Source organism: Erythrolamprus reginae, chromosome 12 (genome assembly GCF_031021105.1).
Source record: "Erythrolamprus reginae isolate rEryReg1 chromosome 12, rEryReg1.hap1, whole genome shotgun sequence".
Classification (NCBI taxonomy): domain Eukaryota; kingdom Metazoa; phylum Chordata; class Lepidosauria; order Squamata; family Dipsadidae; genus Erythrolamprus; species Erythrolamprus reginae.
In genome coordinates this window covers 27,617,802-27,689,890 of record NC_091961.1, presented here as the reverse complement: position 1 = coordinate 27,689,890, position 72,089 = coordinate 27,617,802, and positions in this window count along the sequence as shown.

The window sequence follows — 72,089 nt, the reverse complement described above, 5'->3', positions numbered from 1 at the left end:
GCTAATGAGGACCACACCCAACCCCCAGGTGCTCCTCATTCAGCGCTGATAATATCTATGCAGTTGATTCCTCCTTTGAGCTATGCATCTCTGCCGCATACTAATGATAGCTTGTGCTTCGTCATCCAGGGACTCCAGGGAATCCAGAGAATCCAAGCTACTTGCTTGAGATAGCCCTTCCCCAGGGCTCCCAGGCCTTGCTTCATCTTCACTTTCTTGACTGCTGTCTCCACTGTCCGGCTGCAAAGAACTCTCCCCTCCGCTCTCAGACTCCCCCGGGCATGGAGCCAGCAGAGACTCATCTGGTCTTTGATCTGACTCAGGCTGAACCACAACACCTGGCGGGATTTCCAAGCAGCTATTTCCACCTGTTCCAATTTCTTCTCCAAAGTTTGTTTTTTTTTTAAACAAGAACTACAACATTATTGCCAATGGACAATTCATCAAAAGGACTTTGTTTTCTTCAAATGAATTTAGAAACCAGAAAGTAGCGCATCAACCTAAATGAAGCTGATATGAAAAGACTCAAGAGAATTCTGCAGAGGCAATTTCCTTTGACACTGATGGGCAGGTGTCAATACTGATCCTATGGTCAGCTCTGCTTTTTTTCGTTGTTTTCCTGGGAAATGATTTCCTCTCGCTTAATGCTTAAAATGATAAAAATGATATTACCAGAGAAGAAGCTATGTAAGATACCAATTCACCAATGTGCTTTACAGGAGAAGACTATAGTTTTGGGATGTCAGTCCATCCAAACTCCTAGTAAATAAAAGAAGTGGAAGTTTACATTCTCAGAACTGGGGGAAGAAAAGCCACAACTTCCTTGATTACTACGGTCCTTGATTACTACAGAGTGTGAAATTGCATCTTGTCTTGTACACAAATGTTGAGAAGGAAGGTCAGGAATTAAACATTCGAACAAGGGCAAGAGGATTAAATCCTCCCCAGCAATAACTCTTCACACTGAAGGGGTTTCCTTCCCATCCTATTCTCCCTCCCCACCTTCCTGGATGGGCAATTTTTTTTGCTAAAGTTTCCAATAGTATCAGCTACCTATATTTGAAGAGTATAAGCTCCCCTCTCTCTCTGCCTATGGAGACCCTTGTTTTCTCTCACCCTGTCTGTGCCAAATGAGCTTTCCTTGCTTCAGATATTTCTTAATCATGGTTTCTTAAAGGATTATGACAAAGCTGTTGGGGATTACCGCTTTTCCATTTTTTAATTTTTTTTGTTAAGTTTTAGTGTAAGCTTATGCCTGGGATTTTGCTAAAACCTGAAGTTTGCAAAACAGGTACAAGGACATTCCAAGCTCATTTTATTCAATAGGTCACATCTATATCGCATTAATCATCTCACACATTATTTTACAACTTGCACCTCTCTTTCCCCAGCAATATCCTACAACAAGATAAATGCCATCAAGACGGCAAAAAGTCTTTCCCTTAAATCAGGGGTATCAAAGTCAGGTTCAGCCCACAGTGCTTAGATTTGTCCCACGGGGTTGTCCTGCAAACAGTGAAGGAAACAGCTCCAATAGCAATAGCATTTAGATTTAGCATTTATTATTATTTATTATTATTATTTTATTATTATTATTTATTAGATTTGTATGCCGCCCCTCTCCGTAGACTCGGGGCGGCTCACAACAATAACAAGAACAGTGTAAGAACAAATCTAATAATTTAAAAACACTAAAAACCCCATTATTAAAAGCAAACAAACACACAAACATAGCATGTATAAATTGTATAGGCCTGGGGGAGATGTGTCAGTTCCCCCGTGCCTGATGGCAGCGATGGGTCTTAAGAACTTTATGAAAGGCAAGGAGGGTGGGGGCAGTTCTAATCTCCGGGGGGGAGCTGGTTCCAGAGGGTCGGGGCCGCCACAGAGAAGGCTCTTCCCCTGGGTCCCGCCAAATGACATTGTTTAGTCGACAGGACCCGGAGAAGGCCAACTCTGTGGGACCTAAGTGGTCGCTGGGATTCGTGTGGCAGAAAGCGGTCCCGGAGGTATTCTGGTCCGATGCCATGAAGGGCTTTATAGGTCATAACCAACACTTTGAATTGTGCCCGGAAATTGATCGGCAACCAATGCAGATTGCGGAGTGTTGGTGTAACATGGGCATATCTTGGGAAGCCCATGATTGCTCTCGCAGCTGCATTCTGCACGATATGAAGTTTCCGAACACTTTTCAAAGGTACCCCTATGTAGAGAGCATTACAGTAGTCGAACCTCGAGGTGATGAGGGTTTATATACTGCTTCACAGTGCTTTTACAATCCTCTCTAAGCAGTTTACAGAATCAGCATATTGCCCCCAATAATCCGGGTGCTCATTTGACCCACCTTGGAAGGATTTAAGGATGGGTCAACCAGTGAGACTTTGCTTCTGCGCATGCTCAGGAAAATCTCATGAAGGGGCACATGCATGCACAAGACTTCGGTGATTTTTTTTTTTGGCTTCTGCACATGCGCAGAAGCAAAAGATTGCCAAAATCCTCTCTCTTGCACATCCCCTGCACATGCATAGAAGCAAAAAAAAAAAGTCACCGAAGTCTTGTACATGCGCGCATCTCCTCATGAGATTTGGTTTCCTGTGCATACACAGAAGCAAAATCTCACTGGAACGTGCATGCACTCACACAGAAAAAAAGTGTGTACTGGTAGTAGTGGGAACTGGAATCCATCCTTGGTTGTAAGTGTGAAAAACGTTCATACCTCTTGTCACTTTTTCACGGCTGTTTTAACTTTGAATGAGCACTAAATTATTATTATTTTATTATTATTATTTATTGGATTTGTATGCCGCCCCTCTCTGTAGACTCGGGGCGACTAACAACAATGATAAAAACAGCATGTAACAATCCAATACTAAAACAACTAAAAACAAAACATACACACAAACATACCATTCATAAATTGTAAAGGACTAGGGGGAAAGAATATCTCAGTTCCCCCACGCCTGACGGCAGAGGTGGGTTTGAAGGAGCTTACGAAAGGTGAGGAGGGTAGGGGAAATTCTAATCTCTGGGGGGAACTGGTTCCAGAGGGCCGGGGCCGCCACAGAGAAGGCTCTTCCCCTTGGTCCCACCAAATGACATTGTTTAGTTGATGGGACTCGGAGAAGGACCACTCTGTGGGACCTAACTGGTCGCTGGGATTCTTTTGTAAGTTGTAGGTGTCTTCCATCCCAGTAATGGGTCGCTGCCCCCATGGGGAAAACACAGTGGGGATAGTACGTTTATGCACTGTTTATTGAATACTTAATAGTTTTTTCTAAAATTGTCCTTCCTTACCTTAGTATGATCCTTAATTATTTTTAAAATGAGAAATAATTAAATAGTAATTTTTAATCATTATCAAATCATTTTAATCATTATCTCAAACTGAACTTTTATAGCAATTAAAGGAAATCGAGCCACTTGCCTAATCTGTTATCATACGGAACCTTGTGGGTTCAGTCCAAAACCTTAAAATGTTACTGTGCACCTGAACAAACAATGCTGTCTCACATTTGTCCTTTTTGTGGCTGTTCAAATAATGTGACTTAATCAACTGAAAAAGAGTCCAAGCAACTATTTGAAAACTTATCTTGGTCGGTAAGCCACTCCCACCCAGTCACATGACCTTTAAGCCATTCCCGGTCACATGATTGTCAAGCCACTCCCACCTGGTCACATGGCCGTCAAGCCATTCCCACCCAGTCACATAATCTTTAAGCCATCCCCAGTCACATGATCGTCAAGCCACTCCCGTCTGGTCACATGGCCGTCAAGCCACTCCTACCCAGTCACATGACCACCAAACCACACCCACAAAATAAGCCATGCCCACATTTTGGCAGCCCTTCACTGTACCCTCCTAACCAGTAGTGGGTTCTAAAGCCCATTGCTACCAGTTCGCATGCGCATGTACACTAGCACTCGCATGCGTGATATTTCTGCACATGCGCAGAAGGATCCCAGGCACATGGGCAGAGGCTCCTGCTGCTGCCCTTACCAGTTCGTAAAACTGGGCCAAACCGGGAGCAACCCACTACTGCCTCCTACTGGGAAAATGAGGAAATCGACAACTAACTTCTGTAAAATGCATAAGGGTGAATAAAAGAGCCACCCAGATTGGCCTTTGAAGGTACGGTATATGTTCTATTCTCACTGACCTTTTCCGATATATATTTAACACTCACCTTTCCCTTTGCGCGTTCTCAAACCTGGAACTGCCTGAAAAGCAGTTTCACGCTTCATGCTGATGTTTTAAAAATTTGGTGAACTTTTGCTTTAATTTTTTCCCTCTCTCTTTTTTGTTTGCTAATGTAAATGGCATTTGTTTATGGTAGAACATCTTGCAAAGTCTGGGTGTAAGCACATAAACACCCTCCACTTCGGCTCTGTGGGTGGTTTCTTTTGGCAGGTAAACATTCACATTTGGGCTCCCTTTGTTCCTGCGTACAATTGTTTCCTTTTGTTCTGCCGACTTTCTCCCAATTGGAAAGGTGAGCGTACGGAAGCAAAGGGGCCTTTTCATTCCGAGTCCAGCAGCTGAACTTGCATACCGTAGCTGCCTCTTGTCTCTATTCCAAACAGAGCTGGGTCTCCAGAATTTATAAGGCTTTGGGACTTTGAAAGGATGTCGAGTGCAACACTGACTGACAATCAATTTCACCTGCTGTTGTGCACCATCAATTTATTTCCAGAGCCATCTAGGCACCTACACTGGGAAAGCTGCATCTGAGTTTCTCACCCTATTGAAAATTCACATCCCTTGTCCCCCACTCACAAAGTTGCCACATTTCTCCACTCAAATGGTGCCAGCATGGCAAGTCCTCCTTACGCTTGCGCCCAGGTGGATGGGCATAGGATGGCCTTGAACCACTCGAAAAATACTTTGTGTCTGCATCTGTTCCTTCATGAAAATCACCCCCCCCCAAGTTCCCATAAACATCAGGACTTCTATATAGAGTGTGGGAAGCCGTTAATTTATCACCAACTTAAACCTAGAAACATAGAAGATTGATGGCAGAAAAAGACTTCATGGTCCATCTAGTCTGCCCTTGTACTATTTCCTGTATTTTATCTTAGGATGGATATATGTTTATCCCAGGCATGTTTCAATTCAGTTACTGTGGATTTGCCAACATCTGCTGGAAGTTTGTTCCAAGCATCTACTACTCTTTCAGTAAAATAACATTTTCTCACATTGCTTCTGATCTTTTCCCCAACTTCTTGACAACTTTAGTCATGTAACAGTAGTTTATAGAATATTATATGGAATGTGTATCCAGTTTGCTAATAAATATTCCGACCATCAATTTCACATGCTGTTGTGCAAATGGAATAGTTGTGCAAATGAAATATTCAATGAGAATATTTCATTCATTCAGATCTAGGATGTGTTAATTGAGTGTTCCCTTTATTTTTTTGAGCAGTAAGTTTAAACCTTAGCTTAAATATATTTAAATTAGTATTTCATAACAAAATAAACCCTCAACACAACACAGCAATAGATAGTTGTGCTTAAGTTTCTTTTAAATAGTTTAAGATTCAGAACAGACAGTGAAATAAAGTTGAGTCTGCGGAGAGGGGCGGCATACAAATCTAAATAAATGAAATGAAATGAAATGAATGAACACTGTGGTTCATATCTTTTTTTTCTTACAAGAAAACATTACCTGGGCTTTGCAGCTTAGAGGAACTTCCTTCATGGAAATGTCTTCTTGAGAAGCCTAGCCCTGAACCTTGCTGAGCTTTAATTGAAATTGCCTGCAATTGAAAGCACCTGATTATTATGACATCATGTAATCAAGAGTTGGTTCATCTCACCTGACTGCCAGGACTATTTGTTCATCTGCCTCTATCTTCTTCTTTTTTTTTTGTTCACTCAAACCCACTCAAACAGACCTTGGAATAGGATTTTCCAAAAGGGGGATCTCAATATTCACATCCCTGGATGACATGAACAGAGGACATCAAGAAAGAAAAAAAGAGGATATCTGGTCAATAGAATTTGAGACCGAGCTATAAAAAATAAATTAGAATCACTTTATAATATGTAAATTGATTGTTTATTTAGTTATTTAGTTATTTAGTTATTTAGTTATTTAGTTATTTAGTTATTTAGTTATTTAGTTATTTAGTTATTTAGTTATTTAGTTATTTAGTTATTTAGTTATTTAGTTATTTAGTTATTTAGTTATTTAGTTATTTAGTTATTTAGTTATTTAGTTATTTAGTTATTTAGTTATTTAGTTATTTAGTTATTTAGTTATTTAGTTATTTAGTTATTTAGTTATTTAGTTATTTAGTTATTTGATTTGATTTGTATGCCGCCCCTCTCCGCAGACTCGGGGCGGCTAACAACAATGATAAAAAACAACATGTAACAATCCAATTTAATAAAACAACTAAAAACCCTTATTATAAAAGCCAAACATACACACAAACATACCATACATAACTTGTAATGGCCTAGGGGAAGGAATATCCTAACTCCCCCATGCCTGGCAACAAAGGTGGGTCTTGAGTAATTTGCGAAAGACAAGGAGGGTGGGGGCCGTTCTAATCTCTGGGAGGAGTTGATTCCAGAGGGCAGGGGCCGCCACAGAGAAGGCTCTTCCCCTGGGGCCTGCCAAATGACATTGTTTGGTCGACGGAGAAGGTCAACTCTGTGGGACCTTATTGGCCGCTGGGATTTGTGCGGTAGAAGGCGGTTCTGGATGTATTCTGGCCCAATGCCATGTAGGGCTTTAAAGGTCATTGCTCTTGAGTTAAAATGCTTTATACAAAATATGTCCCCAATTTTGGTGGAGGGGTATGAATGTTGTCTGGTGGCGGGCACTAAATCCCTGAGCACATTGTTATATGTTGTGTGTATGTCCTACCGGTATATTATAAAATTAATTATTATTATTTTTTAAAAAAGAAAAAAAAATGGCACTGCCAGGCAATAGGACTCGCTTCATCACACAAAGAGCCATTCATAAGGCCTCAAAGATTCTCTTTATCTTCTATCACTTGGTGGCCCGAGTGAGGAGAATCTTCTGCACTTGGGTGGAAACTTGTTCAAGCAAAGGGCAGAGAAGAGCAACAAAGACGAGTAAAGGCCTGCAGACTGTAAACATGTGAACAACGGTTGCAGGCCTCGTATAAGGATAACTTATACAGTGGAACCCCGACATAAGAGCTGCTCTACTTAAGAGCAACTCGAGATAAGAGCTGGGAGGGGAGAGATATTTTTGTTCTACTTACAAGCCCAAATTCGAGATACAAGCGCCAAGGAGCTGTCTCCTGAAGCCAAACGCTAACTTCCGCGTTCGGCTTCAGGAGATAGCTGCGAAGCGGCGCGCGTGTTTTAAAAGGTTGCAGCCGGCCTGGGGGGCTCGGGGGGGGCTTGCAGCTTTCTTTCTTGCTCTTTTTCTTTCTCTCTTTTACCTTCCCTTCCTCTATTTCTTCTTTTCTTTCTCCTTCCCACCTTCTTCCCTCCCTCCCTCCCTTCACTCATTCCTCTCTTACTCTCCCCTTTCATAAGTTTCCTTGCTTCCTTCCTCTGTTCCTGTCCCTTCCCCCTTTCTTTCTTTCTTTCTTTCTTTCTTGCTCTTTTTCTTTCTCTCTTTTACCTTCCCTTCCTCTATTTCTTCTTTTCTTTCTCCTTCCCACCTTCTTCCCTCCCTCCCTCCCTTCACTCATTCCTCTCTTACTCTCCCCTTTCATAAGTTTCCTTGCTTCCTTCCTCTGTTCCTGTCCCTTCCCTCTTTCCTTCCTTCCTTCCCACCCTCCGTCCATTCATTCACCCATTCCTCTCTTGATCGCTTAAAGCCGGTCCCTGGTGCAAAAAGGGTTGGGGACCTCTGTCCTACAGGATTGGGTGGCAGAGAAGTTGAACATATGTAAATTTAAAAGTTTAAGAAAGTTTACAAGTTAAGTGAAAGAAACTTCATTATTCATTTATATGTACATGTACATTTCTTCATTAAAAACATGTCTTTCTGCATAATTTAGACTAACTTTGTGAGTTTTTTGAGGGCTGGAACCAATTAAAATTATTTACATTAATTCCTATGGGGAAAAGTCGTTCGAGATAAGAGCTGCTCGACTTAAGAGCCCAGGTCCGGAACGAATTAAACTCGTATCTCGAGGTACCACTGTATAAAATGTTCTACCATTGACACTTCGCCCCAGCCAGCCTTGCAAAAATATACCCTAATTTAGACCCAACATGTTGGAAGTGCAAAATTTATTTATTTTTATTTATTTATTCATTTGTCCAATACACAATACATATGGAACAGAACAGACATGAAGTAATATATATAAAGATAACATGTAAAAATAGAGGAGAAGATATATGAAAGGAAGAATGATATATGAGATAAAGGAAAGACAATTGGACAGGGGATGAAAGGCACACTAGTGCACTTATGTACGCCCCTTACTGACCTCTTAGGAACCTGGAGAGGTCAATCGTGGAGAGGCTAAGGGAGAAATGTTGGGGGTTAGGGGTTGACACAATTGAGTCCGGTAATGAGTTCCACGCTTCGACAACTCGATTGTTAAAGTCATATTTTTTACAGTCAAGCTTGGAGTGATTAATATTAAGTTTTAATTTGTTGCGTGCTCTTGTGTTGTTGCGGTTGAAGCTGAAGTAGTCATTGACCGGTAGGATGTTGCAGCATATGATCTTGTGGGCAATACTCAAATCGTGTTTTAGGCGCCGTAGTTCTAAGCTTTCTAGATCCAGCTCATGGTACATATTATCACCCAACAGACAAACCGGACGTTTGGAAAAACACACTTCCTGTTGGCCATTATGTTGCTTTTTCCAGCCCTGATGGTTCAAGGAAGCTACCTGGAGCTCCAGAGTTCAAAAAAAAACAGCACAGTTGACAAACCGGAAGTGTGTTTTCTGAACTTCCGGTTTGGCCATTTGGGCATTTTTTTCATGTACCAGGCTTCAGAAAGGCCCGTGCGTATGCGCTGGGGAAGCGCAGAGGCAGAGGGAAACGGTCTGGGCATATGCATGCATGCTAGCACACCCAAACACCCCCCTTTGGCATGTGAACCAAAAAAGATTTGCCATCTCTGCTATAAACCATGCAAAGAGTGAGGACTCCTGCCCTGGTCAAGGAGGTTGGACTAGAAGACCTCCAAGGTACCTTCCAGCCTGAGGACTCTATGATTCTGTAAATACGGTGGCCATCTTGTTTCATAATGAACCTTTGAGTGCAAGCTTCGTTTGAAATGTGTGTCAGAGTGAAACGGCTTGAAAGAATTGCCCGGCCCTAGTAAACATTAATGATGAAAGAAGAAAGTTCGTTTGGGGAGCTCAGCTCACCGTTTCTGTGAAAACTCTCTTTCCTTTGCAGATATTTCAAGGAGCCTGGAGCTAAAATATTTAGGAAGTCTTAATAATAGCTCCGGAAGTTAAAGGAGTAGAATGTATAGCACGGATTTGTAGCCGAGGTCTCTGCGGGTTTCTCCTTTGGAAGAAAAAAGGGTCATTCCCTTGCGTTTTGTTTTAGACTTCTATATTTTTTTAAAGAAAAGAAATCACATGAGTATTTAATGGACTATCTGAAAGATTGAAAGAGTCTTTAAACTGTCAAAGAACCATTCTTTTTATCCCAGGCCCAGCCAAGGTTTCCATTTGCCCTTTTATGAAGCTCGTTTCAGGATGGATGGCAGTTTTACAGCCTCCGCAACGGTTCTCTTGATGCAGCTGGCCAAAATGGGGCTCCTAAATAGTTTATAAAAAATAGCTCTCGTACCTGTGTCTGCGTAAGTGATGGGTCTTGTGATTTTGCTGGTTGGTGGACCCCAAGAGGGGACACGGTGGTTCATTGGCTAAGATGCTAGTAACATTTACAAACCCCTCACATCCTGGACACCAACGGTTTCAATCCCTACCCTCAAAATGATGCACACCGGAACAACTAAACACAAGAACAGTTTTTCCCCGAATGCCATCACTCTGCTAAACAAATAATTCCCTCAACACTGTCAAACTATTTCCTACATCTGCACTACTATTAGTCTTCTCATTGTTCCCATCAACCATCTCCTCCCACTGATGACTGTATGACTGTAACTTTGTGGCTTGCATCCTTACGATTTATATTGACTGGTTTCTAATATGATTTGATTGCTTCTTTGTACTTGGACTATCATTAAGTGTTGCAGCTTTCGATTCTTGACAAACTTATCTTTCCTTATACTGAGAGCATATGCACCAAGACAAATTCCTTGTGTGTCCAATCACACTTGGTCAATAAAATTCTCTTCTCTTCTCTTCTCTTCTCTCCTCTTCTCCTCTCCTCTCCTCCTCTCCTCTCTATTCCCTCTTTTCTTTTCTTCTCTTCTCCTCTCCTCTTCTCTCTCCTCTCCTCCCTCTTCTCTTCTTTTCTCTTCTCCTCTCCTCTCTATTCCCTCTTTTCTTTTCTTCTCTTCTCATCTCCTCTTCTCTCTCCTCTCCTCCCTCTTCTCTTCTCATCTCATCTCTTCTCTTCTCTTCTCCTCTCCTCTCCTCTCTCCTCTCCTCTCTATTCTCTCTTCTCTTCTCTCATCTCATCTCTTCTCTTCTCCTCTCTATTCCCGCTTCTCTTCTCATCTCATCTCTTCTCCTCTCCTCTTCTCTCTCCTCTCCTCTTCTCTCTCCTCCCCTCTCTATTCCCTCTTCTCTTCTTTTCTCTTCTCCTCTCCTCTCCTCTTCTCTCTCCTCCCCTCTCTATTCCCTCTTCTTTTCTCTTCTCCTCTCCTCTCCTCTTCTCTCTCCTCCCCTCTCTATTCCCTCTTCTCTTCTTTTCTCTTCTCCTCTCCTCTCCTCTTCTCTCTCCTCCCCTCTCTATTCCCTCTTCTCTTCTTTTCTCTTCTCCTCTCCTCTCCTCTTCTCTCTCCTCCCCTCTCTATTCCCTCTTCTCTTCTTTTCTCTTCTCCTCTCCTCTCCTCTTCTCTCTCCTCCCCTCTCTATTCCCTCTTCTTTTCTCTTCTCCTCTCCTCTCCTCTTCTCTCTCCTCCCCTCTCTATTCCCTCTTCTCTTCTTTTCTCTTCTCCTCTCCTCTCCTCTTCTCTCTCCTCCCCTCTCTATTCCCTCTTCTTTTCTCTTCTCCTCTCCTCTCCTCTTCTCTCTCCTCCCCTCTCTATTCCCTCTTCTCTTCTTTTCTCTTCTCCTCTCCTCTTCTCTCTCCTCCCCTCTCTATTCCCTCTTCTCTTCTTTTCTCTTCTCCTCTCCTCTTCTCTCTCCTCCCCTCTCTATTCCCTCTTCTCTTCTTTTCTCTTCTCCTCTCCTCTCCTCTTCTCTCTCCTCCCCTCTCTATTCCCTCTTCTCTTCTTTTCTCTTCTCCTCTCCTCTCCTCTTCTCTCTCCTCCCCTCTCTATTCCCTCTTCTCTTCTTTTCTCTTCTCCTCTCCTCTCCTCTTCTCTCTCCTCCCCTCTCTATTCCCTCTTCTCTTCTCTTCTCATCTCTTCTCCTCTCCTCTCCTCTCTCCTCTCCTCTTCTCTCTCCTCCCCTCTCTATTCCCTCTTCTCTTCTCTTCTCATCTCTTCTCCTCTCCTCTTCTCTCTCCTCCCCTCTCTATTCCCTCTTCTCTTCTTTTCTCTTCTCCTCTCCTCTCCTCTTCTCTCTCCTCCCCTCTCTATTCCCTCTTCTCTTCTTTTCTCTTCTCCTCTCCTCTTCTCTCTCCTCTCCTCTCTATTCCCTCTTCTCTTCTCTCTTCTCATCTCTCCTCACCCCTCCCCTCCCTTCCCTGAAGAACTGTAAACATGTATTTTGAGCCCATTCTAGAACTGCCTTCCATCGAATGTTGCTCAAAAGACTGAGGATGTCAAAAGTCGCTGGCACTTTTTCAAGGAAACAAATCAACATCACCAAAGTGTTGATGGGCTTGTCTTTAGAACAGTTGGAAAATAGCAGCATTTTTTTTTAAGGCACAAGACTCTCTTTTAAAATTGTGCTTCCGTGCTGAGGTATGTGACATATTTCCTATTGGTGTTATTGCCTTTGTTTTGCAGCTTTCTTCCACATCAGAGGTCCGATTCCCACAGATAAGACTAAGAGTGCAAGAGTGAATGAATTTACCAGCATTTGAATGCATAATCTGGGTTGTATCAAAAAAGCATTTGTGCTGGAGGACAGGCAAACATTAAGTTGTGAAATTTGTTGTAATTGGAGGTTGGTCCCATTGAGTGCTCTGAACACAAGCACTAATATATTGGTGAAGAGCATAGCATAGCATAGCATAGCATAGCTAGAAGGGACCTTGGAGGTCTTCTAGTCCAACTCCTTGCTCAGGCAGGAAACTGTACACCATTTCAGACTAATGGTTGTTCAATCTCTTCTTAAAAACGTCCAGAGTTGGAGCATTCACAGCTTCTGGAGGCAAGTTGTTCCACTGGTTAAATGTTCTAACCGTCAGGAAATTTCTCCTTAGTTCTAAGTTGCTTCTCTCTCTGATTAGCTTCCACCCATTGCTTCTTGTTCCACCCTCAGGTGCTTTGGAGAACAGCCAGACTAGGTTGCTTCTCTCCTTGATGGGTTTCCATCAATTGCTTCTTATCCTGCCCTCATGTGCTTTGGAGAATAGCTTCACTTCCTTATCTTCCTTGCAGTCCCTGAGATACTGGAACACTGCTATCACATCTCACTGCTTCTTTTTATTAAACTAGATATACCCAGTTCCTGCAGTCATTCTTCATATCTTTAGTCTCCAGTCCGCTAATCATCTTGGTTGCTCTTCTCTGCACTTTATCTAGAGTCTCAATATCCTTTTTGCATCGTAGTGACCAAAACTGAATGCAGTATTCCAGGTGTGGCCTTACCAAGGCATTATAAAGTGGTATTAACACTTGACATGATCTTGATTCTATCCTTCTGTTTATGCAGCCTAGAACTGTGTTGGCTTTTTTGGCAGCTGCTGCACACGGCTGGCTCCTATTTAAATGGTTGTCCACTAGGACTCCAAGATCCTTCTCACAGTTACTACTGTTGAGTAAACTACCAGCTGTACTTGTGCATTTTGTTTTTGTTGCCTAAAAGTAGAACCTTACTTCTTTCACTATTGAATTTCACTTTGTTAACTCCCAGGAAATTTGAGAGTGACACGAAGGCCCGGCCCGAACTGGTCTGAACTGGCTAAATTACTACCTCTGCTTAAGTGCAAACATACCTACCAGCTACCTTCTTCTTCATTTCTGCTGGTCACCAGCTGGGAATTCATTGTCTCATCTTCCAGTGGCCTCATCTTGTTGTCATTTCTATTTTCCCTTTTGCTGCGGCGACTTGATTTTCACACTCAGTGTGCTACATACCTCCGGAGTAGAATAAAACATTTCTGTAACTGAAGGCATTTTTTTCCTCCTCCAGCAATTGTGAAGTGTGGCAGCAATTGGCAAGATTTCTTAATAATACACGGTGACTTCTCTGCATTGAACAGCTCCTGAGTTTAAAATGTGATATTACAGCTTCTCAATGGAAGAGGTGTGCCTACTGCCTACTTAAAAATCCTATGGGGCATTAGGTTATCATCATATTCATTTGTGGATCTATTAAGCCAGACATTTTAGTCTGTATAATTTCTTTCTTTCACGTGTCCTGATTTTTCTTCACAAAAATCAGAACCCAATTGAAACCTGACTGACACATCACAATAAATCAAGCTGAAACATGGTTTGTTTGTGGCTTTGCGTCTTGCAAGGACCAATTTGGATTCATTCAACAGCAAAACCATGGTTTGGGCAAAGTTATTTAAAACTGAACTTGAGTAAAGGCTTTCAAGCTGATTGAAATCAGTGACAGCTGTGATTCCCCCCCCCTACCCATTTTAGTAACCTTTCTTTAAATAATCTGATCTGTACCTAATATTTTAGGATATTAGAAACATAGGAACATAGAAGATTGACGGCAGAAAAAGACCTCATGGCCCATCTAGTCTGAACTAGTACTATTTCCTGTATTTTATCTTAAGATGGACTTGCAGGTTACTGTGGATTTACCAACCACGTCTGCTGAAAGTTTGTTCCAAGCATCTACTACTCTATCAGTAAAATAATATTTTCTCACGTTGCTTCTGATCTTTACCCCAACTAATCTCAGATTGTGCCCCCTTGTTCTTGTGTTTTCTTTCCTATTAAAAACACTTCCCTCCTGGACCTTATTTAACCCTTTAACATATTTAAATGTTTCAATCACATGCCTGGGATAAACATAGATCCATCCTAAGATAAAATGCAGGAAATAGTATAAGGGCAGACTAGATGGACCATGAGGTCTTTTTCTGCCGTCAATCTTCTATGTTTCTATGTTTCAGTTTTGAGTAACTCGTGCCCTCCATATCTACCATAATTTTAAAGTACAAAAATATAAAAATTCAGGGGAAAAATAAATCTCATCCCTCCGATTCCTTCTATCTCCCCTACCCACCCCACTGCCATGAATTCCCCCTAATCCTCTTGATATCAGTAAAGGCTGATATCAGTAAAATCTCTCCTCCATTAGCCCAGTTTAATTCAATTTTCCCTCCAACACCTTAAACAGGAGGTGATTCCAAATACTTGATAGAAAGGGCATTTCTTTATTATTATCATTATTCCATACTTGTTTATGATTTGAGCTGTTATCATTTCATTCCGTTTCTAGGTTTTTTTTTTCCCCCATTCCACATAACCGTGGGTAGTATATAGCAATAACTTTCAGTAAGTACTATAAAACCTAGTGCAGGACTTTAACAGATTCTATAAATCCAAATGTTAAGGCACTAAAATGCAGTTGTAATATACTACCAGTTCATAAAAAAACCTGCCTGTTGGAATAAAAACATTTTACAATCCGCCTGTCCTTCTCCTTGCACCTCTAGTTGTATTGTGATTGGCGTGTAGCCATCTGGTCCTTGATGGATTGGAACTGGGAGCTAAGTATGATAGATTAAGTTGCCCATGATGAGCAATAAAAGAAGAAGCACCAACTTAAATCTCTCTCTCTCTCTCTCTCTCTCTCTCTCTCTCTCTCTCTCTCTCTCTGTGGGGGGGGGGAACTTAAGAATACAGTGGTACCTCTACTTACGAACTTAATTCGTTCCGTGACCAGGTTCTTAAGTAGAAAAGTTTGTAAGTAGAAGCAATTTTTCCCATAGGAATCAATGTACAAGCAAATAATGCATGCAAACCCATTTGGAAAGAAATAAAAGCTCAGAATTTGGGTGGGAGGAGGAGGAGGAAGAAGAGGAGGAGGATAAGAGCCGGGGTGGCGCAGCAGGTAGAGTGCTGTACTGCAGGCCACTGAAGCTGACCATAGATCTGAAGGTCAGCGGTTCAAATCTCATCACCGGCTCAAGGTTGACTCAGCCTTCCATCCTTCCGACGTGGGTAAAATGAGGACCCGGATTGTGGGGGCAATAGGCTGGCTGTGTTAAGAAGTGCTATTGCTAACATGTTGTAAGCCACCCTGAGTCTAAGGAGAAGGGCGGCATAAAAATTGAATGAATGAATGAATGAATGAATGAATGAATGAATGAATGACTGACTGACTGACTGACTGACTGACTGACTAACTAACTAAATTGCTGCCGAATAAAGAAGGTGAGATAAGGGGAATTAAAAAAATCCAAAACTTTAAGGTTTTTTTTTTAAAAAAGAGGGACTCTGAGGCAGTGAGGAGGAGCACGTGCCTCCCATACACCCGGTGCGATGCTGCCTCCCATACACTGCGCCAGAGAGAGAAACCCAGGGGGAATGGCAGGAAACTGGCCGGGCCTTCGTGCCACTCTCAAATTTCCTGGGAGTTTTTTCCAGGCTTGGGTTCTTAAGTAGAAAATGGTTCTTAAGAAGAGGCAAAAAAATCTTGAACACCCGGTTCTTATCTCGAAAAGTTCTTAAGTAGAGGCGTTCGAAGGTACTGTACTGTATTTGTATTGTAATAACCGAATCTTGCAAATCTGTTTGTGCTCTACCAACACTCTTCTCCTTATACCCATGTGAATTAGGGAGGTGTCTAGCTGAACAGGTTATACCAGTGATGGTGAATTGTTTTTTCCCTTGGGTGCCGAAAGAATGTGCGCGTGCACTATTGTGCATGCGCGAGTGCCGACACCCATAATTCAATGCCTGGGGAGGGCAAAACCAGCTTCTTTTTATATTGACTGGTTCCTTTATTATTATTATTGACTGCTTCCTAATACGATTGGATTACTTATTTCAGAGTGTTCATCAAACCTGAAAAACAGGGAAATCAGGGAATTATCGGTGAGTATTAGTTCAGGAAATATCAGCGAATTCATGAAAAAAAGCAGAATAAATCAAGGGAAAAAAACCAAACTGAGTTAAAATGTTTAAAAGTCAGGGAAAAATCATCAAACAAAACAAAAATGCAATGGATCATGTTGCCTAGCAGAGTCAAGCAAAAAGGAACATAACTGTGGCAACAACGTGCTGCCTCAGCTACCGATATTTCTCCATGGCTTAGCCGTTTGGTATGCCCTCATCTATGGTCATGCCTTAACCAGATCGCAAGTTACAGGGAAATGTCAGGGAAATGTGAATATGGATTTGTAAAGGGAAGGAAAATATATGAACCAATAAGGAATGTTGTTAATGTGTTACACCATGCTACGGTCACTAAAAGGAAACTGGGAATTTTAAAATTAGATGTGTATAAAGGTTTCGATAAAGTTAATCATAATTACTTATATCAGTTATGTAAGGACTTAAATATGGGAGATAATTTTTGTGAAACTATAAAGGGAATATATAAAGAAAATACAGCCTACATTAGAGTTAATGGACATAGAACGGGAAAAGTTAACATTCAAAACTTATGATTCTTGACAAACCTATCTTGGCCAATAAAACATTCTGTTCTGTTCTCTTCTCTTCTAATTCTAATTCTATTCTATTCTATTCTATTCTATTCTATTCTACTCTACTCTACTCTACTTTACTCTATTCTAAATTAAACTAAACTAAACTGAAGTAGAATCAACAGCCTTTTAGAAATGTTCATTTTTCCAAGTTTTCAAACTCTCATTTCAAGAATCAGTTTGAATTTATTTGTTTGTTTGTTTGTTTGTTTGTTTGTTTATTTATTTATTTATTTGTTTGTTTGTTTGTTTGTTTGTTTGTTTATTTATTTATTTATTTTTGTATGCCGCCCCTCTCCGCGGGCTCGGGGCGGCTCACAACAAAGTGAAAACAATTTACAACAAATCTAAATTACTGTTTAAAAATATTTTAAAAAACCATTTTCTAAACACACATACATACAAACATACCATTCATAAATTGTATATGCCCGGGGGAGATGTCTCAGTTCCCCCATGCCTGACGACAAAGGTGGGTCTAAAGGAGCTTATGAAAGGCAAGGAGAGTAGGGGCAGTTCTAATCTCCGGGGGGAGTTGGTTCCAGAGGGCCGGGGCCGCCACAGAGAAGGCTCTTCCCCTGGGGCCCGCCAACCGACATTGTTTAGTTGAATTTCTCCTTCATCCATCTGGGATGTCTGGAGAGGTTGAACTAGGATGCTCTTTTCTGTCTGGTTGTTTCTTTCTCTTCTCCGTTTCTTTTTTTAGCCATAAAAAGGGCCCACATCTATTGACTTGGACCCAGCTGGGCCACCATGGAAGATAAAAACATAAACAAATGTTTCCTTCATTTCAGAGAGGATTCTGCTGAGCTGTCGAGATCAATCTTTATTAAAGACCTCAAGTGTTTTCTTATTCTTTATGAGCCATTAATTAACTGGATTCATGTTGTGGTAGCTACTTGCTGTGAGGTCTTGCTTGATAATTTCAAAAAAGGAAGGCAAAACAAAGTTAGTCACCTGAAACTGTCTTAAGTAGTAATATGATCTTGGTGGTTAAACGTTGAAATTTAATAATGTTGTATGTTATGTTGAGGGGCTGCCACAGAGAGGAGGGGGTCGGGCTGTTTTCTAAAGCACCTGAAGGCCAGACAAGGAATAATGGGTCTCTCTGGAAGCCAAAAACGTCCTCCCAGAGCTTCTGTGTGAGCCCAAAATCATCAGTTGGCCAGCACACACATGCACATTGGAGCTGAGTAAGGGCAACGTCTCACATGCCAGCAGATATGGCTTCGAGTGCCACCTGTGGCACCTGTGCCATAGGTTCGCTATCACACGAGTCGGTGCCCTAGCTTAACTTCATTGTGCATGTGTGCGCCAGCCAGCTGACTTTTGGCTTACACAGAGGCTCTGCAAGGGTGTTTTTGGCATCCAGAGAGCCTCCTGGGGGATGGAGGAGTGTGTTTTTACCAGGGAAGTCTTTGGAGCCTGGGGAGGTCAAAACACAAGCGTACTGGGCCCACCAGAAGTGGGGAAACAGGCCATTTCCAGCCTCCAGAGGGCTCCCAGGGGGCGGGGAAGCTGTTTTTGCCCTCCCCAGGCATTGAATTATGAGTGTGGACACTCACACATGCCTGATAGCATGTGTGCATGCTCCGCAGTCTGCATTGGTTGCCGATCAGTTTCCGGTCACAATTCAAAGTGTTGGTTATGACCTATAAAGCCCTTCATGGCACCGGACCAGATTACCTCAGGGACCGCCTTCTGCCGCACGAATCCCAGCGGCCAGTTAGGTCCCACAGAGTGGGTCTTCTCCGGGTCCCATCAACTAAACAATGCCGCTTGGTGGGACCCAGGAGAAGAGCCTTCTCTGTGGCCGCCCCGGCCCTCTGGAACCAACTCCCCCCAGAGATTAGAATTGCCCCCACCCTCCTTGCCTTTCGTAAGCTCCTTAAGACCCACCTCTGCCACCAGGCATGGGGGAATTAAGACTTTTTTCTCCCCCTAGGCCGTTACAACTGTATACATGGTATGTTTGTATGTATGTTTGGTTTTTATATAGTAAGGGGTTTTAATTTGCTTTTAGTATTGGATTTTATTGTATATTTTCATGATTGTTGTTAGCCGCCCCGAGTTTTCGGAGAGGGGCGGCATATAAATCCAATAAACTTGAAACTTGAAACTTTTCGCACCCGAGGAAAAAAAGGTTTGCCATCACCGTCTTAAAGTACATATCTAGCCAGTGAAAGGGGAAAGGATGGAGTGTTACTCCATTAATTCAGGGCTAATGATATACCAGTACTGTATAACGATGCTCTAACTCCTTGATTGTCAGCAGCAAAGCAACAATGGTATATGAAAGGAATGCAGGAAACAGGAGAGATTACGGTGGGTGGGATAATGCTGATATAAATGCACCTACCGGTACCACTCTTTGGTAGCAGGTCTTCATGACCCCCCAGGCAAAAGGAAAAAGAGAGAGGGGGGATAGAGAACTGGAGGCTGCCTATGAATAAATCCGTGCACTTGAAATGCCTTTGACATCCCAGGATTGGGTGGCAAAGTTCTCTCCTCCCTTGAATCTGAGATGCAGCGAGTGCCAGGTGTAAGCTCATAATTTGCATTGATTTCATGTCTCCTTGCAGCCTTTATGCAAATGTGCACCAAGCCCGAGTGCAGAAATCAATTGACACAACATATGTAATGCAACCGTTTACCAGCGACTAAAAATGTGTATCAATCTGACATTAAGCACATGTTTATACACTGCTTCTTCTGTGGAGTGAGATTGACAGGGCTGGGTAAATGACGCGTCTCGTCAGCTTGTTATTATTTATTTATTTAGCCCAGGATGAGAACACGACAGCAGAGAAGTAAACACACACACACACAAACACAAAAACACACACGTCAGGGGTGGGTTCTATTTTACCGCAAAGCATCGGACCAGAATATCTCCGAGACCGCCTTCTGCCGCACGAATCCCAGTGACCAATTAGGTCCCACAGAGTTGGCTTTCTCCGGGTCCTGTCGATGAAACAATATCGTCTAGCGGGATCCAGGGGAAGAGCCTTCTCTGTGGTGGCCCCGACCCTCTGGAATCAACTCCCCCCAGAGATTAGGATTGCCCCCACCCTCCTTGCCTTTCGCAAACTCCTTAAAACCCACCTCTGCCATCAGGCATGGGGAAATTGATTGCCCTGGGCCGTTTCTGCTTTACGTATGGTTTGTATGAGATGTATGATTGTTTTTTTTTAATATTAAGGGTTTAAAATTGTTTTAACCACTGGATTTGTACTGTTTTGTTGTTGTGAGCCGGCATACAAATCTAATTAATAATAATAATAATAATAATAATAATAATAATAATAATAACAACAACAACAACAACAATAACAAAAAAGATGATGGCCGAAAAGTGCCGAAAACTCAGCAAAACCAGCAAAAAATAGCAAAAGAAAAGACCAAGGAAAAAGATGGCAGTGGTCACAGATCGGCGCCAACAGAACTGGGCAGTGGTCTTTTAACTGGATGTCCAATTCAGCTATCTAGGCCAGTGCTTCCCAACCTTGGCCACTTGAAGGTATCTGGACTTCAACTCCCAGAATTCCCCACCCAGCATTGGGAAACACTGATCTAGGCAATCATTAAATGAACTGTTATTAAATTGAGGACTAGCTGTACAGAAGTTTGAAACCAGATCACAGAACCAAGGGCAACAATACTTCACCTGCACTAAGCCTAAGCCTAAGCCTAACCCTAACCCTGGGCTTCAGGAGGCAAGAACAGACCAGCATATACATACAACAGTAATATCCTTCTCCACTGAGTGGGGAGGGGGGATGAGGGTTTGCAGTATCCTTCCCCTGCCACGCCCACAGAATGGGTAGTTAAAAAAAATGGATTTCAGCAGTTCAAATCTCACCATCGGCTCAAGGTTGGCTCAGCCTTCCATCCTTCCGAGGTGGGTAAACTAAGGACCCAGATTGTGGGGGGCAATATGTCGATTCTGTAAACCACTGTAAAAGCCCTATGAAGCAGTATATAAGTCTAAATGCTATTGCTATTGCCCCCCGCTCCCAATCCAAATCTGTTTAGCTTGACTTCCATTGATGCATTAAGTATCTTGATACTAAGTGGTCTTGGGGATAACCTTGAGAAAAGGAAACTGTGGTCAATCAGGTGGAAAAAGTGGTTCCTGAATATATATATATATACCCACTTTACAATAATTTGTAAATAAAAGTCCCCCTTCTGAAGTACGAGGGCTTCATGCTCACTCAAGACAGCTAGTGGATTGAACCCTGTATTTGCCTGAACTTAATTAAAAGCTTAAATATCTCATTAGTGTTAACTGTGGTCCATTCATGTTGTGATAAAAGTTCCTTCAGCACAGGGAGAAGCCTTTGTACTATTTTCCCCTCTTGGTCTCCTTCCAAAAATGGGGCAAAAAAACTCATTTTTTTCCTCCTGTTCAGGCCATTTAATTGCTTCCCTTGACATGAAACCTGGACATAAATGCTGTGTATAAAAATTGGCCATGTGCCACTTTGCCTGTTTTTTCCCATTTGTTTTGCAGAGAACAGAAAACAGTGACATTCCTGTGTAGGTTTTACGCACACACATATACAAAGAGAGAGAGGGGGAGAGAGCGAGAGGGAGAGAAAAAGAGAGAGGGGGAGGGAGGGAGAGATGATGGGGGAGAGAGAGGGAGGGAGAGAAAGAGAGAGAGAGCAAGGGAGGGAGGGAGAGAGAGAGGGGGAGGGAGAGAAAGAGAGAGGGAGGGAGGCAGAGAGGGAGGCAGAGAAAGAGAGAGGGAGAGAGGGAGGGAGAGAGGGAGGGAGAGAGAAAGGGGGAGGGAGAGAAAGAGAGAGGGAGAGAGGGAGAGAGGGAGGGAAGGGGAGAGAGAGGCAGCAAGAGAGGGAGGGAGAGAAAGAGAGAGAGGGGGAGGGAGGGAAGGAGGGAGAGGGAGAGATATTACAAATTAACAGAATTGGAAGGTCATCTAGTCCAACCGCCCCGAGTCTTCGGAGAGGGGCGGCATACAAATCTAATAAATAATAGTAATAATAAATAATAATTGGAGTTGGAAGGGACCTTATATGTCATCTACTCTAACCCCCGCTTAAGCAGGAGTCCCTACACCATTTTGGATAAATGGCAGTCCAAGTCTCAAGTGCTGATGCTCTCAGACCCTCTGTAGGCAAACTTTTCCACTGGTTGATCGCTCTCACCATCAGAAAGTTCCTCCTTATTTCCAGGTTGAATCTCTCATTGTTCAGTTTGTATCCATTATTCCTTGCTTGGCCTTCTGGTGCCTTGAAAACAGCCTGACCCCCCTCCTCTCTGTGGTAGCCCCTCAAACAGGGGTGGGTAGCAGGCAGGATGGGGTGGAACATAGTTCCACCGGCAGATATGAAGATGTGTGCCCAGCTCCAGCTGATCAGTGGCTGTCACTTCCTGGATTACCGGTCTCGGCTTAGCTCTCTTTTTCCCCCTGCTGCTGTTGCTGCTGCGTCTGCGCTCCTTGCTTTTTTCCTCTTTCCTCCTTCTTAGCCTCAGACCAAGGTTCGAGGTTGTAAGTTTGTAAGTCGAGGACTTAACAGTTCACTAGAACGATGATGATCGTTCAAGCCACTTCCACCTGGTCACATGGCCAGCAACCCACTCCTACCCAGTCTCATGACCATTAAGCCACACCTACAAAATAAGCCACACCCACAGTGTGGCAGTAAAAATTTTGGCTGCCCATTAATGTATTGGAAAAAAGTACTGGAGTCTTCGGAGAGGGGCGGCATACAAATCGAATAAATTAAATTAAATTATTAAAATAATAATAATTATCTTCACTAGACTAGCTGTGCCCAGTTCCTCCTGTCCCCTAATCATCTTGGTTTGTTTGTTTGTTTGTTTGTTTGTTCCTTCCTTCCTTCCTTCCTTCCTTCCTTCATTCAATTTTTATGCCGCCCTTCTCCTTAGACTCAGGGCGGCTTACAACATGTTAGCAATAGCACTTTTTAACAGAGCCAGCATATTGCCCCTACAATCCGGGTCCTCGTTTGACCCACCTCGGAAGGATGGAAGGCTGAGTCAACCTTGAGCTGGTGATGAGATTTGAACTGCTGACCTTCAGATCTACAGACAGCTTCAGTGGCCTGCAGTACAGCACTCTACCTGCTGCGCCACCCCGGCTTTGTTTTGTCCAATACACAATAATACACGATTTATTTATTTATTTATTTATTTATTTATTTATTTATTTATTTATTACTTAGATTTGTATGTCGCCCCTCTCCGAAGACTTGGAGGGTTATGGAGGATATAATCAGGTAGAATGTATTAAAAAGGGGGAATAGAGGAGAAAATAAAGGAGTGAAATATAACTATGAGAGAATAGCAGAAAAATATATAGGTATAGAAGAGAAGATATAGGAGATATTGGAGTGACAATAAGACAGGGGGCAGTAGGCACTCTGCTCTTTTCTGCACTTTTTTCTACATATCTTTTATAGTGTGGTGACCATAATTGGATGTAAACATGCATGCACTTACAATTTTTTTAAAAAAATAAACTTTCCAATGTCTTTCAGTTATGCGATAGAAGCTTTCCCTTTATTGGATATTTTTTTTCTTAGATAGACTGATCAGACCCTTGGAGTTATTTTAACTTTGAGTTGAAAATTTAACCTCATGATTTAAATTTCTGATTTAAAACAGGGTGGCTGGGGGAATTCTGGGAATTGAAGTCCACCCATGAACAATCCATTTAATAAAAACAACTAAAAAATCCTTATTATAAAAAACCAAACATACACACAAACATACCATGCATAACTTGTAATAGCCTAGGGGGGAAGGCTAACTTAACTCCCCCATGCCTGGCGACAAAGGTGGGTCTTAAGTAATTTGCGAAAGACAAGGAGGGTGGGGGCAGTTCTAATCTCTGGGGGGAGTTGGTTCCAGAGGGCCGGGGCCGCCACAGAGAAGGCTCTTCCCCTGGGGCCCGCCAAACGACATTGTTTGGTTGACGGGCCCCGGAGAAGGCCAACTCTGTGGGACCTTATCGGCCGCTGGGATTCGTGCGGTAGAAGGCGGTTCCGGGTGTATTCTGGCCCAATGCCATGTAGGGCTTTAAAGGTCATTACCAACACTTTGAATTGTGACCGGAAACCGATCGGCAGCCAGTGCAGGCCCCGACTCCACAATTCTTTCACTGCATGTGACTTTTCTATTACAGTGGTACCTCAAGATACGAACCCCTCGTCTTACGAACAACTCGTGATACGAACCCGGGGTTCAGAAAATTTTTGCCTCTTCTTACGAACTTTTTTCGAGTTACAAACCTGCGTTCGGAGACTGCTGGGAAGCCGCGCGGCTGTTTTAAAAGGTAACAGCCGGGCGGCGGGGCTTCCCAGAAGCCTCCCGAACGCCGGTTCGTAACTCGAACAAAGTTCGTAAGAAGAGGCAAAATTTTGCTGAACCCCGGGTTCGGTTCGGGAGGTTGCTGGGAAGCCCCCCAGGCCGGCTGTGACCTTTTAAAACACCCGCGCCGCTTCCCATCTGTCTCCTGAAGCCGAACGTGGAAGTTCGGCTTTAGCGTTCGGCTTCAGGAGACAGATGGGAAGCGGCGCGGCTCTTTTAAAAGGTCGCAGCCGGCCTGGGGGGCTTGCCAGCACCCCCCCTGAACCCGGGTTCGGGGGGGGTGCTGGGAAGCCCCCCAGGCCGGCTGTCACCTTTTAAAACAGCCGGAAAGCCGTTTTTTTGCGGGGGGTTTTTTGGTTGCACGGATTAATTGACTTTGTCTTACGAACCTTTCGTCTTACGAACCTCCTCCTTGCACCAATTAAGTTCGTATCATGAGGTATTACTGTATTTTCAAAGGTAAGAACTTTTCTTAACCCCAGCGGTTAAATGCCATGTCTAAAAATGCCCTCACTCGGTTTTTTTTATTATTATTATTTCCCTATTTAGCAAAGCATTTCACTGAAATTCAGCCTACGAAGTAGATTGGCTTTGTTTGTCTGTTTTGTTGTTTCCAAAACTTGTATTCAGTGCTTTGTTGAGAGTGTTTTTCTATTTGTTTCTGCTTGGTGCATGCTGCTCTGAACTTTGATAGGTGGGATAGGCAATCCCGGGACTGGCAAATGTCATTGCCCATTCTTCTAAACACAATGGGCCCTCGGGATGAAAAACAGGCATTAAATATGCTGCTGTCAGGACGCAGCATTACATATACATTGCTGGATTCATTTCCCCCAGTTCTTTCACCTACCGGCCTCTCGCACACCTCTAGCTCCACAGTCGTCTTCAAACAGGCCTACATAAACTCACCTCCCTTGAAGCTATTCTTCGCTCATATATTATTTCCATCTTCATGGTAGCTGCCTGTCGGGGGCATGGCAGGTAATATACACCTTGCCTCTCTGCACAGCAGGCTTTTGGGGGGAACCCAGGACCTCAGCCCATCTTTTGTTCTGAGACCCAAGAAAGGAAGGGAATTCTTCTCATTTTCTTTTCAATACGGTCAATTTGCTTCAGCAGTTCCGTAATGCATGGATATCTTACTGGGAACATAAGCTATTGTTGGTTTGATTTTAATGGGATTTTGAGATTGATATGAGATATGCTATGCTATGATGTGATATGGTGTGATATGGTGTGGTATGGTGTGGTACGGTACGGTATATGATATGATATGATATAGATAGATGATAGGAAGAAAGAAAGAAAGAAAGAAAGAAGGAAGGAAAGAAGGAAAGAAGCAAAGAAGGAAAGAAAGAAAGTTGATAGATTAGATAGATAGATAGATAGATAGATAGATAGATAGATAGATAGATAGATAGATAGATAGATAGGTTTAGGTTAGGTTTAGGTTTAGGTTTATTGGATTTATATGCCGCCCCTCTCCGCAAACTCGGGGCGGCTCACAACAATAATAAAAAACAGTACAGTACACAATACCAAATCCAATGCCCACCCATCCAGTTCCAATTGAAATTAATAATCTCATAAAAAACAGTATATATAAAAAACAGGCACACAGTCAATCAATCAACAAAACAACATGGGCAAGGGGGAGGTGTTTTAGTTCCCCCATGCCTGACGGCAAAGGTGGGTCTTAAGGAGTTTACGAAAGGCAGGGAGGGTGGGGGCAATCCTAATCTCAGGGGGGAGCTGGTTCCAGAGGGTCGGGGCCCCCACAGAGAAGGCTCTTCCCCTGGGTCCCGCCAGACGACATTGTTTAGTCGACGGGACCCGGAGAAGGCCAACTCTGTGGGACCTAACCGGTCGCTGGGATTCGTGCGGCAGGAGGCGGTCCCGAAGATATTCTGGTCCGGTGCCATGAAGGGCTTTATAGGTCATAACCAACACTGACCGGAAACTGATCGGCAGCCAATGCAGATAGATAGATAGATAGATAGATAGATAGATAGATAGATAGATAGATAGATAGATAGATAGATAGATAGATAGATACATACAATTTGATAGAGATAGATATAATAGAGATAGATAGACAGGGTAGAAAGGATAGATGATATCTGGGTGGGTGGATGGATGGATGGATGGATGGATGGATGGATGGATAGATAGATAGATAGATAGATAGATAGATAGATAGATACAATTTGATAGAGATAGATATAATAGAGATAGATAGACAGGGTAGAAAGGATAGATGATAGATAAAAGTTAGATGACAGATAGATAGATAGATAGATAGATAGATAGATAGATAGATAGATAGATAGAGTAGATAGATTAAATAAATAGATTAAATAGATAGATAGATGATGGAAAGAAAGAAAGAACAGAATAGATAGCATGCGTAGAAGCAAAATCTCGCTGGGATGCCCACACGTGACAAAGACCCGAAGCTGCTACTGTGTGTTAAAGTTGGAATAATCCACTTGCACATTTCACATGTTTTTTTCTGAATTTGAAAATTAAGGGAGACTAGGATAGATCTATTTTGGCCTTGCTCTGGCCTCATCAGCCAGCCATACGCTCACTGGGACTTGAACTTGCAGCCTTTGCAGAGAATTAACCTCTAGGCTACAGTATCCAATCCCTTTTAAGTATATTTAGGGACTTTAATAGTTGCTGTCTTCAAACTCAAATGCAGTGATGACAATTGGTAATCAACCTCCAGGACTTAGAATGATCCATTTCTGTCTCTCTCTCTCTGTCTCTCTGTCTCTCTGTCTCTCTCTCTCTGTCTCTGTCTCTCTGTCTCTCTCTCTCTCTCAAATAAACAAAAGGCTGAATGTACGTCTTTCCAGTGTACATTTCATAGCCATGTCAAAGTCTATATCATCTTCAAGGAAGTCCATGCTCCTAAGCATCTTAGCAACTGCAACATGGAGATAATGTCATCTCATTTCTATCTTTCCCCTGAAATTCTTTCCTCCTTTCTCCTATATTTAAGGGAGGCAATTTACCCAAGCTCTCGACTCCTTCGTATCCAGTTATGCTCGGTTAATGTAGTTGGGAGAGCCTCGAAGTCTCTATTATGCTGTTTTGAATGTAACCTACTTAACTTTAATCATAATTTGGGGAATAGTAATGCCTTTCTCTCCTTTTCTCTCCTTCGCCTTACTTGCCAAATTTTCATTTCAGAGGAGGGGAAAAAAATTGAAGAAAGTACCATTTATCTAGCTTTGAGAGAGGGCCCCATCAATCTGTAATTGAATCATTGTAAAAAATACTTGATTTTACATCCTTTCCAAGGGAAAAAATTATAGTGTTGCATTTTTACATTTTAAAGCCCATATCTTCTTTACTATTTTCTAAATTAATTATCTTGTGTCTAAGGATGTTTATCCATGTAGTTTAGCAGTATTGTTGTTATCCTTCTCATATTTTCTACTACTTTCTGCTATTGATTTTTTAGGATTATATCAATACATTGTTTGTATGTATACTGAGAGCTTATGCATTGGAGAGAAATCCCTATGCACACTTGACCAATAATAGCAATAGCACTTAGAAACATAGAAACATAGAAGACTGACGGCAGAAAAAGACCTCATGGTCCATCTAGTCTGCCCTTATACTATTTCCTGTATTTTATCTTACAATGGATATATGTTTATCCCAGGCATGTTTAAATTCAGTTACTGTGGATTTACCAACCACGTCTGCTGGAAGTTTGTTCCAAGGATCTACTACTCTTTCAGTAAAATAATATTTTCTCATCTTTTGATCCTTCCCCCAACTAACTTCAGATTGTGTCCCCTTGTTCTTGTGTTCACTTTCTTATTAAAAACACTTCCCTCCTGAACCTTATTTAACCCTTTAACATATTTAAATGTTTCTATCATGTCCCCCCTTTTCCTTCTGTCCTCCAGACTATACAGATTGAGTTCATGAAGTCTTTCCTGATACGTTTTATACTGAAGACCTTCCACCATTCTTGTAGCCCGTCTTTGGACCCGTTCAATGTTGTCAATCTCTTTTTGTAGGTGAGGTCTCCAGAACTGAACACAGTATTCCAAATGTGGTCTCACCAGCTCTCTATATAAGGGGATCACAATCTCCCTCTTCCTGCTTGTTATACATCTAGCTATGCAACCAAGCATCCTACTTGCTTTTCCTACCGCTCGACCACACTGCTCACCCATTTTGAAATCACTACTCCTAAATCCTTCTCTTCTGAAGTTTTTGCTAACACAGACTAACATAGACTTGTATATACCGCTTCACACTGCTCCTCAGCCCTCTCTAAGCGGTTTATAGAGTCAGCATTTTGCCCCCAACAATCTTGGCTCCTTGTTTTATCATAGAAACATAGAAACATAGAAACATAGAAGACTGATGGCAGAAAAAGACCTCATGGTCCATCTAGTCTGCCCTAATACTATTTCCTGTATTTTATCTTACAATGGATATATGCTTATCCCAGGCATGTTTAAATTCGGTTACTGTGGATTTACCAACCACGTCTTCTGGAAGTTTGTTCCAAGGATCTACTATTTACCAACCACGTCTGCTGGAAGTTTGTTCCAAGGATCTACTACTCTTTCAGTAAAATAATATTTTCTCATGTTGCCTTTGATCTTTGATCTTATCAACCTTGGAAGGATGCAAGGCTGAGTCAGTCTTGAGCCTGGCGAGATTTGAACTGTCAAATTGCAGGCAGCCAGCAGGAACAGCCTGCAGTACTGCATTCTAACCACAGCGCCACCGTGGTTCATAAAGATAACTTTGCTGGTTGAAAAGTAACTACATTCAGTTCAAATAGGAATTAGGATGGAATCCTTGGCAGAACATGATGCCCCATTTGGTGGACACTTTAGGGGTAAGATTTCTCATATCCACCAAGATCTGGATATCACACTATGTAGATCAGCCAAAGGAAGCATTCCAAGCACCATCTGGCCTAATTTTGCTCAGTGACTTTCAGTCCAAAGGACACGGATGAAGCAATTGATCAATTACATGCATTTTTCTTGTGTCTCCTAGTTCAGTGATTTTCAACCTTTTTTGAGCCATGGCACATTTTTTTACATTTACAAAATCCTGGGGCACACCACCAACCAAAATAACATTTACCTCCAGTCTGGACCAGGATTAGAAATCGGGAAAATGGGGAGGAGTAGCAGCTTCAACTACTCGCTGCAGCCACTCTATCTATCTATCTATCTATCTATCTATCTATCTATCTATCTATCTATCTATCTATCTATCTATCTATCTATATATCTATCTATCTATCTTTCTATCTATCTATCTATCTATCTATCTATCTATCTATCTATCTATCTATCTATCTTTCTATCTATCTATCTATCTTTCTATCTATCTATCTTTCTATCTATCTATCTATCTATCTATCTATCTTTCTATCTATCTATCTATCTATCTATCTATCTATCTATCTATCTATCTTTCTATCTATCTATCTATCTTTCTATCTATCTATCTTTCTATCTATCTATCTATCTATCTATCTATCTATCTATCTATCTATTTATTGGATTTGTATGCCGCCTCTCTCCGTGGACTCGGGGCGGCTAACAACAATGATAAAAATAGCATGTAACAATCCAATACCAAAACAACTAAAAACCCCTTATTATAAAACCAAACATACATACAAACATACCATACATAAATTGTAGAAGCCTAGGGGGAAAGAATATCTCAGTTCCCCCATGCCTGATGACAGAGGTGGGTTTTAAGAAGCTTACAAAAGGCGAGGAGGGAGGGGGCAATTATAATCTCTGGGGGGAGTTGGTTCCAGAGGGCCGGGGCCGCCACAGAGAAGGCTCTTCCCCTGGGTCCCGCCAAACGAAATTGTTTAGTTGACGGGACTCGGAGAAGGCCCACTCTGTGGGACCTAACTGGTCGCTGGACCTAGGGGAAGAGCCTTCTCTGTGGCGGCCCCGGCCCTCTGAAATCAACTCCCCCTGGAGATTAGAACGGCCCCCACCCTCCTTGTCTTTCGCAAGTTACTCAAGACCCACCTATATCGCCAGGCATGGGGGAATTAAGACATCTCTCCCAGGCTTTCCTATATTTTATGTTTGGTATGTATGTGTGGTATGGTTTTTAAATTGTTGGGGTTTTTTAATATAATTTTATTATTAGATTTGTTCCATTATTATACTGTTTTTTATTGTTGTTGTGAGCCGCCCCGAGTCTTCGGAAAGGGGCGGCATACAAATCTAATAAATTGAACTGAATTGAAGGCTGAGTCAACCTTGAGCCAGTGATGAGATTTGAACTGCTGACCTACAGATCTATGGTCAGCTTCAGTGGCCTGCAGAATAGCACTCTACTTGCTGCACCAACCCCTTTGCATCTTATTGACCAAAATGGTAGCTTAGTTGTTGGAAACAAAGCTATTTGGTTATAATTCAATATTTTATAAAAACTTAAAATGAGCATATTCAGAAATATGGGTAAACGCAATCGACAAGTCAAAGGTCAGTTTTCTAGAATCTTGCTTGGGATTTAAAAATATTTATTTATTTACATTCTGCCTTTGTATAAACAACTCAGGGTGATAATAATATCGGATACTCCTTCCTCCTCCTATTTCCCCCACAACAACAATAACCCTGTGGGGTGAGTTGGGCTGAGAGATGGGGATGCCCAACTTTCAAACAAGAGAAAACTTGCTTGGGCATTTCCTTAGCTAAACACAGTTGGCTGGGATTGATTTTCAACCTCTATTTTCATTGGAATTCTGCTTGCAATTGCCATAGAAACGACCAAGGTCAACCTATTGTAATGGTGTTTTAAAACATTTTCTACCTTCTCACGAGCCACTCTAGGGATCATTTTATGGAGAGTACGTATTCTCTGTAAATAACTAAATTATTGGTACAAGCTGTGAATGACATGATAGGAAAGGAAACCTATTTATTTTTATTTATTTATTTATTTATTTTGTCCAATACACAATAATACACAATGAATGTTATAGAGCAATGATTTTCAACCTTTTTTGAGCTATGGCACATTTTTTACATATACAAAATCATGGGGCACATTGAACGGGGGGGGGAATGGGGGGGCTAAAAAAGTTTGGACAAAAAAATTCTCTCTCTCTCTCTTCCTCTCTTTTGCTCTATTTCTCTCCCTTTCTCCCTTCCTTCCTCTCTCTCTCCATCCCTTTCTTTCTCTCTTCCTTCCTTCCTCTCTTTTTTGCTCTTTTTCTCTGTCCCTCCCTCCCTCTCTTGCTTTTTCTCTCTCTCTCTTGCTTTCTTTCTCTCTCTCTCCTGCTTTCTTTCTCTCTCTCTGCTTTCTTTCTCTCTTGCTTTCTTTCTCTTTCTCTCTGTCTTGCTTTCTTTCTTTCTCTTTCTTTCTCTTTCTTTCTCTCTCTTGCTTCCTTTCTCTTTCTCTCTCTCGTTCTTTCTCTCTCTCTCTGCTTTCTTTCTCTCTTGCTTTCTTTCTCTTTCTCTCTGTCTTGCTTTCTTTCTCTTTCTTTCTCTTTCTTTCTCTCTCTTGCTTCCTTTCTCTTTCTCTCTTGCTTCCTTTCTCTCTCTTTCTCTCTCTCGTTCTTTCTCTCTCTCTCTTGCTTTCTTTCTCTCTCTCTCTCTTGCTGAGCTTCGCGGCACACCTGACCATGTCTCGCGGCACACTGGTTGAAAAACACTGTTATAGAGGATATAGGAGAGAAGAAATACAAGATATAGGAGAGACTATAGGACAGGGGATGGAAAGCACTCTGGTGCGTTTATATTTATTTATATTTATTATTTATTTATTTTTATTTATTTATTTTGTCCAAAACAAATTGAAAGTTAAAGAGAATAAAAACATGTAGTAGTAAATATCAGGGAAGGGATAGAAGAAGAGATATGAGAATAGAATACATCAATGAAGAGTAGAGGAAAGGATATATGAATGGGAGAAAAGTTATATAAAATATAGGAGAGACAATTGGACAGGGGACGGAAGGCACACTAGTGCACTTATGCTCGCCCCTTACTGACCTCTAAGGAATCTGGAGAGGTCAACTGTAGAAAGTTTATATACGCCCCTTACTGATCACTAAGGAATCTGGAGAGGTCAACCATGAATAGTCTAAGGGTAAAATGTTGGGGGTTAGGGGATGAATCTACAGAGTCCGGTAATGAGTTCCACGCTTAGACAACCCGATTACTGAAGTCATATTTTTTACAGTCAAGTTTGGAGCGGTTAATATTAAGCTTGAATCTATGGTGTGCTCTTGTGTTGTTGTGGTTGAAGTAGTCTTTGACAGGCAGGACATTGCAGCATAGGATCTTGTGGGCAATACTTAGATCACGTTTAAGGCGTCGTAGTTCTTTCAGCTGTGGCGAGGGGGGCGTTTGCTCAGGTTCGCCTGGTGCATCAGTTGCGACCCTATCTGGACCGGGAGTCACTGCTCACAGTCACTCATGCCCTCATCACCTCGAGGCTCGACTACTGTAACGCTCTCTACATGGGGCTACCTTTGAAAAGTGTTCGGAAACTTCAGATTGTGCAGAATGCAGCTGCGAGAGCAATCATGGGCTTCCCTAAATATGCCCATGTCACACCAACACTCCGCAGTCTGCATTGGTTGCCGATCAGTTTCCGGTCACAATTCAAAGTGTTGGTTATGACCTATAAAGCCCTTCATGGCACCGGACCAGATTACCTCAGGGACCGCCTTCTGCCGCACGAATCCCAGCGGCCACTTAGGTCCCACAGAGTGGGTCTTCTCCGGGTCCCGTCAACTAAACAATGCCGCTTGGCGGGACCCAGGAGAAGAGCCTCCTCTGTGGCAGCCCCGGCCCTCTGGAACCAACTCCCCCCAGAGATTAGAATTGCCCCCACCCTCCTTGCCCTTCGTAAGCTACTTAAAACCCACCTCTGCCACCAGGCATGGGGGAATTAAGACTTTTTTCTCCCCCTAGGCCATTACAACTGTATACATGGTATGTTTGTATGTATGTTTGGTTTTTATATATTAAGGGGTTTTAATTTGCTTTTAGTATTGGATTTTATTGTATATTTTCATGATTGTTGTTAGCCGCCCCGAGTTTTCGGAGAGGGGCGGCATATAAATCCAATAAAACTTGAAACTAAAACTTGAAACTTTCAAGACCCAGAATAATCTCTTCTGGTTTTCAACAGCTCTTACCTTGTCTTAACTAACTTTCTGCATGACAATGAAACCAAATCTCCATACTTCCATAGTATCCACACCTTTAAAATGCCAACATATTGGGACCAACACAGTAGATTTTCTCTTCTATGTTCTTATTAATTTCTTAACAACAATGCAGAACCTTAGTTTTCTTTGTTCTATTTTACTCGCTTTGATCTCAACCGTTTGTTTCTTGTTTGTGGTTATCTCATAGGTTTTGATTCCTCCTTGATTAATTACAAAGGCAAGGCTTGTGCTTTGTGTTTCTATTCTTGTGGACTTTCTCTCCTAAGGCAATGAAATTTTCAAGGATTCATTCTGTCATTCCCAAAGGCATAAGACCTGCCAGGTTTCAGTCTTGGAAAACAGCCTCTGCTTGTGGACATTTAGAGATACTTAATTCCAGATCTAATTAACGTTGGAAGGAAGAATGAAAAACAGGAGCCAATTTGACATGAGTTGTAAACTAAGGCAGGTTGAAACCCTATTCTGCACATTGACTGTGATGTTATCATTAAAGGCAACTAATGTAGCCACCACCAGAGTTAGTTTGTCTTATCTAGGAACAAAATCAAGAAGGATTTAGTATCTTTTTAAAACCATATGCTTTCAATTTTAGCTCCTGGTTTTGTTTTGTTTTGTTTTGTTATGTTTTGTTTTGGGTTGGGTTTTGGGTTGTTTTTTTTGGGGGGGGGGTTGTTTATTTTTGTTTATTTTTTTTATTTTTTTATTCATTTGTCCAATACACAAATACATAGGAAGAAAGATAGACATGTGATAATATAAAAGAGGGTGAAGGTGAACTTAGAGGAGAGGATATATGAAAGGAAGAGAATATATATGATAGGTGAAAGAAAGGAAAGATAATTGGACAGGGGACGAAAGGCACACCAGTGCACTTATGTACGCCCCTTACTGGCCTCTTAGGAACCTGGAGAGGTCAATCGTGGAGAGTCTAAGGGAGAAGTGTTGGGGGTTAGGGGTTGACACTATTGAGTCCGGCAATGAGTTCCTCGCTTCGATAACTCGATTGTTGAAATCATATTTTTTACAGTCAAGTTTGGAGCGGTTCGTATTAAGTTTGAATCTGTTGCGTGCTCTTGTGTTGTTGCGGTTGAAGCTCAGGGTGGCTCACAAGATAGCAAACAATATACAATGTACAAATCTAAAAATCCAATTAATTTCACTGGAAAAAAAATTAAAACTCTACTAACATTTAAAATCATTCATTTCCATTCACACCACAAAACATATTACATTTGTTGGCCAGGGGACAAGGGTCTAATGGCCCCACGTCTGGTGGCACAGATAGATATTTAAGCTTTTATGGAAGGCGAGGAGGGTGGGGGCAGTACGAATCTCTGGGGGGAGCTGATTCCTGAGGGCTGGGGCCCCCACAGAGAAGGCTCTTCCCCTAGGTCCAGTCAAATGACATTGTCCAGTTGACGGGACCTGTAGAAGGCCGACGCTGTGGGATCTAACCGGTCACTGGGATTCATGCCCTGTAGGGCTTTATAGGTCATAACCAACACCTTGAATTGAGTTTTGTTTTTGTTTTTTTTGCAAATCTCAATATCCCAAACCCAAGTTTTGAGACTGTCAGGATCAGGGCCCTACCTGATGTAATATTGCAAATTGCAAAATGAAGAAATGTAATTGATGTAATGACTTTAACAACGTAAAACTGCTTAATCTCAGTGAATCTACAGATTGTAATGTAATCTGATTGGTTGACAAATGCATATACGATGATGCACCTTTGCATGGGTGTGGCTTATGGTTTATGGTTTTTGAATTAGGGTGGCTTGTGGTGGCTGGTTATTGCATATAAATTTTGACAGCCCATCACTGACCAGCATCTACTGTAAATCAACACATGTTGCCTCTTAATGGCCAAAGCCTAGGAAGAAAAAGACACCTTGGTCTCTTTCATTATCTTCTCCCCAACCACCCTAAATGAGTGTGTTTACTGGCATGCAGATGGATTCTCTAGTTTGCAAAAACCAGTGAATGTAACAGACTCAACTCTACAGCCCCTTGGTTCTACAGCAGTCTATTCCTTGAAGGTACAATATGTACTTAGCAATATATGTCTTCCAACCTGTGATAGATGAAACCAGAGACACTGCAATCCCTTTCCGCACATACAAAATACCATTTCTTGAAACCTTACCTGCTAGTCTCTGGTATATTTATCTGTTCCCCAAAGCTCCAAGGCACTGACTACGTGATACAGTCATTTGTTCTGCAGTAACCCATACCAAACTCACTTTAAAAAAACAAAAAACAAAAACAGGTTTGACAAAATTGAACGGGTCCAAAGACGGGCTACAAGAATGGTGGAAGGTCTTAAGCATAAAACGTATCAGGAAAGACTTCATGAACTCCATCTGTATAGTCTGGAGAACAGAAGGGAAAGGGGGGACATGATCGAAACAGGTTGTTGGGTTTTATTGGTGGTGCTGATAAAATGGTAGAAAATCCCCATGTATTTACAATGGTTGCTAAGTCTTGTGATCACCACTTGAAATGTCCCCATCCAAACCAAAGTCAATGAGGCAAAGCCCAATTTGCTTAACCAATCAGATTAACAGAGTTGGAGAGGGGAGGGAATAGGGGTTTTGCAATACCCTTCCCCCTGGAGTGGGGAGGGAAGGGGGATCAGGTGTCCAAACCAGCCCAGTTGACCTGACTAAGACGTGCCCTGGTCACCTCGACTGAATCGTTATCAGTCAACATGCATTCCAGTTGGAGTCCAGGTCGGCCTGGATCTGAGTGACTTTGTCTGTGAAAAAGTTGTTAAACTCTTCAGCAGTGCCCTTTAGAGGCTCCTAAACTCTCCCCATGTTAAAGAGCAAGCGGTCACCTTAAACAGGACTGCCAGGTGGGATTCGGCAGATACAATCATTGCAGAAAGGTACGAAGACCTTGCCACCCAAATCGCTTCCAAATAAGTCTTAGAAAAAGCTCTTAATTTGGTTTGGTCACATTCAGATTTAGTGGGCCTCCAACATTTCTCCAGATGTTTCTTCTGGTGTTTCATCACTCTGAGTTGCTTGGTAAACCAAGGAGATCTCCCGGGTCTACTACCACAGAGAGGCTGCAAAGGCACAATCCGGTCGACAGGCCGTTACTAGGGAATCCACCGGTATCTCTACCAAGTGCCATCTGAAAGCCCAAAGGGTCCATTATGCATTTGGGGCAGAACCACCTAATCAGCTCCACCTCCCTATGGGGGAGGATTGGAGCCTTAAAGTCTAGCCGTAGCAAAAAATGGTCCGACCATGACAAGGGTGTGGTGATTAAACCACTTTGCTTAACCAACCAGATAAACAGAGTTGGAGTGGGGAGGGAATGGGGATTTTGCAATACACTTTTCAGTGGAGTAGGGAAGGAATAGGGATTTTGCAATACCCTTACCCCTGGAGTGGGGAGGGAATGGGGATTTTGCAGTATCCTTCCCCTGGAGTGGAGAGGGAATGAGGATTTTGCAGTATCCTTCCCCTGGAGTGGGGAGGGAATGGAGATTTTGCAGTATCCTTCCCCTGGAGTGGAGAGGGAATGGAGATTTTGCAGTATCCTTCCCCTGGAGTGGAGAGGGAATGGAGATTTTGCAGTATCCTTCCCCTGGAGTGGAGAGGGAATGGAGATTTTGCAGTATCCTTCCCCTGGAGTGGAGAGGGAATGGAGATTTTGCAGTATCCTTCCCCTGGAGTGGAGAGGGAATGGAGATTTTGCAGTATCCTTCCCCTGGAGTGGAGAGGGAATGGGGATTTTGCAGTATCCTTCCTCCTGGAGTGGGAATGGAGATTTTGTAGTATCCTTCCCCTGCCATGCCCAGCAAACCACACCTCACCCACCAAGCCCACCCACAGAACCAGTAGTAAAAATAAAAATTGGATTCCACCCCTGGTTGACACCTAACTTTGTGAATAAAATATTTTAGTAATCCAGTGATACTTTGGAGAGAAATGAGATAACATTGATATACATGCATGGATCAAAGTTAAACTCAAATTTCTCAGCCTTCATAGAAACATAGAAACATAGAAGACTGATGGCAGAAAAAGACCTCATGGTCCATCTAGTCTGCCCTTATACTATTTCCTGTGTTTTATCTTAGGATGGATATATGTTTATCCCAGGCATGTTTAAATTCAGTTACTGTGGATTTACCAACCATGTCTGCTGGAAGTTTGTTCCAAGGATCTACTACTCTTTCAGTGAAATAATATTTTCTCACATTGCTTCTCATCTTTCCCGCAACTAACTTCAGATTGTGTCCCCTTGTTCTTGTGTTCACTTTCCTATTAAAAACACTTCCCTCCTGAACCTTATTTAACCCTTTGACATATTTAAATGTTTCGATCATGTCCCCCCTTTTCCTTCTGTCCTCCAGACTCTACAGATTGAGTACATTAAGTCTTTTCCAATACGTTTTATGCTTAAGACCTTCCACCATTCTAGTAGCCCGTCTTCGGACCCGTTCAATTTTGTCAATATCTTTTTGTAGGTGAGGTCTCCAGAACTGAACACAATACTCCAAATGTGGTCTCACCAGCGCTCTATATAAGGGGATCACAATCTCCCTCTTCCTGCTTGTTATACCTCTAGCTATACAGCGAAGCATCCTACTTGCTTTTCCTACTGCCCGACCACACTGCTCACCCATTTTGAGACTGTCAGAAATCACGACCTCTCAATCCTTCTCTTCTGAAGTTTTTGCTAACACAGAACTTCCTTTATTCTGTGAGAATTCTATAGGCTCCCAATATTATGTCTGGGAGAACCGTGGACATCTCCACGAATGGGGACGAATGAAGACATTTGCAATGGACACAGCTATTCTTCACTTCTCGGGTGTGTAATAGGTGACTGCTGAACAGTTTCACGTTGATGGTCTTTAAAATATTGTGCTGGATGTCAAAGCTTATCTTTATTCCTGTCTCCTCTCTTTCCCATATAATTACGTTGTGCGCTCCTACCCTTTGTATTCATGTTCCACTGACTTTGATTGAGGGGTGGTGGGGAATATTGCTGTTTAGAACAGAAACGGAGAGCTGGATATCGTACTACCCATTATTTCTTGGCTGAATCCACATTGCAGCAACATTGCAATTTTGTTTGGTGACAGATTTTGCTCCCTTTTCAGGATTCTGTGATGCTGTGTTACTAGTCAACCTCCTTGGTAATATGCTTGCCACAGTAGTTGGATTCATATTTTTTTTACTACTGGCTTTGTGGGCACGGCAGGGGAAAGATACTATAAAATTGCTACCCCTCACCACTCCAGGGGAAGGATATTGCAAAATCTTCAGTTACGGGTCCAAAGACGGGCTACAAGAATGGTGGAAGGTCTTAAGCATAAAACGTATCAGGAAAGACTTTATGAACTCAATCTGTATAGTCTGGAGGACAGAAGGAAAAGGGGGGACATGATCGAAACATTTAAATGTGTGAAAGGGTTAAATAAGGTTCAGGAGGGAATTGTTTTTAGTAGGAAAGTGAACACAAGAACAAGGGGACACAATCTGAAGTTAGTTGGGGGAAAGATCAAAAGCAACATGAGAAAATATTATTTCACTGAAAGAGTAGTAGATCCTTGGAACAAACTTCCAGCAGACGTGGTTGGTAAATCCACAGTAACTGAATTTAAACATGCCTGGGATAAACATACATCCATTGTAAGATGAAATACAGGAAATAGTGTAAGGGCAGACTAGATGGACCATGAGGTCTTTTTCTGCCGTCAATCTTCTATGTTTCTATGTTTCATTCCCTCTTAACGCTAGAAGAAGGATACTGTAAAATCCCCATTCCCTCTCCACTCCAGGGGAAGTATTCTGTAAAATCTCCATTCCCACCCACTCCAGGGGAAGGATTCTGTAAAATCTCCATTCCCACCCACTCCAGGGGAAGGATATTGCACAATCCCCATTCCTTCCCCACTCCAGAGGAAGGATATTGCAAAATCTTTATTCCCTCTTAACTCTAGAGGAAGGATATTGCAAAATCCCCATTCCCTCTCCATTCCAGAGGAAGGTTACTGCAAAATCCCCATTCCCACCCACTCCAGGGGAAGGATACTGCAAAATCTTAATTTCCACCCCACTCCAAGGGGGAGGATACTACAAGATCCCCATTTCCTCCTGATCAGCTGGGATTTGGGACATGTAGAGAATAGATGGGGGGGGGGCAGTCAGAGATGGTATTTGCTGGTTCTTCAAACTACTCATAACCTGCCGAAACCCACTTCTGGCTTGCCCTCAGTCCTAAACATGGAAGGCCTTGTTGTGCTTATTTGAATGAAGAATGTTCTTTGCAAGTAGAACAGTGATGGCGAACATTTGGCAAGGATGACACAGGTGGCACAAGGAGCCATATCGGCTGGCACACAAGCCGTTGCCCTAGCTCAGCTCCATCTTGCATATTTATTTATTGTTAGAGTTGAAAGGGACCATGAAGGCCATCAAGTTCAACCCCCTGCCCAAGCAGGAACTCTATAGCACACCAGTCAAGTGGCAGTTCAATCTTCTCTTAAAAATGTCCAGAGTGTTGGAGTTCACAACGTCCGCTGGTAGGTTGTTCCATTGGTTGATCGCTCTGACCGTCAGGAAGTTCCTCCTTATTTCCAGGTTGAATCTCTCCTTGGTCAGCTTCCAGCCATTGTTCCTCGTCCGGCCCTCTGGTGCCCTGGAGAATAAAGTGATCCCCTCCTCTCTGTGACAGCCCCTCGTATACTTGTAGACTGCTATCATGTCCGCTCTGGCCCTCCTTTTCTCTAGGCTATCCATGCCCAGTTCCCTCTCAGAGAGCCACCCTTCCAGAAGCTCTATGGAAGCCAAAAACACCCTCCCAGAGCCTCTGTGTGAACCAAAGTCCAACTGGCTGGTCCACACATGCACCTTGGAACTGAGCTAGGACAATGACTCAAGTGCCAGCAGATATATCTCTGCGTGCTCAAGTAGGGAGTTGGACTAGAAGACCTCCAAGGTCCCGCTGAATTCTTTTATTCTGCATTCACCGTCCATTTATTTCAGAAGACAACTGTTGGTTGGGTACGCATTGACCCTATTTCACATTAAATGTCCCGTAAATCATGAATTGTTTTGGAAAGTTCTTTAAGTAAGGATGCTGTGCATGTTTTTCTATCCTGAAATACATATATTTATAGAAGCACAATTACCCTCCAGGAATAAAAGTAATTCTTGCCTATTTGTGAGTCCGCACGAGTATGTGCCGAGACTTGCTCCTTAAGCTATTACACAGTTAAATGGAGCTCTGAAAATGAAGAATGGTACAACCGATAATATTTTGGGCAATAGATTACTACCCTGAGGGCAAAGTGATCAGAATTGTGAGCGAGAAAAGAATGTGTCATTAAGCACATTTGCAAATCGGTCTCCTAAAACTTGTAACTTGAGGAAAAGCAGGCATAAATTTATTTATTTATTTATTTTGTCCAATACACAATGAGGGTTTTAGTGGGCTGTATATCTATATATACATAATAAAATACATGATGAAGGTTATAGAGGAGATACTCATAGTAAAATATATCTAAGAAATAATAGAAAAGAAGATGAAGTAATAGAACATATCAATGAAAGAATAGAAGAAGAAATATAGGAATAGAAGAAAGGTATAGGAGATATAGGAGAGCAATAGGACAGGGGACGGAAGGCACTCTAGTGCACTTGTACTCGCCCCTTACTGACCTCTTAGGAATCTGGAGAGGTCAACCGTAGATAATCTAAGGGTAAAGTGTTGGGGGTTTGGGGATGACACTATGGAGTCCGGTAATGAGTTCCACGCTTCGACAACTCGGTTACTGAAGTCATATTTTTTACAGTCAAGTTTGGAGCAGTTAATATTAAGTTTAAATCTGTTGTGTGCTCTTGTGTTGTTGTCGTTGAAGCTGAAATAGTCACCGACAGGCAGGACGTTGCAGCATATGATCTTGTGGGCAATACTTAGATCTTGTTTAAGGCGTCTTAGTTCTAGACTTTCTAAGCCCAGGATTGAAAGTCTAGTCTCATAGGGTATTCTGTTTCGAGTGAAGGAGTGAAGGGCTCTTCTGGTGAAGTATCTTTGGACATTTTCAAGGGTGTTAATGTCTGAGATGCGATATGGGTTCCAAACAGATGAGCTGTATTCGAGGATGGGTCTGGCAAAAGTTTTGTAAGCTCTGGTAAGTAGTGTGAGATTGCCAGAGCAGAAGCTACGTAGGATTAGGTTTACAACTCTTGAAGCCTTCTTGGATATATTGTTGCACTTAAATCTTTTGTTGTTAGTATACCAAGGTCTTTAACCGAGTGGGGATTATCTGTGATAATTTGATTATTCAGTTCGTATTTGGAGTTCAGATTCTTCTTCCCAATGTGTAGGACAGAGCATTTGCTAGTTGAGATTTGGAGTTGCCATGTGTATTAACAGGAAGAGGAGAGCTATATTTAGAGATCTTTGAATGTCTTTTCTTGTTCTTCTTTAAAATGGAATTTTCATACTGAGAAAGTCTTTTCAGCTCGTGAAAAGATTATAACACCCTTTAATGCGCTGGACATGATAGGAAGTCGGACTCACAGGGAAAATAATTTCTCATAATTATGCTTTGATTTCTTATGTGGACATTGTGAGAATGGCCAGTCAGATATTTTCATAGCTGATTTTAATCGCGTTCCTTGTGATGTTCAATATCAGCTTTTAACAGCATCTCGTGCTAGTGGATTCAACGAGAAAGAAAGACACAGTGGACTAAACTATGTGAAAAAATAATAATACACAGCACATTTTCTGTCTCCATGGCATCCTCTACCTCAAGGCATATAGCTAGCCCTTAATTAGCTAATAACCTAATCAAATGAAAATGTTAACATTAAATATCTGGAACAATATATCAGCATTAATCCCCCAAAACCCCTGGCTGTTTTTATTTTAATTACATCCCCCCTTTTCTCTCGTTTTCGGCAGAGGGAAAAAAAAATATTAGGATTTAAAATGAACCCAAACCTTGTAAAAAAAAAAATAATGGGCAGCGTATCTAGCTGTCTAGAATAGTGAAATTGAATGAAAAAGAGAAGTTTAGACAAAGGGAACCTTATGTATAGAAATGTTAATATGATGGGGGGGGGAGAAAAATTGTGAGTGTATATCGATATGCAAATATCTTTCTTTCTGCCTGCCTTCCTGCCTTCCTGTCTGTCTGTCTGTCTGTCTGTCTGTCTATCTATCTATCAGCCTTCTATCTATCTCTCCCTCTCTCCCTATCTATCTATCTATCTATCTATCTATCTATCTATCATCTATCTATCTATCATCTATCTATCTCTCTCTCTCTCTCTATCTTTTTTATTTTTTTAAATATAATTTTTATTGATTTTTATAGGTTTACAAAAAACAAACATATAACAGTGCACAGTGCTTGTGCCCATCACCAAACAACACACACACCCCGTCACCCCCACCACCCCTACAGGAGGATTCAAAGAGGTTTCACTTGTTTATCTATCTATTAATCCTTGGCTCTATCTCTATCTATCTATCTATCTATCTATCTATCTATCTATCTATCTATCATCTATCTATCTATCTATCTATCTATCATCTATCTATCTATCTATCTATCTATCTATCTATCTATCTATCGGATTTATATACCACCCCTCTCCGAGGACTCGCCTTACAACATATAAAAGAAACAATGCAAATATCCTAATCCAATTAATTTAAACTAGTTAATTTAAAACCCCAGTAACATTGAAAAATAACTCATAACCCATTCACACAACAAGCATTCATTACATTCGTTAGCCATGGAGCTGGAGTCTAATGGTCTCAAGCCTGGCAACATCGATGAGTCTTGAGACTCTTGCGGAAGGCGAGGAGGGTGGGGGCAGTGCAAATCTCTGGGAGGAGCTGATAACAGAGGGCTGGAGCCCCCACAGAGAAGGCTCTTCCCCTAGGCCTCACCAAGCGACATTGTCTAATTGATGGGACCTGGAGATGGCCGACTCTGTGGGACCTAACCAGTCGCTGGGACTCATGCGGCAGGAGGCGGTCCCACGGGTAATCTGGTCCGATGCCATACAGGGCTTTATAGGTCATAACTGTTGTACATACTCCTGGTCAGTTAGAGGATGATGAAGAACTTGAGGACTCTGATATAGATAGTGTTTATGAATTAGTGGTAGGCCCGGGGTTACAGGTAGTAGAACAGGTGGGAGGCCAGCCACAGGATGTTGCTATGAGTCCAGAATCTAGCTAGGAAGAAACAGACGCTCGCTGGATCAATCCTAAATTCAGAAGGGTCCAAAAACGTAAGGAACAGGTGTTTGGAAGAAGATATTACGGGGAGGAATGGGTGAAATACTGGAGTGATGTGTTTGGCACGTCAGGGGCCAGTGGGGAAGAAGGGTGGAGTTTCAATGGTGTAGAGCTAAAATAAAAGGTGTTCCCATTCGGCTCCCAAGCAAGACAATTCATTCTGTGTTATTTTACAGTCATCTCTGCTGTTTTTGAATCATGCTGTGAGTACATAAATCTTGTTAAACAGAGGAATGTATGAGGAATGCAATTAGGAAAGATAACGGGAGGAAGAGGAATGTGCTAGCATGAACTGTATTTTGAATACGGAAGGGGAGAGAATAAAGATGGAGTTTGTTTATGAAATACTGCATTTAGTAAGTGTTATTTGTAATAGCTAAAGTTTTACCAGAAACCAGAAAAATAACCAAGACTTTGAATTGTGTCCAGAAACCAGTCGGCAGCCAATGCAGTCCGTGGAGGCTGGAGAAACATGGGCATACCTGGGAAGCCCCATGACTGCTCGGGCGGCTGCATTTTGCACTATTTGCAGTTTCCGAACTCTCTTCAAAGGCAGCCCCATGTAGAGAGCATTGCAGTAGTCGAACCTCGAGGTGATGAGGGCATGAGCCACTGTGAGCAATGACTCCCTGTCCAAATAGAGCTGCAACTGGTGCACCAGGGGAACCTGGGCAAACGCCCCCCTCGCCACAGCTGAAAGATGATTTGTATTTGTATTTGTATTTATTAGATTTGTATGCCGCCCCTCTCCAAAGACTTGGGGTGGCTAACAACAATATAAAAAGACAATGTAAACAAATCTAATATTAAAAATAATCTAAAAACCCCCAATTTAAATAACCACTCATACATACAAGCATACCATGTATAAATTCTATAAGCCTAGGGGGAAGGGAAAATTTCAATTCCCCCATGCCTGACAACAGAGGTGGGTTTTAAGGAGCTTGCGAAAGGCAAGGAGGGTGGGGGCAACTCTGATATCTGGGGGGAGCTGGTTCCAGAGGGTCGGGGCCGCCACAGAGAAGGCTCTTCTCCGACATTGCTTAGTCAGCTGTGGAACATGACTCTGGTCTTCTCCTTTTGGTGGCCAGACCCTGAACCATCCTCCTCTTTACACTAGATTCATAGTTTCTCCCCCCTTTCTTTTTTTTAATGACAAAATGCAATCAGTGGATTCTGCACATATGTTTGTGACACCGCTTTGCTTTGTTCTCGCAGATTTAGATGCCTTTTATGTACAAGGTCAAATGCGCTGCTTCTCTTGACTTTCTGCAGTTGGTTGAGCATAATGCGTAAGGAAATAAGCCAGAGAGACACTTACTGCACTTTGAGTAGAATACACAGAGGAACATCTTCCCTCTTGAAGTTGGAAGGACATCTTTATTTATTTATTTTATTTATTTATTTATTTATTTATTTATTTATTTATTTATTCATTTATTCATTTATTCATTTATTCATTTATTCATTTATTTATTCATTTGTCCAATACACAATACAAATGGAAGAGAATAGACATGAAGTAATATATATAAAGATAATATGTAAAAATAGAGGAGAAGATATATAAAAGGAAGAAAATATATATGATATATGAGATAAAGGAAAGACAATTGGACAGGGGATGAAAGGCACACTAGTGCACTTATGTACGCCCCTTACTGACCTCTGAGGAACCTGGAGAGGTCAATCGTGGATAGTCTAAGGGAGAAATGTTGGGGGTTAGGGGTTGCCACTATTGAGTTCGGTAATGAGTTCCACGCTTCGACAACTCGATCGTTAAAGTCATATTTTTTACAGTCAAGTTTGGAGCGGTTAATATTAAGTTTGAATCTGTTGCATGCTCTTGTGTTGTTGCGGTTGAAGCTGAAGTGGTCATTGACCGTAATCTTCTTCCTATTTTTTTGCACTGTACTTTGGTCCTTACCGCAGCTTCCTACATTCTGTCTCATTCCTCCACCCCAGCCTTTCTTCCCCCTAACTATCTCATTTAATTAGTTTTAATTACAATATAAGACTCACACAACATAAGATAAGTGTTTTGTGAATTGTGCCCACCACCAGACAAACATTCATACCCCACCACCAATTGGTTTCTTGTATAAACTATTTTAACCCAAGACCAAAATATCTATTTACAAATTATAAAGTAATATCAATTCCTCCCCCAACTATCTCATAGAAACATAGAAACATAGAAGATTGACAACAGAAAAAGACCTCATGGTCCATCTAGTCTGCCCTGTATTGGTTGCAGATCAGTTTCCGGTCACAATTCAAAGTGTTGGTTATGACCTATAAAACCCTTCATGGCATCGGGCCAGAATATCTCCAGGACCGCCTTCTGCCGCACGAATCCCAGCGACTGGTTAGGTCCCACAGAGTTGGCCTTCTCTGGGTCCTGTCGACTAAACAATGTCATCTGGCAGGACCCAGGGGAAGAGCCTTCTCTGTGGTGGCTCCGACCCTCTGGAACCAGCTCCCCCCCCCAGAGATTAGAATTGCCCCCACCCTCCTTGCCTTTTGGAAACTCCTTAAATCCCAGCTCCGCCGTCAGGCATGGGGGAATTGAAACATCTCCCCCTTGCCCATGTAGTTTTTGTGTATGATTCGATTGTGTGCTTGTTTATATATATATTGGGGTTCTTTTGGATTTTTTAACTTAAAACTGTAATTTAGATTACGAAATATTAGATTTGTTACTATATATTGTTTACCATTGTTGTGAGCCGCCCCGAGTCTACGGAGAGGTGGGGCATATAAATCCAATAAATCTAATCTAATCTAATCTTTCCTGTATTTTATCTTAGGATGGATATATCTTTATCCCAGGCATGTTTAAATTCAGTGACTGTGGATTGACCAACCACGTCTGCTGGAAGTTTGTTCCAAGGATCGACTACTCTTTCAGCCAAATAATATTTCAGTAAAATCTCTCAGGGAAAAGGGGGAAAAAAGAGTGAAAAAAGAAACGATCAGAAGTATAATCTCTGGGGATGCTTTGATCTCCCCTTGCCCTTGTAAATCATTCAACAGAGCAGCCACCTTACAAAAACCCACTTCCTTAAATGTTTCAGTATATTTACTGCACTCTCCGGGGCTCTTGCTTCCATCCTGCAAAATATTGCACACGAAATGGAAACCTCTCTCTCTCTTTCTCTCTCTTTTTTTCTCCCACTGAATTCTCTCCGATGCTCAATCCGCAATCACCATAATTGCTGCTTATCAACAGTAAATCAACAGTCCTCTAGATGCACCTGAAATTAACTTGTCCTTTCGTTCTATGGGCAAAGAGGGGAAAAGAAATAAAACATCACACGCGTTCATTCCCATCCTTCAGCATGCGCAGATGAGAAATAGCGGTTTTCTCCTTGTTGTTAGCCATGATGGGGGCGTTGGAAGCTACAGCTCCAACAGAAGCATCCCTGAATTAAATTTTCAGAAACGGCTCCCTTTGGTACGTGGAGGCAGCTTCCATCTGTTCGGTGCATTGCTAACAGCCAGATCTGTTATCGGTTTGCTTGCTTTCGACCATCCGAGAATGAACTCTTACAAAGTAGAGAGGTCAGAAGGAGAGAGAGAAGAGAGAGAGGAGGGAGAAAGAAACACAGAAACATAGAAGCATAGAAGATTGACGGCAGAAAAAGACCTCATGGTCCATCTAGTCTGCCCTTATATTATTTCCTGTATCTTTTCTTAGGATGTGTTGTGATTCAGCCTGAGGCTGCTCAGGGACCAGCTGTGTCTCTGCTGGCTCCATGCCCGGAGGAGGATGACAGCGCAGAGGAGGGGGCTGAACAGTCGGACGGGGGAGAGGAAAGTCAGGAATGGGATGAAGGCGAACAGCATGAGAGCCCCGGGGGGGGGGGGAGGCTCTCCCCAGCCAGTAGCTTGGAGTCATTAGGTGATGACGCACAAGCTGTCATTGACATGAGACAGCGACATTCAGAGCAACGAAAGGAGCAGTTAAAGAGATATTTTCACCATTGAAGTAGAAACAGCTGGGTTTGGGTGTGGTCCTCATCAGCAGGGTTTAAAAGGCAGGCAAGCCCTTTAAGCCATGTGGAGTGTTATCAGCTTGGCGTGGCGTTATCCTGTCTTGTTTCTCGGCGTCTCTGTTCCTGGCTTGTGGCCCAGCAGCTTTGGAAGACCCGTGGGAGGTGTAGGTCTGCTATCTACAGCTTTGGTTTGGCAGCAAGAATTCTGTATTGCTGCATGGACTTTTGGCCTTCGTGAATATATCTGACGATACAGCATTTTCCTGTTTGTAAGGACATTTTCTGTTACCTATGTTTTTCTTGGATTTTATAAAACTGCCTTTGCCTTTTACCAGTGTGTCTGGCTTCTCTTTTTGGGTTGGTATTGGCTTCTGGAGTGACCCAGACAGAACAGGATGGATCTATGTTTATCCCAGGCATGTTTAAATTCAGTTACTGTGGATTTACCAAACACAATCCTAGGTCTAGAAAGCTTAGAACTACATCGCCTGAAACACGATCTAAGTATTGCCCACAAGATCATATGCTGCAACGTTCTACCTGTCAATGACTACTTCAACTTCAATCACAACAACACAAGAGCACGCAACAGATTCAAACTTAATATTAACCGCTCCAAACGTGACTGTAAAAAATATGACTTTAGCAACCGAGTTGTCGAAGCGTGGAACTCATTACCGGACTCATTAGTGTCAACCCCTAACCCCAAACATTTTTCCCTTAGACTATGCACGATTGACCTCTCCAGGTTCCTTAGAGGTCAGTAAGGGGCGTGCATAAGTGCACCAGTGTGCCTTCCGTCCCCTGTCCAATTGTCTCTCCGTATCTCATTTATCTTTTCTTCCTTTCAAATATGTTCACCTATACTTTTATATCTTTTCTTCTATTCTTTTCTTTACTTATATTATTACATATCTATTCTCTTCAATGTGTATTATGTATTGGACAAAATAAATAAATAAATAAATAAATAAATGAATGAATGAATGAATGAATAAATAAATAAATAAATAAATAAAGTTTGTTCCAAGCATCTACTATTCTTTCAGTCAAATAGTATTTTCTCACGTTGCTTCTGATCTTTCCACCAATGTGTGCAAAGAGAGAACTGATGGGCAATTCATTCATTTATTTGTTTTATTTTGTTTATTTGTTTTGTCAAGTACGTATTAGTGTCCGAAGATATTGGCAGTAAAACCGGTCTCTGAGAACGTGAGGATTCTCCCAAACCAACACCCACAGTCCTCGGAGCAGGAGCTTGTCCAGAGCCAACCACAACATGTGGGGAGGCCATTTTCATCCTCCCCAGGGTCCTAGGAAGATTTGAATCCCGGGGAGAGTGAAAAATGAGTGTGCCATCGCAGGGGAGGGGGTGTCATGCACCCATGAGTAGGGGGGAATTATGGACATGGATGTATGCAACACCCTCCCCCACTAACCCCCTTTTTGGCACATGAACGAGAGCAATCATGGGCTTTCCCAAATATGGCCATGTTACACCAACACTCCGCAGTCTGCATTGGTTGCCGATCAGTTTCCGATCACAATTCAAAGTGTTGGTTATAACCTATAAAGCCCTTCATGGCACCGGACCAGATTATCTCAGGGACCGCCTTCTGCTGCACGAATCCCAGCGACCAGTTAGGTCCCACACAGTTGGCCTTCTCCAGGTCCCGTCAACTAAACAATGTCGCTTGGCGGGACCCAGGGGAAGAGCCTTCTCTGTGGCGGCCCCGGCCCTCTGGAACCAACTCCCCCCAGAGATTAGAATTGCCCCCACCCTCCTTGCCTTTCGTAAGCTACTTAAAACCCACCTCTGCCGTCAGGCATGGGGGAATTGAGATCCTCTTTCCCACTAGGCCTTTACAATTCTATGCATGGTATGTATGTATGTATGTCTGGTTTTTATATTAATGGGTTTTTAATCGTTTTTAGTATTAGATTACTATTGTACACTGTTTTATTGTTGCTGTTAGCCGCTCCGAGTCTCTGGAGAGGGGCGGCATACAAATCCAAGAAATAAATAAATAAAATATTTGCATCCACTCTAACAACTATGCCACAGTGGCACAGTGGCTAGAATGCAGTATTGCAAGCTGCTTCTGCCGACTGCTAGCCGTAGTTCACCGGTTCAAATCTCACCAGGTTCAAGGTTGACTCAGCCTTCCATCCTTCCGAGGTGGGTAAAATGAGGATCCAGATTGTTGGGGGCAAGAGGCTGACTCTGTAAAACCGCTTAGAGTGGGATGTAAAACACGGTGAAGCGGTATATAAGTCTAAGTGCTCTCGCTGTTGCTATCACTGCCATAGGGTCTCTCTCTCTCTCTTTGTGTGTGTGTGTGTCTAGATAGGAGAGGGAGATGGGGAGAGAGAGAGAGAGAGAGAGAGAGAGACTGAGACTCACTCAGGCTGGGAAATAATGTACTAATTAATAAGAAAATGAACTTTTTTGGTAAATCTTGGTGCACCCAGTAAAACAGAATCGAGATCCGTTGGACCTCTTCATCAGGATGTCTCCTCTTCCCAACGATCGGCTGTGTGAACCGCTCCCTTTAAATACTTCTTACTGCAAATAATTATCAGTTTTACTTTAATGATCTGCATTTCTCATACTTCCCGTCTCAGCCTACAATGTGTGTGTTTATTTGCATGTCCTACTAAATGTGTCTCTTTCTAACTAATATGTTTTTTTTTTCCTGCGGACTAACAGATGCTGTGCTACCTATTCAAGCTTTTCTTTATTTCTCTCTCTCTCTCTCTCTCTCTCTTTTTTTGATATCGTTAGATTGTAATTGGCTTTAAATTCCAAGCGGCTCATTGCTAATGATATTTAGTCCATTTTAATTAAAGGGACATTGTCAAGTACTTTCTTTATAGTTCCCCCTCCCATTTTTTTTTGCGGATGTACTCTCAGTTGTAATATCCTTTTTTTCCTCCCCGTTTGCAAGCTTGGAGGTAATAATTAAAGTAATTCTCTGCTGATTTTGTCCTTTGCAGTTGGACAAACTTTGATCCATTATTTCTGTTTAAATAGAGCTGAAATTAACATGGATGCTTTCTTTCTTTTTAATCCCCTGACTATTTTTCAGCGGAAGGCACTGTCTCTTTTCCCCGGTATTTTTTTTTCTTCTCACCTTCCCACAGTTCCTTGTTCTCTAACAAGTCAGGAATGGGTACGGACAACCTTGAAGACAGATAGGATCAAGATCATGTGTTGCTACCACCTTCATCCTGCCTTGGCAAGACCACACTTGGAATATTGCAGCTTGAGCCGTGATAACGTAACAATAGCAATAGCACTTAGATTTATATACCGCTTCACAGTGCCTTACAGCCCTCTCTAAAGTGGTTGAAAGGGTCAGCATATTGTCCCCAACAGTTTGGGTCTTCATTGTACCTACCTTGGAAGGATGGAAGGATGAGTCAACTTCACCAGAAGAGCCCTTCACTCCTCCACTCGAAACAGAATGCCCTACGAAAGCAGACTATCAATCCTAGGTCTAGAAAGCTTAGAACTACATCGCCTAAAACATGATCTAAGTATTGCCCACAAGATCATATGCTGCAACGTTCTATCTGTCAATGACTATTTCAGCTTCAATCGCAACAACACAAGAGCACGCAACAGATTCAAACTTAATATTAACCGCTCCAAACTTGACTGTAAAAAATATGACTTCAGCAACCGAGTTGTCGAAGTGTGGAACTCATTACCTGACTCAGTAGTGTCAACCCCTAGCCCCAAACATGTTTCCCTTAGACTATCCACGATTGACCTCTCCAGGTTCCTTAGAGGTCAGTAAGGGGCGTGCATAAGTGCACCAGTGTGCCTTTTGTCCCCTGTCCAATTGTCTCTCCTTATCTCATTTATCTTTTCTTCCTTTCAAATATGTTCACCTATACTTTTATATATTTTCTTCTATTATTTTCTTTACTTATAGTATTACATATCTTTCTCTTCAATGTGTATTATGTAGAACAGAATAGAATATAATTTTTTATTGGCCAAGTGTGATTGGACACACAAGGAATTTGTCTTGGTGCATATGCTCTCAACGTACATAAAATAAAATATACATTTGTCAAGAATCATGTATTGGACAAAATAGATAGATAGATAGATAGATAGATAGATAGATAGATAGATAGATAGATAGATAAAACTTTGAGCCTGGTGAGATTCGAACTGTCAAATTGCAGGCAGTCATTTGGCACCAGAAGTAACTTACACTAATGCACTCTAACCACTGTGCCCTCACAATCCTCCTTCCTTCCTTCCTTCCTTCCTTCCTTCCTTCCTTCCTCCCTCCCTCCCTCCCCTTCCCTCCCCTCCTAGCACTTAGCATTATATATTATTTCACAGTGCTTCACAACCCTGTCTAAGCAGTTTACAGAGTCAGCTTATTGCCACCAACAGTCTGGGTCTTCATTGTACCTACCTTGGAAGAATGGAACGCTGAATCAACCTTGAGCCTGGTGAGACTTGAACTGCTAAATTGCAGGCAGCTGGCAGGCAGCAGAAGTACCTGCAGTACTGCACTTTATCCACTGTGCCATCACAATCCTTCCTTATATCCTTTTTTCCTTCCTTCCTTCCTTCCTCTCTTCCTTCCTCTCTTCCTTCCTTCCTTCCTTCCTTCCTTCCTTACTTACTTACTTACTTACTTACCACTTAAATACCACTTCACAATGCTTTACAGCCCTCTCTAAGCGGTTTTACAGAGTCAGCCTATTCCCCCAACAATCTGGGTCCTCATTTTACCCACCTCGGAAGGATGGAAGATTGAGTCAACCTTGAGCCTGGTGAGATTTGAACTGTCAAATTGCAGGCAGCCGGCAGGCAGCAGAAGTACCTGCAGTACTGCACTTTATCCACTGTGCAATCACAATCCTTCCCTTCTTTTTTGCTTGCTTGCTTCCTTCCTTCCTTCCCCTTTCCTTAGCACTTATATACCACTTCACAGTGCTTTACAGCCCTCTCTAAGTGGTTTTGCAGAGTCAGCCTCTTGCTTCCAACAATCTGGGTCCTTATTTTACCCACCTTGGAAGGATGGAAGGCTGAGTCAACCTTCAGCCTGGTGAGATTCGAGATGCCAAATTGCAGGCAGCTGGCAGGCAGCAGAAGGAGCCTGCACTACCGCATTCTAACCACTGCACCATCACGGCTCTTGCTACAAAGGATTCGGGGAGAATATACTGTATCAAACATTTGGGCTGCCTTGTGCTCCTTAGGGGAAAGATGGACTATAAATAGAGTCGGCCTTCTCCAGGTTCTGTCAATGTCATTTGGCGGGACCTAGGGGGAGAGCCTTCTCTGTGGGGGGCCCCGGCCCTCTGGAATCAGCTCCCCACAGAGATTTGTATGACCCCCCACCCTCCTCGCCTTCCATAAGACTCTGAAGACTCACCATATAGGGTTAGAAGAGAAGATATATGAGATATAAGAGAGTTAATTGGATTTAAGATATTGTTTAAGTTAATGATTAAGTTATTAAGTTATTATTGTTTAAGTTAATTGGATTTAAGATATTGTGTACTGTATATTATCAGATTTGTTATGAATTGTTTTATTGTGTTGTGAGCCGCCCCGAGTCCACGGAAAGGCACGGCATACAAATCTAATTAATAATAATAATAATAATAATAATAATAATAATAATAATAATAATAATAATAATAATTTATATGTTGTGTGAGCCACCCCGAGTCCCCGGAGAGGGGCAGCATAGATATCCAATAAATAAATAAATAATAAATAATGGCACAGATAGTTTTAGTTCTTGAAAGTTTTAAGAATATCTGAACCAGTGACCCATTAATGGCACGGCTGGGCCAACAGGTTCTTCATAATTAAGGCAATCCCGTCTTCTTGCATTGGATAATATATTTCAAAGCAGGCTTGTTTAGATTTGGGAGGTGGAAGCAAACTGAACCTCATCAAGGCAGAAAGAATGTGAAAGCGACAGGATTTGCATCGCAGGTCAGCCTGTAAACAATGAAAATGTTTTCCACATGGCAGTTTCTGCCAATAATTGCTTCTAATTACTTTCCAGGCTTGAACAGGTCTGCCCTGCGCCTGGTGCATCACCAGATCCTCTGTCCATTCAACTCTGCTTCATTGGAGATTGCTCTTTTTTTTTTTTCCCCTGCCACCACCTTGAAATAAGAATTTGTTTACAAGCAAATTGCCCACACGGGCTTCAAATTGCATGATTGTCTCCAGAGACGTGAAGAGGTTTTGTCTTTTTTTTTTTTAACCATCTCAATTTTCAAAGATTATTCAGGTATTTATTGTAGCGAAAGCACCGGGGCCAAAGTGGGAAGCAACCTAGAGAATTGTTGAGCGCATCGACTTTGTGTGATCATCCACAAAGTAGGATGCTTGGCTGCATAGCTAGAGGTATAACAAGCAGGAAGAGGGAGATTATGATCCCGCTATATAGAATGCTGGTGAGACCACATTTGGAATACTGTGTTCAGTTCTGGAGACCTCACCTACAAAAAGATATTGACAAAATTGAACGGGTCCAAAGACGGGCTACAAGAATGGTGGAAGGTCTTAAGTATAAAACGTATCAGGAAAGACTTAATGAACTCAATCTGTATAGTCTGGAGGACAGAAGGAAAAGGGGGGACATGATCGAAACATTTAAATATATTAAAGGGTTAAATAAGGTCCAGGAGGGAAGTGTTTTTAATAGGAAAGTGAACACAAGAACAAGGGGACACAATCTGAGGTTAGTTGGGGGAAAGATCAAAAGCAACATGAGAAAATATTATTTTACTGAAAGAGTAGTAGATCCTTGGAACAAACTTCCAGCAGACGTGGTAGATAAATCCACAGTAACTGAATTTAAACATGCCTGGGATAAACATATATCCATCCTAAGATAAAATACAGAAAATAGTATAAGGGCAGACTAGATGGACCATGGGGTCTTTTTCTGCCGTCAGTCTTCTATGTTTCTATCCAACTTTTTTTCTTGCTGTGATTGTGTGACTGTGGCAGTTCGGGATGCAAGCAAACCTGAACAATGGCCGCATGATTCAAATTGGGGACATTTGTATTTATTTTTTATTTATTTGTCAAATGTGTATAGCACTGGTGGGCTCATACGGGTACGGTCAGGTACGCACAACTGGTAGAAAAAAATTGGTCAGGTACACAAAACCGGTAAAAAAAATTGATTTTTTTTTTAACCTTCTCCCCTTCTAGGGTCTGGGTATGTTTTTCCTATCACAGTAAATGAGCTTGAATGTATACAGTGATACCTCTACTTACGAACTTAATTCGCTCCGTGACGAGGTTCTTAAGTAGAAAAGTTTGTAAGAAGAAGCAAATTTTCCCATAGGATTCAATGTAAAAGCAAATAATGTGTGCGATTGGGGAAAACCACAGGGAGGGGGTAGGCCCTGTTTCCTCCCAGGAGATTCCTAGAGAGACCCCACGGAGGCTTCTCTCTGCCTTTTCCAGTTACAGTTTCAGAGGCCCAGGTTTGTAAGTGGGAAATGGTTCTTGAGAAGAGGCAAAAAAAATCTTATCTAGAAAAGTTTGTAAGCTCCTTCCTTCCTCCCCTTCCTTTCTCTTCCCCTCCCCTTTCTTCCCTCTCCTTCCTTTTCCTTCCTTCCTCTATCCATCTCTTTTCCTTCCTTCCTTCCTTCCTTCTTCCTCCTTCCTTCCTTCCTCCTTCCTTCCTTCGTTCCTTCGTTCCTCCTTCCTTTCTCCTTCCTTCCTTCCTTTCTTCATCCTTCCTTCCTTCCCTCCTTTGTTCCTTCTCTCCTTCCTCCTTCCTTCCTTCCGTCCCTCCTTCCTCCTTCCTTCCTTCCTTTCTTCCTCCTTTCTTCCTCCTTCCTTCCTTCCTTCCTTCCTTCCTCCTTCCTTCCCTCCTTCCCTCCTTCGTTCGTTCGTTCCTTCGTTCCTTCCTTCCTTCCTTCTTCATTGCTCCCATCTCAGCAAGTGATATACATGCAGGATTTTGTTTGCTTTTTAGGAAAGATCAATGTTTTTCTTAAATTTATTCCAAGGCAGAAACCTTTATCTTCCATTTGTATACTTTGTGTCCATCTCTCTGGGAAATCCTGAAGTTGGACCTGACCAAAGGCATTTTTTGGTTCCCAGTCATTCCTTCTAGGTCCACCTGCAAACTTTGCCAGAGCCAGACCGCATTGTGCCTCCTTTAGAGAGCTGGCAGACTGAACTAAGCTTTGTGCCTGGAAGCGAACGCTCAGCTTTTCACAATATTGAAAGTCGGAAGCCCTCCGACTCTTAATTGAATAATGGTTACTCTGATGACAAAGCAAAGGTGCTTTTTTTCTGAGAAGAGGGCATTTCATCTCCCCTTCCTCTCTACCATCCCTGGATGCTCTCCTCTGCCTACCGCTGCATAATTTTGCAATTTTGGTCGTCGGTGATTTAATACTTACATGATGGGGAGTGACAGATTTTATACATTATAAGCAATAATGTTTGTCACTCCTTGTCTTTCTCGTAGGGGAATAAGAAACTCCAGTGATGCACTGGGGGAGCCAAGGATCCATGTACAAGGTCTATTTTCTCAGCATCTCTCATTAGCAAGGAGGAGAACGATACTATTATTATTATTATTATTATTATTATTATTATTATTATTATTATTATTATAACAACAACAACAATAACAACAACAGGAAGAGGAGGAAGAAGAAGAAGAAGAAGAAGAAGAAGAAGAAGAAGAACAACAACAACAACAACAACAACAACAACAACAAAGTTGGAAGGGACCTTGGAGGTCTTCTAGTCCAACCCCCTTCTGAGGTAGAAAACCGTACACTATTTCAGACAAATGGTTATCCAACATTTTCTTTAAAACTTCTAGTGTTGGGGTATTCACAACTTCTGGGGGCAGGCTGTTCCACTGGTTAATTGTTCTAAATGTTAGGAAATTTCTTCTTAGTTCTAAGTTACTTCTCTCCTTGTTCAGCTTCGACCTGTTGCTTCTTGTTCTACCCTCAGGTGCTTTGGAGAATAGATTGACTCCTCCTTCTTTGTGGCAACACCTGAGATATTGTAACGCTGCTATCATGTCTCCCCTGGTCCTTCTTTTCATTAAAGTAGCCATGCCCAGTTCTTGCAACCGTTCTTCATATGTTTTAGCCTCCAGTCCCCTAATCCTCTTTGTTGCTCTTCTCTGCACTCTTTCTAGAGTTTCAACATCCTTTTTGCATCGTGGCAACCCAAAATGAAGGCAGTATTCCAAGTGTGGCCTTATCAAGGCATTATAAAGTGGTATTAACACTTTGCGTGATCTTGATTCTATCCCTCTGCCCCAGGGAATGGGGAGGTGGATGCAGGGGAAACTTCAACATGTCACAGGCCTGTGTTATTGCTGACAGAATCAGTTCAGAGTTTAGTTTCCTCGAACGAAGAAGAAGGTGGGAGTGACTTGGCAGAGGAGGACTTGGCACACAGCCAAGGTTGTCAATCTCCCTTATCTTCCATTGATTCAGATGATGATGTTTTGGACCCATGCAAGCACAGAATTATGCGTAGAAGAGACCAAGTAAGAACATATTACAGGAAATAAGGGAGGCCACCTGTGTTTGGGTGGGGCTCCAGTAATTAGGGCTGCTGCTATAAATAGCAGCATGTGGGTTTGGCCGTTGTGGAAGAATATCTGATCGGAGTTCATCAGGAATCTTGTGTTGCTGGAATTTGTTGCTTTTTCATGCCTTTGAAACCAAAGCACAGCAACGTGTGTGTGTGTGTGTGTGTGTGTGTGTGTGTGTGTCTCACTTCATTGAAAGAAGAAGGGGTGTGAAGTTTCTTCACAGCTGCTAGCTAAGTACTTAATGACTGCTTAAGGGAAATTGTACAGACTACCAGGTTGTTTTGGGAAGAGTGCTCTTTGCAATACAAAAAGAGTGCTTTGTTTATTTTGAATTTTGTGATAAAGAACATTGTTTTGAATTTTCAAACGTGTGTGTATCTGAAATTTGTACCCTTGAATTTTCGGGAGGCTCCTATCAGAGAGCCCGGCAGAACATAATATAAGTAAGGATTTAGTAAATAAGGTAAGTTATACTGACAAATATATGGAATAAATGGAAATGTAAATATTTACAAATTGCATGGCACTAGGGATTCAAACCACTGAACTGCCAACCTTCTGATCAACAAGCTTAGCCACTGAGCCACAACATCCCTTGTTCATTAGACTAGACAATTCCAATTCCTGCAACCATTGTTCAGAGATTTTAACCTCCAGCTGCCTAATCATCTTCGTTGCTCTTCTCTACCCTCTTTTCAGAGCCTCATCCTTTTTTGATTATTGTTGTGATTCAGTCTGAGGCTCCTCAGGGAACGGCTGGAACTCTGCCGGCTCCATGCTCAGAGGGGGAGGATGAGGAACAGGAGGAGGAGGAGGACCAGGCAGACGGGGAAGAGGAATGTCAGAACGAGGAGGAGGGGGAACAGCCTGAGACCCCCGGGGAGGAGCTCTCCTGAGCGAGTAGCCTGGAGTCATTAGATGAGAACGCACAAGCCATCATAGATATGAGGCAGAGAAGGGCAGCACAAAGAAGGGGACAATTAGCCAGGTATTTCCATCCCTAATAGGCAACAGCTGGGTTTGGGTGTGGTTCTCCTCAGAAAGGTTGAAAAGGCAGGCCCGCCCTTCCTGTATTGTGGAGAGTTATCTTTTGGGAGTCCTGTGACCTTGCTTCGATCCTTGGCGTCTCTGATTCTGGCTTGTGGCCTCGAAGACTGAAAACTTGGGAGAGGCGTGGGTTTTATTATCTACAGTGGTGTGTATGTGCCAGCAAGAAGCCTGTTGTATTGTCTGGCCGTCGTGACTTTTCTGTGAAGCTTCATAGCATTCCAGTTTGTAAGAACAGTTTTTGTTATCTGTGTTTGTTTTCAAAGATATAAAATGACTTTGCTTTTTACCAGCGTGTCTTTTTAGTTGGTGTTGACGTCTGGGGGAACCCAGACAGAACAGATTAGTATTATTTTGATGGCCAGAACTAGATGTAATATTTCAATTGTTGTCATACTAAGGCTTTGTAAAGTGGTATTAGCCATATCCAGAGGATTCTGGAAATTTATTTATTTATTATTTAGATTTGTATGCCGCCCCTCTCTGCGAACTCGGGGCGGATGTGTGATATTCATATTGTGGTAGCTGTGAAACTAATCGCTCAAACTTTTGAGGGGATACCAAAGTTTTTCATTTGGGTAAATGACAACATTTATTCAGAAATCACTGCAGGTGAAACCAGATCCATCTCCCTGACAGTTATAATGATGAACTGAATCGAGTAGGATGCAATCAACTTGTTAATCTGCGTTAAAAGTTAGCTCTGGGTTTCATTTTGTGTTGTCAATATTGGGAAATGAATAATGTAATTTCATTTATTAATTATCCAGCGGGAGATTAGATGATGAATAGATGGATAGAATGAAAAGTGAGTCATTTATTGCTTGCGCGATATGCCGAAACGAAATTGCTGTTATTGAATATCACAAATGGGACAGATGGCTCCCTTGTCAAAGGTTCAGCGGTGAGTTGTTCCCTGTTTGGACCAGTTCTTAGAACCGGTAACGCTGGTGGCAGGACACTGTGCCCATCCACTCAAGAGCCCATCCTGTGTGAGCGCGAGCGAGAACCGGTAACAAAAAATATTTACAACCCACCAAAAGCTGACTAGGCGGGACAGAGAGATTAATCATTAGGCTGTTGATATAAAGAGGAGTGAAATTATCCTAGTAATAATTTGCTAATGACATTGATTTGTAGTGTTTCTCTAACACTGTGCTTCTCAATTATTTTCTGTTACGCTCCCACTAGGAAGAAGTAAACATTTTGTGCCCCCCGCCTCCAACTCTCCAATCTGGGCCTTAATGGAATGCTAGTGTTAATATTTATTATTTTATTTATTATAAGCTGCAAGCAAACTATTAGAAACATAGAAGATTGACGGCAGAAAAAGACCTCATGATCCATCTAGTTTGCCCTTATACTATTTTTTGTATTTTATCTTAGGATGGATCTATGTTTATCCCAGGCATATTTAAATTCAGTTACTGTGGATTTACCAACCACGTCTGCTGGAAGTTTGTTCCAAGCATCTACTACTCTTTCAGTAAAATAATATTTTCTCATGTTGCTTTTGATCTTTCCCCCAACTAACTTCAGATTGTGTCCCCTTGTCCTTGTGTTCACTTTCCTATTAAAAACACTTCCCTCCTGAACCTTATTTAACCCTTTGACATATTTAAATGTTTCGATCATGTACCCCCTTTCCCTTCTGTCCTCCAGACTGTACAGATTGAGTTCATGAAGTCTTTCCTGATATGTTTTATGCTTAAGACCTTCCACCATTCTTGTAGCCCGGCTTTGGACCCGTTCAATTTTGTCAATATCTTTTTGTAGGTGAGGTCTCCAGAACTGAACACAGTATTCCAAATGTGGTCTCACCAGCGCTCTATATAAGGGGATCACAATCTCCCTCTTCCTGCTTGTTATACCTCTAGCTATGCAGCCAAGCATCCTACTTGCTTTTCCTACCACCTGACCACACTGCTCACCCATTTTGAGACTGTCAGAAATCTGAGACTGTCAGAAATCTTGGCTGGGGAAGGCTGCTCTACCCACTAACCTGGGTGTAAGTCACACTGAACTCAGAGGAGCCTGTTTTCGGTTAGGCAGGCATAGGCTACCGTGGTTAGGGCCCTCTTTTGACATGGGGGCAGACCAGCTTAACCTAGTTGATGTTTTGGGGTCCCATAAGCGCCACATCTGCATTGCTGCGTCTCCGACATGGGCCGGTTCACAAGCAGTTTCTAACATCACAGGCAGTTTCCAAATTGGCAGAAGTGATGATGTTATCTATCTATCTATCTATCTATCTATCTATCTATCTATCTATCTATCTATCTAGTTTTCTCTCTATTCTCTCTATTCTTTCTATTCTCTCTATCTCTCTATCTATCCATCCATCCATCCATCCATCCATCCATCCATCTATCTATCTATCTATCTATCTATCTATCTATCTATCTATCATTCTCTCTATTCTCTCTATTCTCTATTCTATCTATCTATCTATCTATCTATCTATCTATTTATCATTCTCTCTATTCTCTCTATTCTTTCTTTCTATCTATCTATCTATCTATCTATCATTCTCTCTATTCTCTCTATTCTTTCTATCTATTCTTTCTTTCTATCTATCTATCTATCTATTCATCTATCTATCATTCTCTCTATTCTCTCTATTCTTTCTATCTATCTATCTATCTATCTATCTATTCATCTATCTATCATTCTCTCTATTCTCTCTATTCTTTCTATCTATCTATCTATCTCTCTATCTCTCTATTCTCTCTTTTCTCTCTATTCTCTCTATTCTATCTATCTATCTATCTATCTATCTATCTATCTATCTATCTATCTATCTATCTATCTATCTATCTATCTCTCTATCTCTCTATTCTCTCTATTCTCTCTATTCTCTCTATTCTTTCTATCTATCTATCTATCTATCTATCTATCTACCTATCATTCTCTCTATTCTCTCTATTCTTTCTATCTATCTATCTGATTTTTTTTCCTGCCGCCCTTCTCCTTAGACTGAGGGCAGCTTGCAACATGTTAGCAATAGCACTTTTTAACATAGCCAGCATCTTGCCCCCACAATCCGTGTCCTCATTTTACCCACTGAGTCAGCCATGAGCTGGTGGTGAGATTTGAACCGCTGACCTGCAGATCTAGCAGTCAGCTTTAGTGGCCTGCAAGACTGCACCCTACCCACTGTGCCACCTCGGCTCATTCTGGCCCCGAGTGTCTGCCTGATTGCCATGACTGTAAATACATTCCAGCATCACCAGGAAGGGTGGGCGAGAAAGAGAAGATGCTGACGAAGAAGGAAGTAAGAGACTGAAAAAAAAGAGAAAGATCAAAGGAAATACAAATCGTGAATCGGTGGTTCAAATCACGCTAGGGATTCGAACCGCCAAACCGTCGACCTTTCTGATCAACAAGCTCAGTGTCTTAGCCCATGAGCCACCACCGTGTCCCCTACTAAGGCTGAATACACACCGACATTTTTCCTAGCTGTATTGTAACTTCTTCCCAGCAGAAAAAAAGCCAAAGCTGGCAACAGATGTCACGTCCTCATATATTGCTTCTGTTCAATGGTGCAGAACGCCCACAATCAATAGCCAACTGCCATGCAGATAATAGCTGTTATCCTTTGTTTAAATTACTTGGTTGATTATAAATTCCTACGGCCTCGTGAATAATTCAGAGGAAATATGGGCTACATCACTTTCCAGGATGGCTGGTGTTCTCCAGGATTAATTTTGTGATTTGGGCCCTTGCGATTGGTGTTCAGCAAAGCCCGCTCTCTTATACACTGCTCAAAAAATAATAATAAAGGCAACACTTTTAAACAACACAATATAACCCCAAGTAAATCAAACTTCTGTGAAATCAAACAGAACGCTTAGGAAGCAACACTGATTGACAATCAATTTCACATGCTGTTGTGCGCATTCAACGTATTCAATGAGAATATTGCATTCGTTCAGATCTAGAATTTGTTATTTGAGTGTTCCCTTTATTTTTTTGAGCAGTACATTTTTAAGCCTGGTGTTTCCTGCAGTCCTAGACTCTTAGGACTGTATGACTGTAACTTGTTGCTTGTATCCTAAGATTTTTATTAATATTGATTGTTTCTTCATTGCTTGTTTGACCCCTATGACAATCATTAAGTGTTGTACCACATGATTCTTGACAAATGTATCTTTTTTCTTTTATGTACATTGAGAGCATTTGCACCAAGACAAATTCCTTGTGTGTCCAATCACACTTGGCCAATACAATTCTATTCTATCCTATTCTATTCTACTCCACTCCACTCCACTCCATTCCATTCCATTCCATTCCATTCTATTCTATTCTATTCTATTCTATTCTATTCTAATGCAATTTAACAGTAGCACTAGCATTTAGACTTATATACTGCTTTACAGTACTTTTACAGCCCTCTCTAAGCGGTTTACAGAATCAGCATATTGCCCTCAACAATCTGGGTCCTCATTTTACCCACCTCAAAAGGATGGAAGGCTGAGTCAACCTTGAGCCGGTGGTCAGATTTGAACTGCCGAACTGCAGGTGGCTGGTGATCAGCAGAAGTAGCTTGCAGTACTGCACTCTAACCCCTGTGCCACCGAGGCTCTTTACATCTTTTGTAAAACGTAGTGCATCCATCCTTCGAAGGTGGGTAAAATGAGGACCCAGATTGTTGGGGGTAATATCCTGTTTGTCTCTGTAAACCTCTTAGAGAGGGCTGTAAAACACTGTGAATCAGTATAAAAATCTAAAGCCCTTCACTCCTCCACTCGAAACAGAATATCCTACGAAAATAGACTAACAATCCTGGGCCTAGAAAGCCTAGAACTATGGCGCCTAAAACACGATTTGAGTATTGCCCACAAGATCATATGCTGCAACGTCCTACCGGTCAATGACTACTTCAGCTTCAACCGCAACAACACAAGAGCACGCAACAGATTCAAACTCAATACGAACCGTGCCAAACTTGACTGTAAAAAATATGATTTCAACAATCGAGTTATCGAAGCGTGGAACTCATTGCCGGACTCAATTGTGTCAACCTCTAACCCCCAACATTTCTCCCTTAGACTCTCCACGATTGACCTCTCCAGGTTCCTAAGAGGCCAGTAAGGGGCGTACATAAGTGCACTGGTGTGCCTTTCGCCCCCTGTCCAATTTTCTTTCCTTTCTCTCACTTATCATATTCTCTCCCTTTCATATATCCTCTCCTCTAAGTTCACTTTTACCCTTATATATATTGCTACATGACTATTTTTCTTCCTATGTATTTGTGTATTGGACAAATGAATAAATAAAAATAAATAATGCTATGTACACAAATGGAGTGTCTTCAGAAGGAAGCCCCCAAGTTGAGAAGAGGCTTCCCTTCTAGTGTAAGGTGACCAGTCCTGATTTTTAATAATTTGTCCCGCGTCCTACAGGGTTTTTAAAAAGTCCCAATTTTCCTTTCTCTGGACTGCCCAGAACGAATACTGTTTCCTTTCTCTGGGGGCCAGTGGGAGGAAGTCTCCCCCCACGGGCACCCAGAGAAAGGAAATGTTTTCTTTGCTCTGACCCATCCATTGGTAAAGTGGGACACCATTGATGGAGGGGAGGAGGTGTCTCCTCCCCACCGCCCCATCAACGGTGTCCCACTTTACCAAAGTTATAATCTGGTCACCTTATTCTATTTATTTATTTTTTATTTATTTATTCATTTGTCCAATACACAAGTACATAGGAAGAAAATAGACATGTGATAATATAAAAGAGGGTGAAAGTGAACTTAGAGGAGAGGATGTATGAAAGGAAGAGAATATATAAGATAGGTGAAAGAGAGGAAAGGCAATTGGACAGGGGACGAAAGGCACACCAGTGCACTTATGTACGCCCCTTACTGGCCTCTTAGGAACCTGGAGAGGTCAATCGTGGAGAGTCTAAGGGAGAAGTGTTGGGGGTTAGGGGTTGACACAATTGAGTCCGGTAATGAGTTCCACGCTTCGATAACTCGATTGTTGAAATCATATTTTTTACAGTCAAGTTTGGCACGGTTCGTATTGAGTTTGAATCTGTTGCGTGCTCTTGTGTTGTTGCGGTTGAAAGTGAACTTAGAGGAAGCTGAAGTAGTCATTGACTGGTAGGACGTTGCAGCATATGATCTTGTGGGCAATACTCAGATCATGTTTTAGACGCCGTAGTTCTAGGCTTTCTAGGCCCAGGATTGTTAGTCTATTTTCGTAGGATATTCTGTTTCGAGTGGAGGAGTGAAGGGCTCTTTCTAGTGGGTTAAGATGGAGGCATAAAGACTTGCAGTGTCCCAGTACCTTATTTCTCAACTTGATGTTCTCCTTGATACCTTGAACATCTTCTACCCTTCCTAGCCGGCTTCACATCAAGCTGGGGAAAGCCATTCTTGCCCTTCACACCCAATGGCTCTCTTCACAATATACCTCTTCTAATCTTATTCAAGGGTTTGCATTGTTCCCTAGCCAGAAAGCATGACTTGCTTGCCTGAGGACACTAATGGACTTTGCCATTCATTGCTTTGACAATATAAACAGCTCTTAAGTGCCAGCTGCTTGGAGAGAACAGCAGGCATCCCAAAAAAATCTAGGGGGTTCCATTAAAGGTAGTTCAAGGGAGTTGCATCAGTAGCTTTTGCTTGTTAAGACCACTTTGTTCTCTATTAATTCACACAGCTCCTCAAAAACATGACACATGAGTGTGATGTCCACACTGCGGGCTTTTGAAGCTCTCCCAAGTTTCGGCAAGGGAATGTCCTGCTATTTTCCACCAGATGCAACCGGCGGAAGTTGCCAGCTGGTTGCATTAGAGAGAAGGCAAAGCGAGACGCCAAAGAGGATTTGGCAGGCTTCGCTCAATGTGTGCTCATGTAGGCATGAATACCACAACGGGTACTCCAAAAAACCGGCCCTGGACAGCGATGATGGCTGCAGAGAATTGAACGGCGCTATTGTCTAGCTTCCATCAAACTACCCTCTTGGTGCTCCACAGAGCTACAAAAGCACTATATCCTAATTAACTTTAAATGTCTCACTCATAAAACTGTCAGTGTCTAGCTCTAATGTCTGTAGTTTTAATGGTGCATTTGATTAGGAGGTAATTTTATTCACTCAAAGCCAGCCGGCTTATTTGGAGAAGGATCAGTCTAGGTTGTTGGCACACACACACACACAAACAAACACACACACACACAAACACACACTTGTGAGCACACACAAACATCTTGCTAGGCCTAGTAGTATTTGCAGCTATATTAGCAGTGGGTTGTTCCAGGTTTGGATCTGTTCTTAGAACCAGTAGCTTCAACCACCCGCCTGGGACATTTCTGTTCATGCACAGAAGCATCACATACATTATTATTATTATTATTATTATTATTATTATTATTATTATTATTATGTCAGTACAACACAGCAAATGAGATCACTATGCTGGATTTCGTATTTCATCACCAGTCGGGCGCTTCCCAAGCACCTAGGACTGCGAATTATGTTTGCCGATCCCAGTAAAGCGGCCTTTTGCAATTGACAGATGGAGATTTTGTCAATTCCGATGGTTTTCAAATGTCCGCTGAGATCCTTTGGTACTGTGCCCAGTGTGCCAAGTACCACTGGGACCACTTTCACTGGCTTATGCCAGAGTCATTGCAGCTCGATTTTTAGATCTTCGCATTTCACTAATTTCTGTAGCTGCTTCTCCTCAATTCTGCTGTCTCCTGGGATTGCGATGTCGATGATCCATACTTTCTTTTTCTCCACAATCACAATGTCTGATGTGTTATGCTTCAGAATTCGGTCAGTCTGAAGTCGGAAGTCCCACAGTAGTTTTGCTTGCTCATTTTCGACCACTTTTTCGGGCTTATGATCCCACCAGTTCTTTGCCACTGGTAAATGGTAGTTCCGGCACAAGTTTCAGTGGATCATCTGTGCCACAGCATCATGTCTATGCTTGTAGTCAGTCTGTGCGATCTTTTTGCAGCAGCTGAGTATGTGATCGATTGTTTCATCTGTTTCTTTACAGAGTTTGCACTTTGGATCGTCTGTTGATTTTTCAATTCTGGCTTTGGCAGCATTTGTTCTAATGGCCTGTTCTTGTGCCGCCAGTATTAGTCCTTCGGTCTCCTTTTTGAGTGTTCCACTTGTAAGCCATGACCAGGTCTTTTCTTTATCCACTTTGCCTTCAATCTTCTCCAAGAACTGGCCATGCAATGCTTTGTTCCACCAACTGTCCATACAACATTGAGTTACATTTTTTCTGTACTGGTCCTTAGTTTGCTTCACCTTGAGAAGCTTCCTATTGTTAACCTCCATCAACGCTGACTCTTTGCTTCTCTTCACATAGTCAGCTAAGTTGTTGTTGTTGTTGTTGTTGTTGTTATTATTATTATTATTATTATTATTATTATTATTTTTCAATACAACACAGCAAACAAGATCACTATGCAGAAGGCATAATACGAGGGTTATCCAGAAAGTAAGATTGCAAGGCGCGTAACTCTCGCGGAGAAGGTTCATGGGGGGAAGTTGGTATCGCGACCGTGTAGCGGGAAGCCAGCAGAAGCGAACGAGCAGGGCCAGTGGTCAGGAGATTATCGACTGGCATTATGGTGAAGGTTAGAGATGAGCGTCCTCATTCCGTTTCCCTCCAGGTGCAAAGTGCAAAATGCATAAAGGCATAAAGGCATAAAGACTTGCAGTGTCCCAGTACCTTATTTCTCAACTTAATGTTCTCCTTGATACCTTGAACATCTTCTACCCTTCCTAGCCGGCTTCACATCAAGCTGGGGAAAGCTACAGAATTTCAATTTCGGAAGGATGGAAATTCACGATGAAGACAGAAGTGGACATCTGTCCATTGTGACTGATGACATGGTGCAGAAAATTGATCCATTTTGTCACATGCTGTCTTGACATTATGTCCTCTACATAAACTGAAACAATTCTGCGATGAATCGCAGCAGCGATAGATAGATAGATAGATAGATAGATAGATAGATAGATAGATAGATAGGTAGGTAGGTAGGTAGGTAGGTAGGTAGGTAGGTAGGCAGGCAGGCAGGCAGGCAGGCAGATGATAGATAGATAGGTAGACAGACAGACAGACAGACACAGACAGACGATAGATAGATAGATAGATAGATAGATAGATAGATAGATAGATAGATAGGTAGGTAGGTAGGTAGGTAGGTAGGTAGGTAGGCAGGCAGGTAGGTAGGTAGGTAGGTAGGCAGGCAGGCAGGCAGGCAGGCAGGCAGGCAGATAGACAAACAGACAGACAGATGAAAAATAGATAGATAGATAGATAGATAGATAGACAGACAGACAGACAGACAGACAGACAGACAGAGAGAGACAGACAGACAGACAGACAGACAGACAGACAGACAGATGATAGATAGATAGATTGATAGAAGATAGATAGATAGATAGATAGATAGATAGATAGATGATAGGTAGACAGACAGACAGACAGACAGACAGACAAGCAGACAGACAGACAGACAGACAAGCAGACAGAGATAGGATTAACCCACTAGCAGCAGAGTTCACTACATTGCACAATGTCCTAAGGACATTTAACTTCAAACAAACTTGACTCAGACAATCATCACCCCACATGGCCCCATGGGAGTCTGACCACAGCTAATGGAGTACATATTCTTGCACAGGAACAGGAAGCTAAAATGCAGAGCCCAAGAGAACGGTATATATACCGCTCACTCTCAACTCCATGTAGTTAGCTGCCCAGAGCCTCCCCTGTGTTTCTGCTTCATCAATACAAGAACTCTCTTTCCAATCAGCCTCCAGCTGATTCTCTAGAGCCTTTCTCTCAATTTGGAAGGGACCAGATGGATATTTCTTCCGACAAATAGATAGGGCAGATGATGAAAATAATATGAAACAATAACACACACACACACACACACCAAAGCAACACAGACAGTTCAACAAGTCATTAACAATTTGTTTAAGTCAGTTACTAAGTGGTGTTAGTTTTTAAGTACAGGCAATTTATCTAAACTCATATCGGACTGCTCTAGTGGTTATGGTGTTTTAATTCTCACTCCCAAGAATGCAATTAATAATTCACAGTATCTGCCTTGTTATTCTGTATTTTCTTCCCTGATCTGCCGCTAATAGAACGTTAAACTATGTGGGTGGTTTCTCCTTTGATTTTTATAACAATTAGGTAATATGTTCAGGTTCAGTCTTCTTTTTTAAAGAAAATCTTGTCTAATACACCATGATTGCCTTTTCTCCACGATTGTCTTGGTGCAGGCTGTGTTTTCTACTATGACAGTTAATTGTTCATTCTTGGATTCTCGCCAGTTAAATTACATCTTCCATGCTGAAGTGAATAAAGAAAGCAATTTCTCACCGTGTATATCTTTGCTTTTACTTACTTGAGCTTGACGTATAATTATATTTACTATATTTTCTTATTTATCACTTATGTGTTATTATATAATACACACACACATATATATATTCATAGATTTTCATGGGTATATGTATGTTATGTATGTAGATTGTTTAATAGTTCGGGTATATATCTGCAAGGACTATAAATCCTTCCACTCCCCACCATCCAGTTAGAACTGAAGAAGCTTCTTGGATGAGAAGCAAAACATCTTCAAAGAAAAATACAAACAAGAAAGTCTAGTACCTTTAGAAAGGCAGATGTTGTCATTTGATGGTGTTAAAAGATATTGTGTCAGGATGTAAGCTGTTAAAAGCAAAGCTTCCTATTGCAATTGACCAATGGTAATTTTGTCAGTGCTGATGGTATTCAAATGGTATTTGCTTTGGAATGGCATATCATAATTGGTTCTATCTATCTATCTATCTATCTATCTATCTATCTATCTATCTTTCTACCTACCTACCTACCTATCATCTATCTATCTATCTGTCTGTCTGTCTGTCTGTCTGTCTGTCTGTCTGTCTGTCTGTCTGTCTATCATCTATCTATCTATCTATCTATCTATCTATCTATCTATCTATCTTTATTATTTATTATTTATTTGTCTTTGGAGAGGGGCAGCATACAAATCTAATAAATTATTATTATTATTATTATTATTATTATTATTATTATTATTATTAATTTGATTTTTATGCCACCCTTTTCCTTAGACTCAGGGTGGCTTATAACATGTTAGCAATACCACTTTTTTTTTTAAAACAGAGCCAGCCTATTGCCCCCACAATCCAGGTCCTCATTTGACCCACCTCGGAAGGATGGAAGGCTGAGTCAACCTTGAGCCGGTGATGAAATTTGAACCGCTGACCTGCAGATCTACAGTCAACTTCAGTAGCCAGTACTCTACCTGCTGCGCCACCCCGGCTCTTTTTTGCTTTCTTCTACCATCATCGTTCTATTTCTATTTGCAAGTCTTCTTATTTTGCAATATTCAAATAATGTGACTTAATCAACTGAAAAAGAGTCCAAGCACCTATTTGAAAACTTACCTTGGTCGGTAAGCCACACCCACCCAGTCACATGACCTTTAAGCCATCCCCGGTCACATGATTTTCGTAAACTCCTTAAAACCCACCTCTGTCGTCAAGCGTGGGGGAACTGAAACATCTCCCCCTGCCTATGTAGTTTTTTGTGCATGATATGACTGTATGTTTGTTTTATATATTGGGGTTTCTTGTTTTTTAGACATTTTAAATGTATTATTGTTATTTTAGATTCTAACTATCAGATTTGTCATTATATATTGTTTTTATCATTGCTGTAAGCCGCCCCGAGTCTACGAAGAGGGGCGGCATACAAATCTAATTAATAATAATAATAATAATAATAATAATAATAATAATAATAATGTATAGTCTGTATAGTCTGGAGGACAGAGGGAAAAGGGGGGACATGATCGAAACATTTAAATATATTAAAGGGTTAAATAAGGTCCAGGAGGGAAGTGTTTTTAATAGGAAAGTGAACACAAGAACAAGGGGACACAATCTGAAGTTAGTTGGGGGAAAGATCAAAAGCAACATGAGAAAATATTATTTTACTGAAAGAGTAGTAGATCCTTGGAACAAACTTCCAGCAGACGTGGTAGATAAATCCACAGTAACTGAATTTAAACATGCCTGGGATAAACATATATCCATCCTAAGATAAAATACAGAAAATAGTATAAGGGCAGACTAGATGGACCAGGAGGTCTTTTTCTGCCGTCAGACTTCTATGTTTCTATGTTTCTATAATAATAATAATGATTGTCAAGCCACTCCTACCTGGTGATATGGCTGGCAAGCCACTCCTACCCAGTCTCATGACCATCAAGCCACACCCACACCATAAACCACGCCCACAGTGTGGCAGTAAAAATTTTGGCAGCTAATCCCTGATTCCATCGCTCCTGTTCGCATCCCTTTGAAGGAGTTTGCACGAACAAAAAAAGAAGGAGAAAACATAGGCAAGTTCTGCATAACAGAGTTAAATGTTGTGAGATCCTCTCGCTCGTCGACGTTATTATGATTGACTACCTATATTCTTCCCCTGAGCACAGAATAATTTGCTCAACTGATATTTATGATGGCAGAATTGGCCCTGCCCGGTGCCTTTATCAGAAGAAATCAGAATGCCAATGTTATTCTTTTGGCAGATTCCGCTAATGTATTTTTTTTCCTTCTCCTCTCTCCTTTATGTTCATTAAAGAAGGGTCAGGATGTAAAAACCTCTTAATAGGAAGACCCATTATGGAAGGGAGTCATAGAGCATATTTGTTGCGATTAGACTTCAATAGCGATTTATGAGATGCATGTGATTTTTTTTTAAAAAAAAACAACACCTCTCAGTAGACAAAGAACTTCATTTTTTTATTATTATTCTAGTGATTATTACAATCCTTTAAGGTAAAGCAGCATTAATAGCTTCTTATTAAACCTCTGGGAGGATGGTGGAAAATATTGGCTTGCGGGAAGCTCAATCAAACAGCTATCATGGCAAACCTTCTGCTCTGGCAATCTCACGCTACTCACCAGAGCCTACAAAACTTTTGCCAGACCCATCCTTGAATACAGTTCATCTGTCTGGAAGCCATACCACATCTCGGACATCAACAGCCTTGAAAATGTCCCAAGATACTTCACCAGAAGAGCCCTTCACTCCTCCACTCGAAACAGAATACCCTACGAAAGCAGACTATCAATCCTAGGTCTAGAAAGCTTGGAACTACATCACCTAAAACACGATCTAAGTATTGCCCACAAGATCATATGCTGCAACGTTCTACCTGTCAATGACTATTTCAGCTTCAATCGCAACAACACAAGAGCACGCAACAGATTCAAACTTAATATTAACCGCTCCAAACTTGACTGTAAAAAATAGGTCTTCAGCAACCGAGTTGTCGAAGCGTGGAACTCATTACCTGACTCAGTAGTGTCAACCCCTAACTCCAAACATTTTTCCCTTAGACTATCCACGATTGACCTCTCCAGGTTCCTTAGAGGTCAGTAAGGGGCGTGCATAAGTGCACCAGTGTGCCTTCCGTCCCCCGTCCAATTGTCTCTCCTTATCTCATTTATCTTTTCTTCCTTTCAAATATGTTCACCTATACTTTTATATCTTATCTTCTATTCTTTTCTTTACTTATATTATTACATATCTTTCTCTACAATCTGTATTATGTATTGGACAAAATAAATAAATAAACAAACAAACAAACAAACAAAACAGTTTGGATGAAAATGCATCTGGGCTGAATCTTCCCTAGGCCACGGATCACCAAAATTCATTACAGGGGATCCTC